The 56,917-nt window shown below is 52.6% G+C and overlaps 1 protein-coding gene across 1 annotated transcript; it reads right to left on the reverse strand.

Moving 5' to 3' along the window:
- Positions 1–32,795: 32,795 nt before the first annotated feature.
- FRMD8 (FERM domain containing 8) lies at positions 32,796–53,279 on the reverse strand. The gene is made up of 11 exons (XM_054570890.1): positions 53,115–53,279; positions 52,699–52,783; positions 51,130–51,297; positions 47,506–47,607; positions 47,107–47,165; positions 46,828–46,994; positions 45,572–45,796; positions 43,463–43,586; positions 42,481–42,624; positions 37,090–37,294; positions 32,796–34,723 (listed from the first exon to the last, which is right to left on the reverse strand). Exons 2-11 carry the CDS (start codon positions 52,781–52,783, stop codon positions 34,605–34,607), a joined length of 1,398 nt encoding a protein of 465 aa, XP_054426865.1. The 5' UTR covers positions 53,115–53,279; the 3' UTR covers positions 32,796–34,604.
- Positions 53,280–56,917: the final 3,638 nt, after the last annotated feature.

Consider the following 56,917-nt stretch of genomic DNA (forward strand, 5'->3'; position numbering starts at 1 on the left):
AAGAACATAGGGGTCTCCTTAAATCAGGGTCTGTTAGACAGCATGACACTACATGGTCAGAACAACCTTCTGCTTTGAACCTAAACATCTAGTGTACGTTAACTCGATTTACTGATGGCCATTATCCTTAGCAGAAGAGGCTTCAAAGGAAATAATGCAATATTTTTCTTCAGGCCCGATTTCCTCAGGGGCCGCCTGTGCCCGCATCGGTTCGTGCCTGCCGGCCAGCATGCCTGGTTTTCCAGTTGAGACTTACAGGTCAGCCCTCGCTCACACGAGGCTGCAGTCCCCGTACCAGGCGGGGCGGTTCTCTGCACCAGATGCCTGGAGGGTGCAGGCTCAAACCCTCAGGGCCCGCCCTGGGCCTCCTTGCCCCCAGCCATTCGCTCTTCCTGCACCATGGCCTCTTGTGGGCCCCTCTCTGTTCCACACCCAGCGCCACTCTGCACGCGGCCGGCCTCCAGCCAGGCCTCCTCCCCTTGGAGCCCACACACCCAGCCCTCCCTGGCAGAGCCGTCCTGGTCCGGGGAAGACACAGAGGACGGTGGTGGGAGGTTGATTCCCAGAGCCCTGGATGGAAGAGGACACCTTGGTGAGTGTAGCTACTCTAGGCGGCCCCTCAGCCTTGGTGTTCAAAGCTCCCAAGCTGTCCCCACCCCTTCCCACAGGATTGGAAAGGTGAGGATGCTTCCTGTGCTGTGTGTGGCCCTGCGGGGAGAGGGAGCTGCAGCAACACAGCCCTGTAAGGGCTGCGAGTCTCTGCCACTCACCTCGCTTGGTTCCCCAGGGCCGTGAGGGAGAAGAGAGCAACAGGACGGGAAGGCTCCAGGAGAGAGGCCCTGGGCACTCCACCCCGACACCTCTGTCCTTGGGGTCCCTGATGGGGTGGGAAGAACCTGGAGTGGGAGCTGGAAGGAAGCAGGGACACTGCAGGGGCTCGAACCCTGACCCAGCAGTGCTGGGTGTGCCACCACCAGCGCCTTTTGCTTTTTCCTGCTCATTTTCTCACAGATTCAAAGGTGAAAAGCAAAACCTGAACGCGGCCATGAGCCGCGTTCAGTAAAAGAAACACCTGCGGCGGCTCCGCGCCTCCCTCCCTCCCCGGCTCACTCCTTCCTACCCTGACGCCACTTTTAAAGGTGCAGCCGGGGGACACACGTCCCCTCAGCTTCATGCCACACGCTTCCTGTTGTGCTGGATGTATATCACAACTGCAGGAGATCATGAGGTCAGATGCGCAAACCGAACCACAAGTTATGGTCCTGCCTGTTCTAGGACAGTGACAAATTTTGTACATGTATAGAAATGTCCACGAAGATTCAAAGAAACTTGAGAGGTCTCCTCGGTGTAGTTAAGACTAGAATAGGTGAGGGAAGGGGATTTTACTTTCATTTTGCATCTTTTCCATGGCTTGAATTTTCAACTCCATAGAGATTATGTCTATATTTAAAGGTAAAAATCTTTGAAGTTTTTCACCAGAACAGGAAATCTAAGAACTAGGGGAAAGTTCGAGCACTATGGCCTAGCCTAAATGCCCGTGGTCCCCCAGGTCTACTGTGCCCCAAGCCGCACGGGCTTTCACGAACGCTCCCACCTGCCTGGCCTGTGGTCCTCCGAGCTCTCGACCGTCCGTCAGCGGTGGAATCCTCCCTGGGAACTGCCTTTACTTGGAAATGAAGACCGAAGCACAGCGCCCCACCGGCCTCTCTCCTCTCCCTGGACTCTCACCGAGTCTGAGTTCCGGGGAGGACGGGTCTAAGTGATCGGGGCCTGAGGTCCATGAAGCCCCCCAGACCCTTTGCCAGAACCGCAGGCTACCCTCCAGCCCTGGCTCTGCCGCCCTGGGCCCCCGGCGGGTCTGGCAGGAACATCCCACACGAACTCTGCAGTCCTCGTCCAGGAGTCCTTGTCTCCCCATTGTCTCATGAGGGAGGGCCCCTCTGTCCCTCATGTCAGTCCTGAGGAGTCCAGAAGTCCCTCCCCAGCAAGGTCCAGGTGAGAAGCTGAGGCTCAGAGAGCGATGAATTCCGCTCGGGGTCACGTAGAGCTGAGAACCGAGTCCTTTCTACTCATTCCCAGGAGTGGATGCGAGCAGAGCCGGCCGCTTCTCACGCACACACTCACACTCACACACTCGGGCACTCACGCCCACCCGGCCTACGGCCGATGGACCACCCATGGGCTCAGAGCCAGGCCCGCAGGCCCAGCCTCCACGGCCCTCACCCCAGCTCCCCCACCCCGCCCCTCCGCCTGGCCCACTTCCCCTCGCAGCCTCCCTTCAGCGTCACCCCCCCGCCACGCACCGCGAAGGGCAGGCACTTACTGATTGCAGCAGGAGAGAGGAGCCATGAACGGCAGTCTAAGTCCCAACCTGACGGTGAAGTAACAAAGCTCTGGCCTTAAAAGGCCTCAGAACTGTGGTAGTCAAAACACACTCTGTAAGATGAGCAAAGAATTAATGCAACATGTTAGTGACCAGACCCCGCAAGGTTTGCGCTGCGGGAACCCCGGAGAGTGCTCTACACAGGGACACAGGCCGCTGGCCAGAAGCGTGGAAGTTACTGAATAAAATGGCTTCATGGAACCACTCTGCACTCAGTCCACGAGCAAAAAAAATAAAAACAAATTGTATTTGCAGGGCAGTGGGCAAAACAACAGTGCACACATCTGGCCCCTCAGAACCATCTGGAGGGTACAAGGCAGTGAGCAAGGACACCAGAGCACCTGCCCTTCCTTTCAGCCAGTTGGAAATGCAAATCCAAAGTAGCTTTGAGGTATAAAGGGGAATTTGATCACAGAAGTTCGTGACAGCATGACTTATAATCACAAAAGGTGGCAACTAGCCCGAAGTGGCTCACGGGGGCCCTGAGAGGCTCACACACTGCAGTGCCCGGGAGCCCAACCGGAAGGAAGGGGTATTTCAGCACAGGGAACTGTCCCACAACATGCCCTGTCGTGGAAAAGGCAAGTAACTCCCAGTCGTGGCCCAGTAACCTAAAGCATGTGTGAGCAGAAAGCAGAAAAAGAGATGGAAAAATAGCTTCAAAACTCAACAGTTTAAAATAAGCCCCTGAAAGGTACTTCAGTCAAGTGCCAACAGGACGCAGGCCACGGCGGGGGGGTGAGGGGGGGTGGGGTGCAGACTCAGGACTGGCCTTGTGGACCCCAGACAGAGGGAATTCCAAGCAGAAAGCCCTCCACAGGGGAGACTGGTGTGTGCTGCAGGGAATCTCAAGGTTCCAACAGCACTGCAGTAAAACACATGCAACAAACGGCAGGCCGCCTCCATGGAGTGGAGAGAACCAGCAGAGGTGGTGAGAATGTGGTCCCACATCTCATTACACAGGACATGGTGGGATGGAACCAGACACCACCCAGAGGGAGGGACGGACACAGAAGCGGGAAATGCCCAACAATACCTCTGCAACTGCCATGACATCAATAAAAATATCATTCCCGAAGCAATGAAGAAAGGGAGCCATAGATTCAAAAAAGGAGAAATTGTACAGGTTGCTTGCTCCAGTAAGCAACCATTCACTAAATTAGAAATTGATTACAATGGTTAAAAAACAGCCCCAATTCGCCCTCCTCCGTTCCAGCCTGTCCCCTTCCCGCGCAGAGGTTCCACCTAGGCCCTTCCCGCAGCTGGAAATGTTCTTCCTGGCAGATTCTCCAACCCCAAAGTGAGAGCTCAGAGGCCTCCCCACTCTGGGTGCCGGCTTTCTGTTTTCACTTTCAGGATGCACTTCACTCTTTTGTTGCTGTTACCATCACTGCCCTAATTCATGATCTGTGTCATATCCACCTGAGGCCTGTGCCCCATGAGAATGGGGGCACCCCGAGGGCAGGGCGAGTCACCTTGTTTGCCTGTGTCTGTAGGGACCAGCTCGGTGCCTGGCCATGGAGGACGTTGTTCGAGGAGCCCTTAGAAATTGAAACTGTGGAATGAGGCAACAGCAGTTCGGTGCTTCCCTTTGCAGAACGCCCCCATGGGCCTGCTAGGCACTGGCTGGCAACGGGATGCGTACATCCTCCTGCGCAGCCTCCTGTAGACGGGCTCCACGCCTTGGCAGTGGAGGGCCCTGCCCGTGGTCACGGGTGGGGATGGCCTGGCGTGGCCTCACGCCACAGCCCCCCTCACTACGCTGCATCCTCCCTCTTCACTGTTAAAAGTATGTGAGTTTATACATTAATAAGGTAAGACTAGAAAAAAGATTAACAAAACAAAATCCAAAGAAAGGAGAAGGAAAGAACTAATAAGTGTAGAGATTAATAAATCACAAAATAAAAGCAGTAGAACTGCTTATTTTATCTGAAGCTGTTTCTTTGAAAAGGCCAATAAAATGGATTTCTTGGAAGTCTATTCAAGATAAAGAAAAACTAGAAATAAGAACAATGTGAGAAAACTACTCATACAGAGAATATTAAAATGTAACTTTGAAAAATTAACAATGAAATAGAAATACTGACTGGCACAGTAACTGAGGAAGAAATTGAAAAAGTTTTAAAAGAACCACTGGCCCTTCAGAAAGAAGCGGCGGCAGCCAGGGGCAGCCCTGTCCCTCTGTGCCTCTGGTACAGTATCTCTGTCACAGCAGGGACAGGAGCAGCTGCCCACTCAGTCGCTCACAGTGCCCACCACCACATGACCTCACTTCAGCTTCATACAGACCAAGAGATAGGTTCTAATGCTATTTTTGTTCCCGTTTTATCACTGAGGAAACTGGCTTGAAGAAGTTTGGCCAAAGTCATGTGCTCTAAAGTGACAAAGCAGAGAACAGAGACCAACTTGTCAAAGCTGTGCCTGTAGCCACTGCCCTCTGCCTCTCCTGATACTCTGTTACCAAACCTGCCTGACAACACCCTGAAGTCAGCATGGAACTTCTGCTCATTTCTGTCAACAAAATACAGCTCTAGGCAGGGGAATGGCTTGTTTCAGAAATCATAGGAGAGCATACTAGTCCATTAATATTACTGAAAAATTAATATTTCATTAACAGAATTAATCATTAGAAGATGAAAGGAGAAAAACCTGAGGCTCATCTCAAAAGAGGCAGGAAAGACATTTTAATAAATCCAACATCTATTACCGATGGAAATAACCAACACTTCCGAGCAGCCCAGAGTCCAGCACACCTACAGGCGACGCCGGCTGACAGCGCATGGGAAGGACGCGCCGGAGCGGCAGGCTCGCCCGCTTCCCATTTGAGGGCCACGCTCTCTACTGAGCCTCCAGAAGCTTGGGGTCTCATCCGGGACACCCTCCTAAACTTTAACCATTCACACAACACTGTGAGATTTTTTTTGCCATACCTGAGTACGTGGTCCTTTTTTCTCTCCCTTAAATCAATTCACTTTTAAAATGGAAATTTATTTCATGTCAAGAAAACGGAATCGCAAACTACTGAATGGGAAGACACATCTGCAAATCATACATCTGATGAAGGTCTAGCACCTGGAATATATAATCAGCTCTTACAAATCAACAATGAAAAGACAAACGCCCAATTTAAAAGTGGTCAAAGGATCAGTATAGACACTTTTCCAAAGATATGCACATGCCTAACTAGCACATGGAAAGGTGCTTGACATCATCAGTCATCAGAGAAATGCAAATCAAAATTACATGAGGTACCAACTCTTCATGCCCATGACATATATTTTTTGCTTTTGTTATTTATTTTTTTTGTGCCCATTATGATGGCTGTAATCAAAAGTCAGGTAAGAGCAAGTGCTGGCGAGCACAAAGAAACTGGAACCCTCGTGAATCACTGGTGGGCATGTAAAATGGCGCGGCTACGCTGGAAAGGTGTGGTGTTTCCTTAGCAGCCTCAGCAGAGTCATTATATGGTGAAGCAATTCCTCTCCCAGGCAGATACCAAACACAATTTAACACTTACGTTCACACACACGTTTGCCCACAAATGTTCACAAAAGCATTATTCACAACAGCAAAATTAGTGAGAACCCAAATGTCCAACGGATAAACAGATAAGCCAAATGTGGTATCTATACGATGGAACATAATTCAGTCTAAAAATAAAGGAAGTATTGTTAAATGCTACAATATGGATTCACCTTGAAAATATTATGCTAAGTGAAATACGATGGACACAAAAGGACAAATATATGATTTCACTTACATGAGATCCCGAGAATAGGCAAATTCATAGAAACAAAATATAATAAAGGTCACTAGGGACTAGGGGAGGAAGGGATGGGGAGTTACTGTTTTATGGGTCCAGAGTAATTCATGATTAGAATGATGAAAAAGTCCTGGAAATGACTTCTGGTCATGGTTGCACAACATAATGAAATACTAACACCCACTGAAATGCACACTTCATAAGCATGGATATTTTGGTATGTGAATATTTCAATTTTAAAAAGGAAAAATAAATTTGTTTTAAAAGGTAACTTTATATCACCACCACAAATGGAAACCCAGTGATTTTTCAAATACATCTTCAAAAGACAATCGCCCCCTTCAGCGACTTACTGCAGGCTGCTGGGGGCTCACGTGCGCCTCCCAGGGCTCTGCTTGACCCTCCTCCTCCCCAATTTGTTGACAGGTCCCAGCAGAGGAGCAGGTGGGGAACGAGGCCATGACGCTCGCAGCTCACGTATGAGACAGTGTTCGCTCCATGTCAGGAGAGTGCCAAATAAGCAGCACAGTGCTTGCTTTCACTCTCATCCCACTTCCTAGTAAATAATATGATTATAATTTCTTACAGATGCAGAAACTGAGGCAAAAAAACTGGTCACAATAAGAGACGGGTCCAGCATGGGAGCAGGGTAATCTGACTTGAAAGCCCATACTTTTAGCCAAGATGTTGTATTGCCTCGAACTGGCCCTAGTAATCAAGTCCAGCATAATTTATTACATACCCATACATACCTTACCAGATGCTACCATCATCTGAAATTTTAATTGAAAAACATATCCAACTATAATACAGAATAACAGTTCTAAGAACAAACGTGTATAGCTTGTCTTAGAGAAGTTTAAAATTCCTGAGTCTAAACTTCCTGGTGAAAATCATCCTCTCCTGAACGAACAGAGAGAGCAGTTTATAAATGGGAAGTCTCAGTATTGTAATACATGTATAGATGTAATGCAATTCCAATAAAAACCCAAATACTTTCATTATAAAGCTAAAATAATTAAAACATTGGATTCACACAAGGAAAGACAGATCAGTGGAACAGACTAGAAAGCTCAAAAACAAAATATAATAATTATATTAAAGTATTCAGTCCATAATTAAGTAGTGGCATTTCAAACTGATAAAGAAGAATTATTCATTATGTGGTCTTGGGAAACTCAGCCCTTTTGGAAGAACTAAATTAGATTCTTACCTCATCCTGTACAGCAAAGTAACTTCTAGGTGGATTAAAGGGTTTAAATGTCAAAACTGAAACCGCAAGGGAGCCAGAAGAAAGTACAGCATTAATACCAAAGTATGAAATCATTATAAGAAAATAGATTTGATTACAAAACTTAAAACCATCGGCAAAATCCAACACATAAATTTAAAAGGCAAACTACAAACCTGAAAAACCCTCTGTAATATATAAGGGTAACCTCATAACGAGTTCCCAGGAAGTATAAACTTAGGGGAAGCACAATGTAGATGCACAATCAGGTAACAAACACAAAAAGTGAACATTCAGCTTCACAGAATCAAAAAGTGCAACTCAAACACTGAAACACTGTTTTCCGCCTTCTAATCAGCAGTGATAAAAGCAAAAACGGTGAGCGCCAGGCCGTGGGGACTGCTGCCGCGGGGGGCTGTGCCCGCCCAGGGAGCCCTCGCGAGGCTCAGGCCCTCGCAGCCAGCAACGTCCCTGTCAGGAATTCCCTTAAGGAAACGATTTATGCGCAACAATGTCTTAGGAAACAGGAATAAGCATCCTATCCTATATCCACAGTAAATCAGGAAACCATCATCATCAGAGAACAACGCTGGACTGGAGACCAGGCCCACGCACATTACTTCCGAAGCAGGCGCGGTACCGGAGTAAAGGCCAGGTGCTGCGGCTCCCAGGCCGCTTCAGTTCCACCTCCGCGACAGCACACGCCTCTGCCGAGCCCGGGAGAGCGGGGCGGGCCGGCCCGACGCAGCACCTACCCAGAAGGGCAGTCAGTGAGGGGACAAGCTAGCCCCCCTCGGCAGCCGTGAAAGACCCATCACGTTCCAGAAAGGACACGTTCACGACGGCAGCCTTAAAACCCTGGAGAAACCACAAATTCCGGTCTGCGCGGTCATGAGTCCGGAAAGCTGGCGGCACATTTCTCCAACAGTCCCGCTGGCTGCGGATGGGGGAAAAGGGCGGTTCAGGGGGCTGAGCCGGGGCCAGGTGCTAGCACCAGAGCAGGACTCCGTTTAGACAGGCGGGTACGAGAGCTTCCCAATAACAGGGGTTAGCCACGCAGAGGTAGAGGTTCTGCATGCAAACCGCCCCGAGCCAAACTCTCCTTCTGGAGTGTGGCCTCCCAGGAGAGGCCCAATTCGCTCCCCAAGCTGCATGGCCACATCGGCATTTTCACCAGGACAGTTTACCAGCGTTTCCTCTGAAAGGCCACTGAGCTAGACACTGCCAGTTCAACAGCAAAAGTGACCCTTGGGCGCAGCAAAAACCATCAAAGTTTCCTGTGACAGCAGTGGTTACCGAGCCGGGTGCAGGGGTTACCAGGAGGCGGGTGAGGATACCCGGACACTAGGACTGACCAAGACCACTGACCAAGGCTTCCCATAAAATCCCAAGTCAAATCAAACATACGTGAGTAAGTGGAAAGACATACCTTATTCTTGCATGAAGACATCATAAAGCAGGAAAAGTGAACGCAAGAAGAGTCAGGGCAATACTGGAAAAGTAAAATAGTGAGGCACAGCTATCTGTACATTGTTATACGAAAACACAGAACTGCAATGTTTAAAACTGGAACGGCGCATGAAAGACAGGTCAACGGTAACAGAGGTATTAATCAGGGATCGTAGGGGGTCAGGAGGCTAACTAGCTCTAAGTCACTCATTACACCAAATTAAGTCCAGGTAGACCCAAGGTCAAATAAAAAATAAAGCCAGGACAAAACATGGGGTTTAACAAAAAATAATCTTGACCTGGATTAGCCTTTCTAAACTACTCATAAAATCCTGAAGCCATAAAAGAAAACAGTGATGTGTATTTCTATATTTAAAACTCTGAACAGCAAAATTCTATCATAAAATTTAAAGATCGATGGTAAATAGGAAAATATTTGACAGGGCTAATTTCTTTAATATAGAAAGAGCTCTTAAAAATCAGTAAGTACACCGCCCAATAGACATACAAATTAAAACTACAATGAAATGTATTTTCACTTCTCACATTGACAAATCATCAAGTTCAAGAACACAGTGTTGGTAAAGGTGCAGAGAAAGGTCAACTGAAACAACTCCCCCGAAGTGCATGTAAGTTGGTGGCATTCGTCTATTTAGAAAAGCACACAGACTATTAATTCCCCTGAAAGCTATCACCCCCATACAGCTGCCCATGTACGTAAAAACTCATGCAAATAGATACTCAGAAGAGCCAAACACAGTAAAAATTGCTGGAAACAACCTAATTGTTCTCCAAAAGAGGAACAGATACTTCAAACACAGATTATGACACAAATGTGGAAAAGCCTAAGGTCGGCCATGAATACAGAGACACTGAGCAACCAGGAGTGCTGTGAACGGAATAATCCAAAGTGCGAGACAGGGTGTGCGGCACACCAGGGCCTCTATGGTTAAATGCGGACGCAACTCTAAAAATAAAAAATAAATAAATATGTACGCCGTTCTCTAGAAAGAAACTCCAGCGATGGCCACAACAGTTGCCTCTGTGGGAAGCGAGTCCAGGGTTAGAGAAAGATGCTGCTGTACCTCCTACGGGGTTTGAATTTAACATGTACATGAGTTACTTTGAACATTCCCTACACCTTTAAGTTAAATAAGTTGAAAGAAAATCAGCAGAGCCTTTGCCCTTGGGGTCATCATGGGACAGAGGCAGAACCTTGCTTTGACAAACATACGGTGGGTCACAAGTTGTCACATGGACAAAAGAGTGAGGGAACAGTGCACTGACCACCCAGGGGCTGAGAGGGGAGAGACTCCTGGGGCAGACCCTGGGCCCGGCAGCTCCTGATAGTAAGCTCCCGTAGCCCTCCGCCCCATGAGAGACCTCCGCCCCATGAGAGACGGCGAGCAGGGAGGGAGCGCGCACGAAGGCCAGAGGCAGCCAGGGACATGCTGAGCAGAGGGCAGCACCCAAACACACTCTTTTCCACTCAGAAGTAGAAATGCTTAGACAGATACCAGGTGAGATTTCAATGGACCAAACACAAGACATAACTGAATGCCACATTTTGCAAATGTTGTAACTGCTTTCCTAGAATGGTTTTTTCCAACTTGTTTAGAACACCAAGAAGTAGACTCTGAGGCTTGTTCTGCGCTAAGTCAGACGTATGCCAAGTTCTGGTACGGGTAAGTAGCTTTAGCAACTGAACATCTTAACTGGGCTCCATGGCACATTAGGAGAAGGCCAGCGTTATTCTACTTTGGCAGCAGATACTCTCACCCCACCTCAGGAGACAGAGAGCCCCAGAGCTCGCCAGAGCCAGTGGGAGTGCCTGCAGCTTCTCCCTCCTCCCCTAGCCAGTACAGCCACACGGAGCTTCGTGCCGACGGGGATGCAGGGTGAGAACTGCATCCTTAGGTGATCCCTTGTTGTGCAAACATCACAGAGCGCACGTACACCAGCCTAGATGGTTTAGTACCTACCACATGCCGGGGATGGACGCTCTAGCTTACTGCTCCCAGGTGATGAACCTACACAGCATGTTACTGTACTGAATCCTGTAGGCAACTGTAACACAATGGTCAAGTATTTGTGTATTTAAACATAGAAGTAAAAATCTCCTTCATAGGAGATAAAAAAGCACAGCTGTATAGGGTGTTTACCATGAACGGAGCCTGCAGGACTGGAAGTTGCTCTGGGTGAGTCAGGGAGTGAGGGTGAGTGGATGTGATGGTCTAAGACATCACTATACGCTACTGTAGACTTTACAAACACTACAGGATACGCTAAGTTTATAAAAGAGATTAAAAGCACAGAGAACATAATACAATATAAAGATGAGGTAAACACAAGGTGTCTGAGGTTGCCACTGGTTAACACCACATGCTGGTTTACAGCAAACTTTTTTTTTCATTGCTATGAGAAAGGGAGAGAAACATAGATGTGAGAGACATGCTTTGACGGGTTGCCTCCCATGTGTACCCAGACCAGGGACTGGTGCCTGGGCCAGGGATCATACATGTTCAGGCCGGGGGTTGCTCACACTTACACTAGGACCAGGAATCAAACCTGCAACCTAGGTATGTGCCCTGACCAGGAACCGAACCTGCAACCCTTCAGTTACAGGATGAGGTTCCAACCAACTGCATCATGGCAATGAGCTGGCCATGGCCAACTTTTTATTTTTTAGCAAGTACAGAGAGTACACTCTAAGATACTCATAAAAGTATAGTACTGTATACCAACATGTGAAAAATTAAACATTACGGAACCAGGAAAATTATTAATAAAGTACTTATAGAATAGTTCCTATTCTATGATTCCATTTTAGAGCAGATAATAAGAGGATACATTTAGTTATGTCCGCGGAGGAAAGATGTCTGAAGGAATATAAACTGTCATCAGTAGTTATCTTGGGAGAGAAAGTACAGAGAAACTTATCTGCTACATCGTGTTTTCCTGTAGTGTTTGAATTTTAAATACCAGACCTGTAATTTATGAAAGGATTAAACTAAATCCTGCCACGTACTCTCCATAGCCCCATCCATACAACAGTATATAATATAGTAACATTAGCCATGGCCTTACTGAAATCTGCAACATTTTGGTCCCTTCAGTGGAGTCACTGTAATGCAAGGATAAGCAGAGAACAAAGCCACAGTGTGACAAGGACACAGAATTTAGGCTGGGTGTCCTCAGCAGCCTCATGACATGAGTAATTTAAAACATTATACTTCAAGAAAATTATAATGTGTCTTTGACCCTGTGACCCCTCTCAGCATTCAGCCCACAAATGTTAGGCTCACAGATGTCAACAATCCATCATATCCATTCATCTCAGTAAGTCACTGTGAATACATGACAAATCAAAGGTGGCAACTGGTAGAAATTGAAACGTTTGCTATACTGGGTGTTGAAGAAAGTATAACAAAAAAGACACTCTCATGCTCAGGTATGCAAATCTGTATAGCCCTCTGGAGGGCAACAGGGCAGAACGCAGTAGAATGCCACCCACGTCCTATGACCCTGCAATTCCATTTCTTGGTATCCACCCTGAGAAACACTCATGCCTGTGCACAAGGGGATATGGATGGTGACGGCGGCACAGTACTATTCGAAAGACTGAAAATGTCCATCAATATCAGAACAGCTAAGTAACTCATAGTACATTCATATTAAGAAATACCTATGCAGATCATGTGAATCTATTGTCAAATGAAAAAAACAAGTCAATTATGTATAGTATACAATAGTATTTCCCTCACTTATACAGAAAAAGAAAACAACACAATATCTCTTTTAGATGTGGATATAAACGACGAGAAAAAGGTCTGGCAGGGACCACAGCCAAGGGTAACGACAGTCACTTTTGGGAGAAGGGGTTGGGTAGTGCCAACCTTGTTGGTCAAGTTTTAACTTTGCAAGGAGAAAGCATCCGCCCATCACTTGTATAATTGTACTTAACAGAATCAGAGAAGCAATGGAAAAGTCAGTGAATTAAATGTGGTAGTCACATAATGGATTGTACCCAGCAAGCAAACCGAATGAACTACACACAGAGCAAGGGATGAATCTTCTATTAAATGAGAAAAAGTCCAGAAGATTATGTACAACATAATACCTTTTCTTTTTTCCATAATACCTTTTATATAAAGTTAAAAACAACTGATGTTAGAACATGTACTTTACAAAACACAAAGAATTTTTTCCTAAGCCAGGTGAAAAGAAAGCATGTAAAAGCGGCCCGGTGTTCAGCACAGTGGTTGCCTTGGCCTGGAGGGAGGCAGGGGGAGAGCCGCAGAAATTTAATGTCTAAGTCCTAGTTTTTACATTGAATATTAGGTTCAGAAATGCTTACATTATCACAGCCATCAAGGAACCAAATAAATGAGAGCCATGTTATGTCATGAACCAAAGATTAACCCAGTTCTGTGGACTCAAGTTCCAACAAGGAGAGAATATTCTTGCCTTGAGAAGAGCATCATAGCTTTGAGTTTAGATTTTTAAAACATGATGAACAATGAGAGCAATTAAAATTCACTGTATTTGATTAGAAACAACAATAACTAGAGACTAAAAATTCCACAAATGATTAAGGCAGATAATTATAAAAAGTTAATTATTGACAGACCTGGAGTAAAAGAGCAAAGACAATTATTTACTCAATAAAACTTTGATATTTCAACTTTATGAGCATAATCAATTTAGATCCACTCCTAGGTTACAATCATAACTCCTTAAACAAAGAAGAGTATTTGTTATAACTGTGGTAGTCCATATATATTTAGCTACTGAAGAAAAAAATAATAAAATCCAACAAACTTACTGTTATCATCAGACTTAGACTTATTTTTTAAAACTTCTTGTATAAGAGATACCTTTTGCTTCAACAATAAAAAGAAGAGAATAAGTTTGACAATCTCACTGGCAAATGCTTACCTTCCCAACTATATTAAAAAATTTATGATCATAATAAAAATCAATATGGAAATTTCATATGGTAAGTGGTCAAAGAGGAAAAATGCAGATTGTAAATCAAGTGGTAAAACTGTCAGACTAGCAAGTGATTACAGAAATACAAATTATGGTTACTCAAGTATTTTTGAAAGTAGCAGCAAATACTCCTAACATTGAATTTGGCAACCATTTCTTGGACATGACACCAAAAGCACAGGAAACAAAAGTAAAAATAGATAAATTGGACTACATGAAAATTAAAAATTTGTAGGCATCAAAGGATATAATCAACAGTGAAAAGGGAACCTACAGAATGAGAGAAAACATTTGTAAATCATGTATCTGATAACGGGTTAATATCCAGAACATATATAAAGAACTCCTACAGATCAACAAAACACACAAATAACTCAATGTAAAACATGGTCAAAGGACTTGAAAAGACATTTCTCCAAAGATGCTATACCAACTGCCAACAAGCATATGAAAAGGTGCTCAACATCACTAATCACTAGGGAAATGCAAATAAAAACGACAATGCAATATCACCTCATACCCTTAGCATGGCTGCTATTTAACAAAGCAAGAGAAAATAAGTGCTGACGAGGAGGGAGAGTTGCAGTTGACCCTTGGAAATTTTGGGGAGTGTAAAACGGCACAGCTGCTATGGACAACAGTATGACAGTTCCTCAAAAAATGAAAATAGAAATGCCGTATGATCCAGCCTTCCACTTCTGGGCATATATCCCAAAGAACTGACAGCAGGGTCTCAGCACGGTACCTGTAGGCCCATGCTCACAGCGGCCTCATTCACAATAACCAGGAGGTGGAAGTAACCCCAGTGTTCAAGGACAAATGAATGGATAAAGTGCACATATGCACGATGGAATATTATTCAGCTTTTATAAAGGGAGAAATTTTTAACACACGCTACAACATAGATGAACCTAGGAGTATATGATGCCAGTCACAAAAGGGCAAATACTGCATGATTCTGCTTAGTATGAAGTACTTAGTCAAACTCCTAGAAACAGAAAAGCAGAATGGTGGGTGCCAGAGGCTGAGGTCGGGGGCGGGGGCGAAGGGTATGGGGAGTTTAATGGGTACAGAGTGTCAGCTTTACCAGGTGAAGGAGTTCCGGAGCTTGGTTTTATTCACAACGTAAATATACGATGCTACTGAATTGTACAGTTAAAATGCTTATTATGGTAAATTTTCTGCTATCTTTTGCCATAAACTTTTTAGAAACTAGCAATAAATAAGAAGAACCTGATGTTAGCAACTGTGTTGGGAAACAAATACACTCACAAGAGGAAGCACAAGCTTTCCGCAGTTATAAAATCACACATGCACAGACCAGGCAACGCGCTCTGGGGACTACGCGGGCCGCTAAACAGAGAGATGCTGCGAGCGGCAGTGTAAGGGTCAAAGCGCCCCTCACAGCTTGCGGCTGACTGAAGGCTGGGCACAGGCACAGCGGGACGGAATAACGCAGTCGCCCACTCATGACCTAGACGTCACGGGCCCCTTCGGTGAGTTTATGCTCTCCACAGAAAAATATTCAGACATTCACAGACCTCTAGAAGCCCATCCATGGAATTCTTAAGAATTAACAACCTAGAGAAAAAAGCCACTTCCAATGTGTTGTAGACACTGCTGCTATAGGGAAATATGAATGGAAATAAAATGTAAAACCAGAAGGGACCAGAATATGCACAGAGTGCCAGTGCAGAAGACGCAGGGGAGGTGGCAGGCACTAGAGCGTGGGGAGAGGGAGCCGGAGGCAGCGGCTGGACCTGAGGCTGGGCGACCAGTGAGAGAGGGTGCACGCTCAGTGCCAAGTGGCTGGGCCAGACGTGCATTTGTGACCCCCCACTTCACAGACAGGGAAAACAGGCTCCGTGAGGTCGGGTCATAGGTCAGAAAGCTGCCAACTGGCCACGTTAGGAGTAGAAGCAGTTCTGTCTGCACCTGTTTTTGACGCCTCCCCATCCGTGTTCAAACCAGTTAGGATGGGGCTAGGGAGTCATGTAAGAGAAACACCAGGATCCCATTAGGAGACGACACCACCTGCCCAGAGTTCTTCTTCAGTGAACTGGTCCACTGTGTGACAACCCTCACGGCAGACAGGACCCTCTGCCACACCATCACGGGGCCACAGGGAAGCCGCACCACGAGGGGACAAGCTGCCGGGGCTTGGAGCGGGTGTCGGGCCTGCCCTCCCCCAGCATGTCAACAGACTTGTCAATAAAGTCCGGTTGGATTACATGTTCAGAAATGTAAAAAATAAAACCATGAGTGCCACAGAAAGTATAGATTAATATTTACAGACTCTTGGGATGGAAGAAACCTAAGCATAACACCAAGTGCAGAAACCACAAAGAATGACAAAATAACCTCAGAAAAACTCATTTTTCTGTGTCTGAAACGCAAACAAAATGAAATGGCAATCTATAAACTAGGAAAAATATTTGCATCAATATAACAAAGGATTAATATCCTTAATATGTAATTGCTTCTAATTAAAAAATGAGCGACAAGGACGTGGAAAGTCACACGTGTGCACGTGCACACTCACCCCCCCCCACACCCGCAAACTGACGCACCTACTGACACGCAGGCACTCGGCCTCACCAGCTGCCAAGCGCACAGCTGCCCTGCTGCACCCTGGACCCAAACAGCCAGGGATTCTAATGTAACACCTGTTCCGAGGGCATGGGGAGCCAGGTTTACCTCCCTGGTAAGATGGCCAGGTTAGAAAATCCCTCCCCACGTGGCAAGTTAGCAACAGGAACCTAAGCCTGACGTGGGCACTTCACGGGCAGAAATGCACGTCTGTCACCCAAGGAAGGAAGAGCGAACGTAACAAAGTCTGAGCTACAGGGAAGGTCATATCAGCACAACTTCCTAGGAGAAAAAAACTGCTGGGAAATGCCCTGTAGGTCATCTAAACGGGATTCTTTCAATTGATGCAGCCATACAATGAAACATTATGTCCCCCTCACAAAAGGTGCTTCAAAATGACAAGGAGTCCACTGTTAAATTCAAGGTTTACAAAACAGAATTTAGAGTATAATCCCATTTTTAAAATAAAAATGAATACATCCTATACATAGGAAACTCTAGAAGCTGTTATGTCAATGACGATTTAATGGCAGATTACTGAGGTTTTTCAATTTCCTTATTTGTAAACCTTACAAGGAACCTGTTTGACACACGAGGACCCAGTTAGCAGCCACTTAAGAGGGTGAAGGCGGTGCAGAGCTGAAGGTGTGGACCTCCAGCAGACAGACAGCGGGCAGTGTCTGCCCGGCGGGCGGCAGGGCGGCGGAGCAGGTGCCCCCACCCGGAGGAAGGTCAAGGCCACACTCCCAGGACACACATCCTCACATCTTCCTTATTTTTGGTGAATTTGCTACCTTCCTCTTACCATTTCCAGGATGCATCAGTGTATTTTTGTGTATTAAACATGAACATTTAAAACATACCACAGGTATCTGTTTTGGCATTTAATCTGTCAGCACAGTATGACAAGCACTGCTCAACACCAGAGGTACCACTTTCTTCAGAGATGTAGGTGCGCACAGAAATTAGCTTCCCGCATAAAGCGTCCTAGGAGTCCCTTAATGGCTGCGGTAAGACGGCTCAGGGGTGCCGACAGGTGGAGCGGGGGCAGCTATGACCCAACCTCCTCCCTGTAACATGCCATTCCTGCAGTTCTTAGCGTGTCCAAGCTGGGCACACAGAGGCTCCTCAACCAACACTCACTCTCAGGCTATTTTCCTTTTTAAAAGAACTTGCAAATTCACCTTTTGCTATGCTTAGGCCCCATTACTTTTCATTTGTACCAGGTCACCGTTTTCTACTTCATCGCTGCAAGTCCACTCGCTGTACCTCACTGTACTACCCCCTGCCTCCGGGCCTTCCACGCCAGGCTGAGATCAGACCTGTGCCCACGCCGCCCCCGACCCGAGGACAGCTGAGGAAAAACAGGTAGGAAGCTCCTGAGGCCGAAGGGCGTCAGCACAGCCTTCAGCTGCCTGCTTTCTGCTCCTCACGTTACCAAGCCCAATTCCAGCCGCTCTGGATGCCAAACACTTATTCTTTGTGCAGATCTTGTTGGCCCGCCGGTTGCTAACAACAGTACTATTTATTTATAGCAGTTACCCTTTAAGATTGGAAGCAAGTTTTTTGTAATCACGGTATAAAAAACAACAGCTGAAACACATTCAGAAAAGAGAGCAAAGCAGGTAGTGGGGCGGGCGGGCAGCTAGGTTAAAAGGCAAGGAAAAGGGGGAAGGTAGGGAAAAAAGGTCTGGATTGTTCTGGGGCAACAGGCCAGGGTGGTGCGCCGGGAAAGGATCCTTGAGGCTGCCCACAGTGGGGCCTGCTCTCGACAGAGCCATGAGCCCTGGACAGGTGGCTTAACTCTGGCTTCTGGGTAGTACACACAACGGGTCAGAGCAGAAGAGGCAGGACAGCAGCCAGTCCCAATGGCTCTCCGCGATTCTCCCCCGTTTTGGTTACAGCACGGCAGTAAAAGGAATCACCTCCCAGGATAAAACACTGCTGCCACTTCCCAGTCATGACGCTTACTCTGCATTCCAGATGTGTCTGCTCACACCCTTTGTATAGTCAGCCTGTTTTGTACAGCGCTTACCCAACAAAGCCCAAACTCTTGTTCACCAAAAGAAAGAAAATTAAGCCAAAGCCAAACTCTTCAGATGAGAATATAAGCTTCAACCCAAATCCCAGATACATTCCAGTCTCCCAAAGACCCAAAGATGGAAAACACATAGTACAGATCCATTCTATTCTTAGACCATTTCCCCTAAGCAAATGGAAAGAAAAACAGGACATCTTTTTGACCACGCCATTTGGAAATCTAACCAGGTAAAAGTTCCAGGACATTACAAAGTACTCTCCCCACCCCCACTTTCATACTGCCCTTCACCGAGTGGTTGGCACCTTATTTTTCAAAATCATTCCATTCCAAACTCCCAAGTGAACAGAGCCCCTCCCCGCCCACCAGGCTGCAGACCCATCAGGACACACCAGTTCTATTTGAGGTTACCACACTCTACTGAACAACCTCAATTATTTGGAGCTGTTGAGAAGTGAATTTAGGCCTAAAGCATAATACAAACATACATCCAACTTACTTATGAAGGCAACTTGACTTACAGGAAAGAGTAAAGGTCAAAAAATATAGCAATACAACGATTCTAATGAGTTTAGAACTCAAACCTTTATTTGTGCTGTGATGAGAAAGAAAAATGATTAGTCACATACATGAGGCAACAACAGTACTAGTTCTTACCCAGTCTATTTCCCCCACATGCATAATTAGTACGCTCTGAATTCCAAGGACAGTACTTGTGTCATGCCCAAGTCACTGGTTAAGAACTAGCCTACCAACATATTTTTAAAAACTTTCTAAAACCCCCAAAAGACCAAAAAAAAAAAAAAAAAAAAAAAAAAAATCCCGAGGGCAAAAGTACTGGGAATTTGAAATTTGGGAAGAGGGCCATAACAAAGAGCCATTGGTATTACTTTACCACTTCAAGACACACATCTCAAACAAATGATAGCATAAAGGGTTTTCAGATCCTTCCCTAAATGTTTACAATCAGACCACATCTAGCACAGCCTCCCACCCCCACTTTGCTTACTCCCGAAACGGATTTTAGCGGGTAGTTTCCTCTGTAGTACTGGATCATTTAAAAAGCTCAAACTTTCAAACTAAAGATATGATAGATTATAAACTCTAATCTTGGTACATGGATTGCCTGCTACCAAATATTACAGTACTATTACAGTAATTTTACAGTGACCACAGAAGGTTATTTGGTTCTTGTTACAACGACTGAAAATAGTAAGCAAAAACTTTTGTCATTATCAATACTGACCACAATGGAAAGACAAGTAATGGAATTATAAGGCACAATGTAACATACAAAATTCTTTTAGAAATTGTTTTTCACTTTGCTCAGATTTTTCAATCACAAAATGTTAACAAAAATGAGTTATAAATCCCGAAGAGTAACCCAACCAAGAGTAAACCAAAATCTCAAATACTTTAAAAGCCCACAATTTGAGCACTTAAAGCCTTTCCTAAGACTCACCTTCACAGCTTCAGATAAAGCACTTAAGCTTGTGAAGCAGTGAAGGACGGTAATACCCTGCTGATGCAAGTTTTTGACCCCGTTCTTCAAGTGACTGATACTTAAGTTCTCTGTTACACCTTTTCAGTCTTCCCCACCTTTCAGCAAAGCAAAACAATTTTGCTTTTTCCTCTGCACTGAGAATTCTAAGTGCTTTAGAGTTTCCAAGGAACTTTTGTGCTTCCAAGCAACAATTCAACTAGCATTAACAGCTTACTAATATTAACTAGTTTTTCTTTGCCCTCAAGCTCTATTACATTTTCCAGAGCTCAACCCACTGCTGTTTTCTCCAGAAAATTCCCTACCACCCCACCCTCTGCAATATAACCACCCCTCTCCCTTTTCACCCACCTCTCCCAATACCAAACCTGCCCTCCCTGTTCTCCAGAAAATTCCCTTCAACCCACATTCCCTACCACCCCCACCCTCTGCAATACAACTAATCACCCTTTCCCTTCCCCACCCCTCCCCTTCTCAGTACCGGTGCCAAGCTGTGCCCTCCCCCTCCTACAACCCTCACTTTAAGATCCTCCCATATGCCAAGATTGCTCTGAAATATAATCAAGTAAAATTCAAGTTTAAAAATCAGTAAGATGAATCAAAGATCACTACCAGTAGCCTGATCATTCCCTTCTCTTAGTAACTTGCAAAGCACTAAAGTGCCCAAACTAGGTCTGTCACTTGCGACAGTATTTGGGTATGATCAAACTGTACCCTCCCAGACGGCAGCACAATGCAACTCCATCCCCCAATTTGCTTCATCCAAGCATTTGCTTAAGGCACTTCAAACTCGAACATTTCCCCACAGTTATATCATCACGCTAAGAATTCCTCCGACCAATGCACAGGCACGCAGGCAGGGCAGGCAGGCAGGTGGGTGGGTAGGTGAGAGGGTCCCTGGGCTCCATCTGCAAGCTCCACCTACAAGGCATCACTCTGCGTTGCGGCATCAAAGTTCTACAACTTAAGAATCTTCTCGAAGCAACGTTCGTAGCAGAAAAATAGCACGATACGAGGCTCAATTTAGAAGATGCAGCATCTGAAAACCTCCACCCAAAATAGGAGGGGTGCCTGCTGGCATTCATGTGCCCAAGAGGTTGGTGCTCCGAGATCGAAATGGAAATAAACACATCTGCTGGTGGCCCGGATGCATCTGATTTGCACTTTTTAAGATTGCCCCCTCAGAAGCTCATCTGAAAACCTTAAAAAGGATGGCCTCCTGAATACAGGGCTTCCTGAGCAAGGCCTGGAACCAGGAAACTGGAGAACTTCCTCCTCCTAAGCCTCTGGAAATTCAATCTGCAGGCATCAATTTAGGCGAGCTCTCTCCTTCAGGGTCTCCCCTCCTGCACTGCTACGACTCACACTGGCCAGGGGGCTCCATGTCTCCTGGTGCCATCTGATCGCCATGATGAACACTACAGTAACAAACCACGGTCCATGAGGCACTTCTGTAACTTTCAGCTGGTACCATAGCTGTGGGCCCACCCAAGGGTGCACAGTCAATCCCCACCCTCTCCACCGGCAAGCAACACCAACCCGCCCCACCCAGAGGCTCGGCAGGGGGGCCTTTCCTGCTTTAAGATTACCAACAATACCGGCTCCACCAGGGGCTCCAGCTTTCCCACGCTTACCAGATTACCAGAAGCAATGTTTTAAGTAAATGGATAACCTCGAGAGAATTAAAGGAAGAAGGGGCAGAGTGAGTTCACAGGAGAGGTTAGCACCGAACCTAGAGGAAAAGTCCAAAGGGGGAGTACTGCCACCTGGAAAATAAAGCGGGGGTCAATTTTGTCTGGACATACAAACATCCTGCCTCAGCAGCCCCTGCCTGTGCAACATGTTAGGCGCCACAGCAGTGACCGTTTAGGGTGGCGCCCTACCTCCTAAATCACTCCTAAGATCACCCGCACACCCAGACCTGGGTTCCACCAGACTGGGCCTGGCTGGGGCCCTCTCGCAGGCCGAAGCGAAGTTACATACCACCCTGGGCCAGAGCCGCCAGCCCGGCGAAGCTAAGTGCCATTTCCACAAGACCAGGCCTCATCCCCAGGCGAGTTCACAACCCTTTGTCTGGAAAAAAAGGGGGCTGCTGGTATTGACAAGTTCAAGGTCTGCCCCCCAGCCCACCTGCGAGCCTGCACCCCCAGCCTCCCTTCCTCCCTCCCTCCCTGATCACTTTCAGGGCATCGACTGCCCAGTTCCACCTGGTCTCCAGCTGGTGTGGCGAGACCCTGTCTCCCACCTCCTGTCTCTGCCTTCCTACTTCCCCACAAACCAGAGCACACGGGGCTCGCTCAGCCCAGGTAGGGCTGGCACCGTCCCTGAGGTCAAGCTCCCCTTCTCCAACAGGCAGCAGCGACAGCCTGGACTGGAGTGTTGGCGTCCGCCCCGTTGGTTATTGCGGGCGCTTTCAACACCGCTTTGGCCGGCAGAGTCTCCCTAAGATCTAGTCTCCCCTTTAACCCTCCTTCTCCTTGCACCCCCACCTCCCCTGTCTTACGTAACTCTGCCATTGCCCTCATCTACCCCCTAAGTCCCTAAGCTGGCCACTTCCTCCCACACAGCTATCCCCAAGAGCGCAGCCCTCCCTGTCGCTAACTCCTGCTGGACAGGCCACAACTTTTTGCTTTTATAGCCCTGGCCGCATCACCCAGGGCATTTCTCAACGGGACGATTCTTCCACTGCCACCAGAAAAAAAGTCCGTCCCGGCCCTGCCCAAGAAAATGACTAGGGCGGTGCTCGGTCTCCCAGGGCAGCCACCCCACCCCACCGCCACCCCCGCCCGGCAGTGCTTCATGACAACGACAAATGTCAAGGTCACATCTGGGAGACGGATTCTAGGGTCGGGGGCGGGGGGGGGGAGTAGTGCCCTTTTCGTCTGGTGGTGGCAGCGGCGGCGCCCACCGTCCTCTGAGAGAACTGGGCAGGGAAGACGGGCTGGGGCTGCTCTCCCGAGAGGGTGACAGAAACTGCCCGGGGTCGCTTCAGGTCACCCCACCGGGAAGAAGTCCGAAAGAAGTGCAAGCAAAGCGTCTGGAAAATTCCAGGAGGCGGCGGAGGGATCTCTGCAGAGGGCGCATCACTATCGGGGCGGCAACGCGTGACTCAGCGCGGCGGCGGCGGCGGGGCCGCGTGAGCGCCGGTGACGTCAGCTCCAAGGCGCGCGGGTAGGGGCGGGGCGGAGCCCCCCTGAGAGACGCTGGGGGTTCCTGCTGCCAGGCGCCCCCCCCCCCCAGAGAACCGCGCACGCAGGTTCGTGTACCTGGTAGAGAAATCCTGGTGCGACTTTGTTCCTTTAAAAAATGGTTGGCTAAATTTTATTTTTTTAAAAAATGAAAAAAAAAATGGTTGGAGCAAGTTGCTTAAAAAGTTCAGCCTTTGTTGCCACGGTAGCCTGAGGGGTGTGCGTCATGGCTTTGTTATGCTGTTACCAGGGGGCCTGGAAGTTTGAAGTATTCGGTCAGAAAAGCTACCCCTGCCTCGATAAAACGCCTAGTGATTGTTCGTTACGTATTAAGTGGAAAACCACTCGCAAAGTAATAAAAAGATCTTGTTTGTGCACAAAACAGTATCTGTGATTGCGTGGCAACAAGATAAAACGGTATATTCAACCAATTGTATTTCCGTATTGGGAAGTGGGAGAAAAGGAAATTTTCTTTGAAAAGCTAATTCGTGCAGGGCAGGCTACGCCTGTGATGGGCCTCAGGGAGCCCGTTTGAGGCCCGCTGGCGGTCCACGCGCAGCGGCCCCCAGCCGGGGTCTTCTAAAGCCCAGGCACCTACGAAGGGCCAGCTCTGGTCTCCGCCCCTGAGGCCAGGCTGGTCCTGAGCACTTGGTATTTTGAAAAAAGTAGTTAGCACGTCTTGCACCAGTGGGGGTCAAAATGAGGAGGAGGAGGAGGAACCATAGCCCGGGACCCCCATGTGGCGCAGCTCTGGCCCCTGAAGCATAGGGTGGGAAAGGACAGTGCTCAGAGTAACCAGCACTGAGAACGGCCTCTGGGCCAACTCCTTGCCAGGAAGTCTCCTCCCAGGTAACCACCACACCCCAAACAAAACCGCCTTGTGACAACAGGCCCCCTTGGCAACCGGGAGGAACCTGGGGCAGCTCCCCTCCCTTTCTCTGGACGAGATGGCATCTGCAGGCAGGGCTGGGCCCAGCTGCTGCCCCCTCCCTGTGGTTCTCAGAAAACTGGTGACTCTCATGTGATCCCGGGCACAGGCAAGCCCTGGCTTGTTCTCCCTGGCTGCTTAGCCAAGCCCTTCTGCCGGGGTAAGATTCTAACAGCTCACCCTTCTCCAAGATCTTGTCCTGGCAACATGTTCACGGGTGGGTTGGGGAGACTGGGCTTGAAAGAACTGTGTGGATGAAGGGAATGTCCTGTCAGAATGTTCCAGAAAGCTGAGAGGTATGCGTAATACCAAGCAAGTGCCTTCCTGCTGTGTCACTACCAGGCTGTGGGATCAGTCCTTTATTTATCTACAAGGCGCCTGAGAGGCGGTAGTCACTGCTGTGGCTGCCTCCTGGGCCCAACTTGATGTCTCAGTTTGCTGTTCTCCCACGTACCATCCCCAAGTCCCAGAAACAAACTATCTTAGATTTTATTTTCCAAAAGAGTGGGAGGAGGTGGAGATAGCAACACATAAAACATTAAGATTCTACAAAGCTTAGGACCTTTGTGTGTCTGGTGCCTCCCTGGCTACCCATTTTTGAGGACAAATTGGCACAGTTTCAGAGGGCTCTTGCTGAGAAGCTCTCCTGGCGGCGGAATTCCTCACAGCTAGTTGTCTTTGGGAAAGGAACGTATTTGAGGAGAGATGAAGTGAGGCTAGAAAACTACGCAGGGACGCAAGGACGCCTCTGTCCTGCCTTGGGGGTGGGGTGGGGTGGGGACCAAGGCAGCACTCACAGTGCAGTGCACAAACAGGGGACAAACATCTGCCTCTTATCTACAAATAAGGCTAAGAATCCCTCCTCCATGACTGTGGGAGGAGGAGAGCAGGGCAGCATTGTGTCAGCAGATTTCTCTAGATCAAAACAAGCTGTTCCAGGAAACGGCAGTAAACAGGACTTGGGCGGAGGCCCGCCCCGCCTGGATCTGGGCGGGAGCCTGAAGGCTGCTCCTTCTCGGCAACCCACTTGGGGGCTCGGGGCTGGAGGGGAAAGGAGCAGGAAAGGGCTTCTTGGGCAACATCCGGCTTGCAGGGTCAGGGCCCAGGCTCCAAGTCCTTCCTCACGATCATGGCTGTTTCCCCATTTTGCTCAGAAGTTAGCTGAGCTCTGATGTTTCCCAACACACCAGCCAAGGAAAGGACCCAGATTCTCTACCGGAGCCCCTGGAGAAGAGAAAGAAGGGCGTGGAAAGGGGTGGCACTTCAGGTTCACGCCTAGGGCAGGACAAGGGCAGTATTGCTGCTGCCACTTGAGAATATGCCAGAACTCCACCCCATCCCCCATGGATCCTGTTCCAGAGCTGTGGCCTAGGCCACCTTGGGCTCTCTGCTCACAGGAGACCCGCGGCTGGGGCTATCTCCTCCGAACTGTGAGGCCCCTGTGAGCCGAGCGGGCCCCTCCCTGGGCTCAGCTGAGGTAGGAAACTGCACAGTCACTGCGCGCTGGCAGGGAGCCCTTCCTGCTTGCTGGCCTCACAGCAGCCCATGCGGAACAGCAGCCTGGACCCCACCCCCAGCCCCCACGGGAGGCTGGACCTCAGCCTGGGCCCCATCTCACAGCGGCTTGACCTTGGAGATGCCCTTAACCCCTCAAAGCCCAGCTTTACTTCCTCCTTCCCACTTCCTAATTTCGACTCAGTGGGCCCTGGCCCAGCTCTCCCCCGGCCCTTTCAGGCGGCTGCCCAGGGGTCACCTTCTCAGGGAGACGCCCAACCCCACTGGGACTTGAGCTCCTTCAGGAAGGGGTTTCCATCTGTTTTGCCCTCCGTTAACTCTGTGCCTGGCAGTCTCTGGTGTGTGCCTGGCACAAAGTGGACCTCGGTGAATGTGTTGACCAGTTGATGTTTTGTAAAGGTCACCCTGTCCTCGGTGAGGCTCTCAGTAACCATTTGTGATATTTGCGGACTGACTGAAGCATCAGCCCCACAAACTCGAAGATGGGCCCAGACCCAGGGCCTGTCCAGCCTTGGGCTCCCAGGTCAGCAGACAAGGGGACAGTGCAGGGCCACCCTGTGTGGACAGGGCCCACTAGGTCACAGGGAATGTCTGGAGTGGGGAGGGGAACCAAGGCTGGCAGAGGCATGTGAGGGAGAGGGCGTGGGAGGCGGACACTCCCCGTGCCCTGGTTTATTAACACAGGAGGCAGGGTGCCCACCCGCCTGCATTTCAGGTTTCCATCTTCTCCCATGTGGGCCAGAAAGGGATGGGGGAAGCTGGGAGGGTGTCCTAAGTGAGGAGAGGACCTCTCACACATTTGACCATGTCTCCTTTGGGGTCGCGGGGCCTTCGGGCTCTGGGCCCCTGATGTCTTTTTTTGGCCACTGCGGGGGCAAATCCAGTTGGGGTCCTCTCCCCTCCTAGGGCCAGGCCTCCGGGAAATAAACTTGATGGTGTCAGTTCCCCGCATCCAGATTCCCAGGACTCCCTGCCACCTGCCCCCCTAACTCGTGGGCATCAGGTCCTCAGTGCCCCAGCCCTACTGACCCCCCCAAACTCCCCCAAGCCCTGCCCAAGCTGGCCTCCTGCCTGGAGCCTGCTCTGCCCTTCTGCCGACTCCTCACTGGCTCCCTGTGTCCTGAAGCCCCAGCTCCCTAAGTGACCACCACACCGACTTCTCTCCTCCCCATGCCAAGCACCTGTGTCCTTGCTCCCCAGCTGCCAGCTGAGGGAGGGCCTGTGGATGGAGTGAGGGACCTGGTCCCCTCAAGTTTTGCCTCCCTCAACCACTGACCTCCTAGGCCCAGCTTTCAGACACCCGGCCCTTTGGCCTGTGCTCACCTTGCCAGCTTCTCCCCCAGCCCCACCCACCAGGAAGCTCCTCTGGGCAGGTAGCCGCACCCACCTCCTTCCACCCCTAGGTGTGCGCAGCCCCTAAGGAACCCTCTGCCTTCTCCGGGGCCTGTCTGCAGCCCCCACTGCCAGAGCCTCCCACTCCCGCCTGGTCCCTATCCAGGGTCAGTCTTCAGGCCTGAGCCTTGTTGTTCCCCACAGTGAGCCCCCAGAACACTGGTGGCTCAGACTGTCCTTGAACTGCTGAAGGTGACTTTTCTGCTCTTGATCCCCCTTGGCCCCCCCAAGTGACATTTGTAGTGAGGTGCACATGGTGCCAGGGCTTCTACTGGGAGAGTGGGAGCCCTCTGAATGGTTCCCTTGGCCCCGGAGGCTGCTGACCTTGACCCTCTGAGGGAGGCCTGTGCTCTCACTGGCCCAGAATGCCAACAGTCACCACCGCCCCCTCCACCAAATGCCAAGGTCAAATGGGCAGGAGGCACAGAAGTCCTAGGGAAGAGCTGGGACTATTATTGCTCTCCCCCTTGAAAATTATATTTATGGCAAGTAGTTTAAAATAGCTGGAGGGCTCAGTATGGGTGGGGAAGGGAGGTGCTGAGAGAGTGGACAGGACAGCTGGGAAGGGGGAGGGATGTGGGACAGTCAGCTCCTGTGGGCACAGGGTGAAGCAGGAAGGAGGTAAGTAGTACCCACCCACCTCCTGGATTCCCCCAAATAACCCTAGTTTTAAATATTTTGACTCAGTTGTCATTTCACAGGAAAATTTTAAAAATTCCAAAGCAGAATCTGTTTTCAGGGCAGGGATCGTGATCTTTGGAGAACGTGGGTCCCACCATCAAATGAGGACCCTAGGGGGAACCCCTGCATCTGGCACTCTTGGAGGGCCAGGAACCCTCCATCAGGGACCGGAGGAATGGGGAGGCGGTCAGGAGCCCGGACGCCTGCTCCGCGAGGGTGCGGCCACGCAACCCCAGACCCAAGCCCCGGGTTTTTCCAGCTGCGTACATCCGGGTGGGCGGTGCCAGTTTGCCGCCTCTGCGCAGACCTGGAGGAGGAAAGGGTGGGCTCAGCTGCCCCCTGCCGGCGGAAGCCAGACCAGCAACCAGCAGGCAGGGCCCTTGGCGGACTCCTCCCTTTCTTCACCCCCCATATTCGGCAGCCCAGTCAGAGCACAACAAGCAGCCTACTTGGGGCACCGGGCTTGCTGATTAAAACTGAAGTCGTGGCCTGACCGAGCCCTGCCACCCATTCCGGATGAGGTTGGATAATCTGCCTGCCTTCTCTTAAATGTGGGGCTGATCTGGACAGAGAGAAAGTGCCTGGAGGCTCTCAGAAGCTCTAAGTGGCGGGGAATTGACCCTGAAATGCCCCAGACTCAGTCAGGACAATGGGATGACCTGTGTTGTGAGCTCTGTTACCTGATGAACTGGTGGGTGTCTGGGAGCCATAAAGATCCTGTGCCACTGCACCAATGCCCATGGGCAGCCTCCTCAGGGTCTCCTCTGCTCTGGGGACCTCCGGAGCCAGGATCTGGCCGAGCTGGGCCCAGCCACGAGTGCCAGGCTGGTGGGGATGGTAACCACTGCTGCTTCTCCATGCAACCCAAGCACAGCTGGTATTTTAAAACAACCTTTGATGTATTTAAAAAGCCCCAAAAGGAGGCCAAGACAGCAAACTCTTAGGGTGGTATTATGGGTTGAACTGTTGAATTGTGTCCCCCCCTTAAAAGACATGTTGAAGCCCTAGCCCTCAGCTCCTCAGAATCTGATCTTAGCTAAAACTATTATCGTTGCAGGTATAGTTAGTTAGGATGAAGTGAGGTCGAGTGGGCCCCTAATCCAGTATGACTGGGGTCTTTGTCTTTATGAGAAAATGGCCATGTACGGACAGGCACACGCAGGGAGAAGCCACGTGATGATGAAGGCATGACTGGGCTTATGCAGCTGCAAGCCAAGGGACCCATGGACTGCCAGCAAAACAGGGAGCTGCGAGAGGCAGGACGAATCCCTGATAGCTTCTGAGAGAGCCTAGTGCCGTCCATACCTTGGTGGTGGATTTCTGGCCTGCAGAATTATGAGACAATACACGTCTGTTGTTTTAAGCACTGCCCCCTCCCCATTTGGTAGTTTGTTTAGGCAGCCCCAGGAAATGAATGCAGGTGGGAACAATGGGGGCATGAAAATGACCTCCGGAACGGGGCGGGTCATACGGGATGAATGAACGAATGAACCTGACTTAGCCACACACCGATGCAGCTGTTGCAGGCCACAGATGTTTTACATATGTTGCTCGATGTTACCTACACCATCGTAAAGTGGGGGCGATTGTCCCCACCTCACAGATGAAGAAACTGGGACTCAGAGAGCTTTTGATCCCGCAATGAGGAGCCCTTGCCAGCCACCTCCCCGCCTCAGCAAACAGGTGCCATCATTCACAGAGTTGTGCAAAACCACATGTTCTGCCCTTGGGAATGTGAAGAGATTAGACAGGCATCGCTCTTCCCCAGTATCCTGAAGATGCAGGTATTATGACCTCCTCCAGTTTAGAGAAGACGAAATGGAAGCCCAGGCATGTAACCTGCCTGGTGTTACATGGCAGGGGAGAGATGAGTTAAACAATAACCAGTCTGTTCTGTTCCCAGAGGACAGCCATCCAGCCTGACAGGTGAAGGTGTTAGCAGCAGGAACAAAATGGCACCAGGTAACCTCGGCTCAGCAGCCTCAGTTCTTGAGTTCTGGCTAAGAGAAGAATTCAGAGCCAAGACTCAAATTATACCAGAAAGTTTATTTATTTTTAAATTATTATTTATTGATTTTAGAGAGAGAGAATGGGGATTTGGGAGGCTGTGCCACTGGATCCTACAGGACACCTACTACATTAGGCCACACTACCAAGTCTGGGAGATAATAGTAGCTCTACCTAATATATAGAAACAAACACAGGAAGGCTGCCAAAATGAGGAGACAAAGAAACATGTCCCAAATGAAAGAACAGAACAAAACTCCAGAAAAAAGAATGAAACAAAATGGAGACAAGCAATTCACTAGATGCAGAGTTCAAAATACTGGTTATAAGGATGCTCAGTGAACTTAGTGAGGACCTCAACGGCATAAAAAAGGGACTGAAATGAAGAACGAGGGGGAGGGAGTATAAGGGACTAAATGGTAATGGGAAAAATACAAAACAAATAAATAATTTTTAAAAAAGAATACTTTATGGAGAATCAACAGTACAGTATATAAAGCCAAGAATTAAATAAGCAATTTGGAACATAAGGATGCAAAAAACACCCAATCAGAACAGGAGAAAAAGAAGATAGTGTAAGGAGCGTCTGGGACAACTTCAAGAGTACCAAGATTTGCATCATAGGGGTTGAAGGTGTTGCAAGGAGAAGAGACCAAGAAATTGAAAACATATTTGAAAAAATAATGATGGAAAACTTCCCTAACCTGGTGAAGGAAATAGACAAACCAGCCCAGGAGGAACAGAGAGGCCCAAACAAGTTGGACCCAAAGAGGACCACCCCAAGATACATCATAATTAAAATGCCAAAGGTTAAAGGTAACGAGAGAATCTTAAAAGGAGCAAAAGAAAAGCAGAATTACCTATAAGGGAGCTCCCATAAGACTGTCCACTAATTCTCAACGGAAACTTTGCAGGCCAGAAGGGACTGGCAAAAAATACTCAAAGTGATGAAAAAGTAAGGACCTACAGCTAAGATTACTCTATCCAGCAAAGCTATCATTTATAATCAAAGAACATGTAAAGAGCTTCCCAGACAAGAAAAAATTAAAGGAGTTCACCACCACCAAACCATTATTACATGAAATGTTAAAGGGTCTTCTTTAAGAAGCAAAAAAAAATTTTTTTAAATATGAACAATAAAATAGCAATAAATACATATCTATCAACGATTAAATCTAAAAAATAAATGAACAGGCAGAACAGAAACAGACTCACAGACACAGAGAGCATTTTGGTGGTTGCCAGATAAGAAGAGGGTTGGATAAAAAAAGGCTGTGGACAAAAAGGGGCCTTTTATGAAACCTGACAAGCTTAGAGGCCTGCAAGGCAGCCTTACAAACTCAGAGGCCTGAAGTAACCACAAAGGGCGGTATGAAATGAAGACTTATCCACTGAAATCAGTTTATGGCAGGTGGTCATGCCTTAGGCCCAAATCTTCTCTGACAAAAGTCGATCCTTACCTTAAGCTTGTCTTCTTTTTGCACCTACATATCTTTGGAATGTCCAAGTAATTTCTTCCAGACCCCTCAGAGCACCAGCACACCCACAAACCCCCATTGTTATTGTCATCATATTAATTGCTATTAACTGCCCTGTACTCACCTCTGTGAAGAAGTACATGTCTACCACTTTACTTTTTATCCAGTCCCAAAGAGTTTTCTCCACTCGGTTTTCTCCCGCCCCCTAATCTATCGCCAGTGGATTTCATGTAACCCACTTACGTCTTCTCTTTTGATTGTAATGTATAAAATAAGGTGCAAACTGGGTATTTTCCAGAGTATTTCCTCCATATTTTGAGGTTTTGCTTCCTAGCAGTTGTCATCATTTTGGTTCAAATACACTCACAAAAAATCTCTATAGGTTTGAATGTTTTTTATGTTGACAAGGTGAAGGGATTAAGAAGTACAAATTGGTAGTAACAGAATAGCCAAGGGGATGTGAAGCACAGCGCAGGGAATCTAGTCAGGAGTATTCTAATAACCGTATTGTGTCAGATGGGTGTGAGATTTATCAGATGATCATTTAGTAAGTTTATAATGTCTCATCACTAGTGTGTATACCTGAAACTAATATGATATTGTATGTCAGCTGTAATTGAAAAATCAAAAATGATTAAAAAAAGTCGTTCCTCACTGACTATAGGAAGGTTACATGGATTGCCTGCCTTGGCCCAGCAAACAGTCGCAAGGGCCCTCAAACCTGGACGTGGAAGGCAGAGGCATGTCCGAGAGAGATGTGAGGAGGGAGTCACGCTTCATGTCTTGAGGACCCCCTCACCTTCACTGGCTTTAAAGACCGGGGAAGGGGCCACAAGCCAAGAATAGCAGGTGGCCTGTAGAAGCTGGAAAAGCAAGCAGATTCTCCCCTAGAACATGAACTGCAGCCTTGTCCCCACGCCTGGACCCTAGTGCAGTGAGGCTCCTTTCAGACCCGTCCCCCAGAACTCTGAGGTGATGAGTGTGTGCTCTTTTCAGCCCTAAGGCTGTGCTCATTTGCTACAGCAGCCACAGGAAGCTAACACAGGTGGTGAGGACAAAGAGCACTGGGGACAGGAAGGGCTCCAGGCCTGCCAGGCCCAGGCTACTGGGGCTCCCTTACCCACCAGAGTCGGGGGGCGGTGCCCCCCACAGGCCATGGCCTTGCAGGTGAATTCCCGAATCCTGTTCTTCCTCCCAGCTTTGTGGACACAGGACTTCCTCAACCCCCAAATGGTGCTCACACCTCAGAAATGAAGCCCGTGGTTATCACTGTGCAGCTTCCTGGGGGCTCGCAGTGCTCCAGAGGGAGGGCCCAGCGCTGGCGGGCCCGTGGGAAGCACGCTGCCCCGGCCCGGCCCAGCCCAGGCCACGAGGGGCCCTCAGGGGGGGCTCAGAATCTCCCAGGCCTGTGTTCCCCTGGGTTCTCTGGCCTCTCCTCTGAGGCCCTGTGCCCCAACCCCCGGGTGTGAGGAGGAGCCTGGTGGCATATGGCTTAGGTCCCAGGACGGGGACAAAGGCTCCAGCCAGCCTTCTGTCACTCCTTGTTTCATTGCCACCCACCAGAGTTCCCACCTTGGTCCCCACCATGAACCCCCAAAACCCTCTAGGACCTTCTTACCCTGACCAACCACCAAGACTGGAAAACTTTACTCTGGCCTCACCAAATTCAGTCTGGGAGCGCTGAGGGCTGCATCCCTTGATGCATAGTTAATAAAAGGCCAACACATGGCTGTGATCAACTGTCAGGCTGTAATTAACACACTTGCTCTGACTGGGTAGCTCAGTTGGTTAGAGGGTTGTCCCCATACACGAAGGTTGTGGGTGTGATCTCAGGTCAGGGCACATAAAAAATCAGCCAATGAATGCACAAGTAAGTGGAACAACAACAACAAAAAATCAGTGTTTCTCTCTCTCTCAAATCAACAATAAAAAAATAACACACTCTTGTTGTATCATAAACTACACTAAAGTTGCTGGACACTGGTTTATTATTAAGTCACATGGTACAAAAGAAAGGATATTCAAAGGACATTCAGTAAAATGCGGCTTTGTCCCAGAGGACAGGCAGAAAAGGTTAAGGCACAATGAACACTTAGAAAATAGGAAGGAGAAAGAGTAAAAACAAGTAATTTGTGCGCACACAAACCCACCACACCCCACAGGCCCCCACGGGCCCATCAGATAAGAATTCACTTGGCATCAAAACAGGGAGTGGGAGGAGAGGACAGAGGGCTGGGAGCCAGTGAAGTGAGTCACTCCAGGAGGAGGGACAAGATGTCCTCTGGCTGGGACATTCCAAAAGGCTGGGAAATCTATTAGGACAAGTAACAGAGTCCCTGCTGCCAGAAGGAAAGCCCGCCTCAGAGTATCTGGAGTGTTCAGAAGTCACAAGAGGGAGAAGTGGGCTCTGGCAGCAAAGGGGAGACAATGCAGCCATGGGCGGGCCTGCCCATTTCCAATGAAGGTCCCAGGAGGCGCCCAGAGCCAGGGCCCCACCGCAGAGCGCAGAGGAGCCCCGCCCAGCACCACAGCCACCCTCTGCCCCTCATTCCCAGAAAGAGGAGGCCAGCTGGGCTGGGGGCGGGACTTCCCTGGCCCGGAGGCCCACAGGGCCAGGCCAGATGGAAAGCACAGCACCACCTGACAGGGAGCCAGCAGCTCCGAGGTTGGGGGGTTCTCTTGAGTCGCCCCAGAGCTCACGGGCTTCACGGAACCAAAGCAGATGAGAAAAAAGAGAACTAAAACCTGAAACCCATGGGGGTTTGGGAGTCCTCAGAGTGTGGCGTGTGGGTCTGGTGGGCCTGCTGGTGCCCAGAACAGCCACCTCCCAGCACAGTGATATCACCAAAAGCTAGAAAAAAGGCACTTTTCCTTCTGGTCAGCGCTTCCTGCCTACAAGAGAGGCCTGAGGGGCACAGGTGCCCCCTGGGCTGGGCCCTGCCCAGCTCCCTCCAGTTCCATCCAGCCAGGGAGGGTACGAGTGGGGGACTCTTGTTCTATCCCTGCCATGGGTCACCTCTGAGAGGCCCCTGTCCCACCTCTGTAGTGATGGACCCACCTGGCAGTGTGGGTGGAATGCGGGCTGAAGGAATGCGGGCATGTGGTCGCTGAAGTCTAGGGAATACACCAAAGACACACACTCGACCTGCGGGCCCCAAGCCCTGTTCCTTGCCCACCTGCCGTGGGGGCCGCCAGTGGGGGCGTCAGAGCAGAGGGCACTGTCCGTCATGAGGGGGGCACAAAGGCAAGTACCTGGGTGAACGGGGGAGGCTGGGGCCTGATCAGATGGTCCTGGGACGGCGGCGGGGCCCAGAGCGCAGGAGGAGGGCAGACGGGCTGCCAGAGGGGGTCCCCAAGCCAGCTCTGAGCAGCCGCAGGGCCCTCCCGCACAGAAGGCACTTCACGCTCCGAGGCAGCCTCCGGCCCCCCTGGCCCGCCCCTCCCTGTGCCCTCCTCCTGCCCAGCTGCCTCAGCTCTGCTCCAGGCTCTCCGCCGGCTGCACCACCGTGTAGCTCCCCTGGGCCATGGAGAGCTGCCGGCTGAAGAAGGACGTTGTGCGCTTCGGCTTCACCCGCTTGATCTGCTCGCCTGTCGAGGAGTAAGAGGGGCGCACTGAGGAGAGGGCGTCCTGGCGAGGGGCCCAGGCCCCAGCGAGCCTGGTGTGGGTTGAGCTGCCCTCTTTGCACCTGCTGCCTTTCTGGCCCCATTCCCCCCACCCATCTGCCCGCCAGCAACAGGATGCGTGGGGCGGGCGTGTCACCAGCCTCCCAAATCGGACGCAAATCCGGGTTTGTGTGTGATGGGGGGCCAGCTGTGGTGCCTGAGGGGCTTTTACTAAAACTTGTTCAAGAACAGACTGAAGAAAAAAAAAAGAATACTAAAGAAACAAAGTATGTATAACATACAGGACTAGCTGAAGGTGAGCCTCACTGAGACGAAAAGAATTCTTACAGGTTAAACATTTCAAGCCAGGTGATCAAGGTCAACATCAACGGTCATGGATCATGTTGATAACACACCTTCGATGTGATGTGATAAAAATGCCTCTGTGACCCTCCCCCCAAAAGCCATAAATGCAGTCACCTCCAGGGAAGGGGAACCCTGCAATAAATACCCCTGATCAGCCCCCCTCACAACTGCCAAGGTCACAAAAGGAGAGTCAGAAACTGTTACAGTCAAGAGGAGCCTAAGGAGATGTGACAACTAAATGCAGTGTGGTGTCCTGGATGGGACCGCGGAACGAAGAAAGAACAATACTCAAAACTGAGGATGTTAGTTAACAGTACTATATCAACGTTGGTTCATTACTTATAAAAAATACACCATATTAATGTTATTTTAAATCAAGAAAAACAGGCAACACAAGTGAAGAAATATAAATGACCAAGCATGTAAAAATGGTCCAATTTCACTAGTATTCCAACAGCAACCTGCACCCGTTCTCTCTCTGGATGATAACAACACCCACTATCATCCAGATGAGCAAGATTAGGAGCCCCCGATGCCTGCTGTGATGGGTGGGCACAGAAACAGTGGAACCTCGTCCTGTGAATCGGCGCAGCTGGTAAAAACGTGATGCCCTAAACGCTGTGCTGTGTCTTGGATCGGGCCCTCCAGCAGACAGGACATTTGTGGAGGAAGTGGGAAAAGCCAGACGTCTCTATAGTTAGCAATGTTGTGCTGTGACGTTCACTGGTGGGTGAGGGTGTGGGAGGCAGGTGCCGCCCCTCTTCTGGGAGGGGTACAAGGGGCACACCCCTACACCCAGCGGCCTGATTTCTAGAAATTTATCTTGAGGAAACAGTTGAGAATCCAGGGAAGGATTTGGCTACAGGCATGATGTTTGCAGTAGCTGAAAGCTGGAAATAACTGTAATGCCCCCCAGCAGGGGACGGGGTGACGGTGCTGCCCGTGCTGAGCAAGACTGCAAGTGCTTACAGCTGTGTTAGAGAAAAATTATTTTGCTTTTTCCAATTGTAAAAATGACATGCATGTAGGACATTTAAATGCTATGAAAAAGCACAAAGAAAGAGTAAGTTATAGCAACTGGTCACCACAGCGGTGTCTCTCCCTGCGCACAGATGCCACCTGCATGTTGCTGTCCTACTACCTGACATTTTTCTACTCAGTATTCTACTCAAACATCTTGCCATTTAAATGTAGGTCTGTGTTACTGCATTAAAAAATTCTTTTTATTTTGGAATAATTCTAGATTGATAGAGAACTTGCAAAAACAGTAATACCCTCATCCAGCCTCTCCTGATGTTAGCATCTCCTGGTGCCCTAGTGCGTTTATCAAAGATAAGAAAGGAGCCCTGGCTGGTGTGGCTCAGTGGACTGAGTGCTGGCCTGTGAACCAAAGGGTCGCCAGTTCGATTCCCAGTGTAGGGCACATGCCTGGGATGCAGGCAAGGTCCCCAGTAGGGGGCGTGAGAGAGGCAACCACACATTGATGTTTCTCTCCCTTCCCTTCTCTAAAAATAAAATAAAATCTTAAAAAAAAAAAAAAAAAAAGATAGGAAATGAACATTGGTACAGTATTATTAACTTTAGAGACGTCTGGCTTTCCCCAGTTCCTCCACAAGTGCCCCATCTGCTCCCGGACCTGATCCAAGGTATGACACTGCGCTGAGGGCATCACGTTTTCACCAACTATGTTGATTCGCAGGACGAGGTTCCACTGTTTCTGTACGCGTCACAGCAGCCCTCGGGAGTTTCTGTCCTTTCACATCTGGACGCTCCTACACAAACACATCTGTGGATGCAGCAGCAAGAAGGGGGAGAACAGGACTCTTTCCTCCAGGGCCCTAGAGGTCTCCAGTTCCGGATCACAGAGCTCGGATGTGACACACGCAGCCCTCCCCCTGCTCCAGAGCCCCCCGGGGCACGTACATGTACACGTGTGTGCCTGGGATGCGTGCGTGTGGGTATGTATACCTCAAGGGGTCACTCACCGTCCTCCACGTAGTCAATGGTGGAGAGGTGCTGGATCCGGCTGCAAACCACGCTGCCCTGCCTCCGTAGCTGGGGGCGCTGAGTGGGAGGGGGCAAGGAGCCAGCGGCCGAGGAGGGGCCGGACACGCTCTCCTGGGGGCCATCGGGTTCTGAGGCCTGGTTTAGCTCAATGCAATACTCGATGAGGCCGCTCATGAGTTCAGCCTGGGGAGGGGAGAGAGGCCTTCGTGAGGACTAGGGGGCGAGCCATGGCCCAGGAGGCAAATGAGGAAACAAATACCATTTACACAGCCCGGGCCAAATAGCTCAGCTGGTTAGAGCATCATCCCCAGAAGCTAAGGCTGTGGGTTTGATGCCCAGTCAAGGCACATGTAAGAATCAACCGACTGCATAAATAAATGCAATGATAAAAATTGACATCTGTCTCTCTCCCTCTTTCTCTCTAAAAATCAAATAAATAAAAAAAATACCCTGCCCTTAAAAAAATACCATTCACATAAGAAAGGAAGTGAATGGGCAGGTGATCTGTGGGCCAGGGGGCAGGGCAGGCATTCCATCGGGAGGGACACTAGAGGCCAGTCCTGGAGGATGAGCAGGGGTCCCGGGGTCCCAGGCCAGGATCTGGAAGGTGGCAGGGCTGCAGCACTCAGGCTGGGAGGTGAGAGAAGCGCAGGGCTCCAGGGCGGGTAGGGGGCGGGGCGGGGCGGGGCGGGGCGGGGCGGGGCGGGGCGGGGCGGGGCCCAGGCAGGGCTTTCCAGACTGAAGGAACTGCGGGAGTTGGCTGAGGGGAAAGCCTGAAGGCCCATGAGGAGGTAGGTGGCAGGAGGGCCTAGGGTGGGGTGGGGTGGGGTGGGTGGCTCCCTCTGAGCACATTCTTTAAAAGTGAGGCCTTCTCAATACATTTGAAATGTAACACATGTTGATATAAAAAGCGAAGTGACCAGATGTCAGGGACCACAGTCTGGACACCATAGGACGGGGCATGTCAGGGGACTGCCAGATCCACAGGCAGAAAGCTGTCAGTGGGTGGTGTCCCCTAGTCAGGCAACACACACTTACTGGGGCTGCGGCAGGCAGTGAGAGAGCGGGGACAGGGCGGGCGGAATGTCTGCCTTGTGCTTCCAAGGGGAGAACCCACTAGGAGAGCCGAGCCAGAAGCCACAGGGATGGCCCCACGGTGACAGATGTGGTCCGGCTCCTGCCTACCCACAGTGCAGCCCGAGGCCTCTCTAAAGCAGCACAACTAGCCCTGGGCCCAAACCCTGCGTGGTCCGGAAGGAGGAGCCGGTGTCCTGTTCTCATACCTGCCTCCTTTCCTCCACCAAGGGAGAGTGGACAGTGGGCTTTTGGGAAGGAGGCACCAAGGGCCCTGAGCTGCCAGTACCAAAGGGATGCCGAGTTCCTCTAACACAGCATGACACTGCTGAGACTCCAGGAGACTGCTGCGTCACATTCGACACTATTCAACATCCACTCCAGATAAAACTCAGCAAACCAGCAACAGAAGGGCAGCTCGCCAACCTGATGAACGGTGTCTACGGAAAAGCCACGGCTAACATATCATGTACTGAGAGCAAGACTGAACGCTTCCCCCCAAGGTCAGGAGCAAGTCCCGATGTCTGCTCGTGCAGACTCACACCGCTGGAGCCGAGTGACCGCCAGCAGCCAAGATGAGTGAGGGGCACGCGGACTGGCAAGTCACGTACGCCTGTCCCTATTCACAGACAACACAACTGTCAACAGAGAAAATCCCCAAGCACCTACAAAATCACTCAGAACTAGTGAGTTTAACAAGGTGGTAGGATATAAGAAACGTGGCCAACGAAATCTACTTTTCTATATACCACAATGGAAAACTAGAAATTCAGTTTTGAAATTAAAAACATACTGAAGGGGCCAAACTTTAACACTAGGTCAAGCCTGGGCCGAAACAAGAAACTAGAACAAACAATACCCCAAGATGAAGGGAAGAATTAGAGCCCCCCTCCCTTAGTAACAAGATAGGACAACGGCTGAGCCTTGACTCAGACAAATAGCCCAAAAAAGAGCAAGGTCAGAGCTGAGGATAAGGGAGAAACAAATACCAAGAAAAACATATCAGGGTGCAGCCCCCATGCAGCTGGGCCAGAGTCGACAAGAATGAGGAGGAGGCATAGGGCGAGGGTTGAGCCTTGCCTCAGATAGGCATCCTGACCAGAGAAAGAGTAGGGGGCCCAGTAACAGCCTTGAACCTAATCAGCAAAAAAAAAAAAAAAAAAAAAAAAGAAAGAAAGAAGCTGCCTATTGCTAACTGCCACTTCTCGCCCTTGTATCTTGCTTGCTTGCTCTGCTTATAAAAACCCGTGTACCCTTACAGCGGCGCGCCTTTTTTCCTTTCGAGGGAAAGGTGGCCCCTGCGCAGGTAAAACTTGGCCAAATAATAAAGAGTGTGTGATCAAACTCTAATTTCTGAGCTCATACTTGTGGGGATCGTAACACATACCATCTACCATGCAGTCTCAAAAGGCTGCATAGCACCAAAAAGGAAAAAAATAAATACTAAGGTATAAATCAAAATATAAATGGACAAGATTTATATGCTGAAAACTAAAACATTAGTGAAAGAAACGCCAGACCAACAAAGGGAGGTAATGCAAATAAACGGACTGGGTGACTCAGAAACATGTCTCCAAAAGACACTGTTACAATGAAAACTGCAGAGAGACAGACAGAACACACTTGGCAAAACATGCATCTGATGAGGGACTGCCGTGCAGACTATGTAACAAGCTCACAACTCAAGAGGGAAACAAACAACTCAGTAAAGAAAGGACAAATAATGTGAATAGACACTCCATCAAAAGAGACACACAGATAGCAAATAAATACATGAAAAGATGACCAACCTCACTGTAGTCATTAGGAAAATGCAAACTAAAACCACAATGACCTATCACTGTTACACAGGAACTAGAGTGGCAAACAAACGAAGCTGAGGGAACCTCAGCGAACGAAGCTGAAGTGCTGAGCACGGATGCAGAGCGACCGGACCTCGCAGACGCCGCTGGAGGAAACGCAGGAGAGCCCAGTCTGGGGACGAGCCTGGCAGCGTCCAGTACGGCCAATCGTGTGTTCCTCCTACAACCCGGCCATCCGCTCCCACGTGTTTATACAGGAGAAACGGAGACGCAGGCCGCCACAACAGCCTGTGCACACATGTTCACAGCAGCCTTCCTCACAAAATCCCCAAACTGGAAACAACGAAAATGTCCTTAAGCAGCCGAAGAGCTAACCTGTGGCACCCCAACGCGACAATGCTACACGACAGTAAAAAGGAACGGACGGATGCACAGCGCAGTGGGGATGAATCTCAAAAGCGTGACGCTGAGTGAAAGCAGCCAGTCTCGAAGGGCTGCGGCCAGCGTGGACACACATGGCAGGGCTGCGGCACAACTCCTTTCGTCAGTTCACCAGCTGGGGACATTCGTCTTGTTTCCAGCTCTTTGGTTATGACAAACGAAGCTGCTATGAACATGACAGTACAAGTCTGTGCGGACACTCGTTTCTCTTGGGGACACGTGGAGGCACTGAATGATAAACATATTCGTGTGGCATCTGGATAAAGCAAAACTCCAGGGGCAGCGTAGGGGAGATGTCCAATAGCAGAGGAATGTAGAGAATAATTTCAAAAAGGCAGCTCCGAAAAAAAACTGGCAAAGGGCTTCAGCGAAGAGGCTATCCGGATGGCGGATAAAGCTGTACGAGGTGCTCTGCATCGCCGGCGGCGGGTGATGGGGCGCGCCAATCACAACCACGCAGAGATCTGAGGGTGACGGAAATACTGCCACCAAAAATATGCAAAAGATGAGACAAACATTGCACCTCTAAGGCAGATATAGAAGCAAGTAAGCCACTCCACAGCTTGACCATAGTGGTGGCGGTTTTCAAAACTCATTCTTAAAATGGGTCCATTTTATTGTAAATTTTACTTCAATGAAGTTAACTAAAAAATAAAAGAAAAAATATGGGATACTACTCCTCACCCACTAGGGTGTCTAAAATGAAAAAGGCCGACAATCAGCTGCTGGAGAGCAGACGGACAACTGGCACGCCACCCTGCCGAGGGCCAGCAGGCGCAACTGCTCCGGCTAACTGGCAGCGCCGGTCACCGCCCGCCTGTGACCCAGCCACTGCACCCCTGGGTGTGACCCACATAAGCAGCACTGTTCACGACAGTCCCCAACTAGAAACCAGAGTGTCCATCAGCACCAAAGGGGAAGAGTCAAGGCCCGCAAACTCAGCCACTGGAACACCGAGAGCGTCGGCAAAGATCAAGGCGCTGCTCCGTGCAGCACGGCTGAGCTCACCAGCTCGACGCCAATGCCCAGCGGCAAGAACCAGAGAGCGGGACACACTGTGGGAACAACCCCCCCCAGAAGGTTTGAAAACAGAGAGAACGACTCTGGAGTGATACAAGTCAGGAAGGGGGGGTCCCTTCTGTCAGAGGAAGGACTGGAAGGGTACTTGAGGGGTCTCCTGGGACCCTCGTTCTATTTTCTAATCTGAAAGGTGGCACATGGGTTTGTTTGGGGAAAATCTTGTTGAATTATACACTTAGAATTTGGGTACTTTTCTGTAGGCACATTATAATTCAATACATTTACTTTAAAAAGAGATCTAAACTAGCAGTGTGAAAAGTCACCAGCATAAAGATGGGGAAGCGGAGTACTCAGGGAGGACCGTGAGAGTCACAAGCTCCTGGACCCGAGCAGGGAAGGCCCAGGAGAGGAGGGCCAGCAACGAGGAGGGAAAGAAGCCAGAGGTCCGGAAGGCTCCGCAGGGAACAGGAGAGGTGTTTCCAGGAGCGCAGCCGGGCTGCCACAGAGAAGGAAGATGGAAGGATGATCTCTTTCAGAGACTGGAGTCTGCAGTCTGGGGCATTGTCTGCAGAGGTGCTGAGAGGACAGGCGAGAGAAACGCGGTCCAGACTGGGCCCTGGCGGGGCGGGGGCGGGGGCAGCCTCTCCACAAGGAGGGGAAGGGGGTGGGTGGAGGCTGGGTGGGAAGACCTGGTGCTGAATGAACTGGGCAGTGAAGGCGGCAGCACAGATGCAGGGGGGCCCTGACCCTCCCTTGCCTGCTCCTCACCTCAGAGCAGGTGACTGGAGGACAGAAGGCGCTGCTGTGGGGGGGTCGCACAGCCCCGGGAAGCCCTCAACCAACAGCCACCACCCGGTGTGCGTGAGCGCCCCAGACCAGGCCCGCGACACCCCAGGGCGGCTCCAGGTCAGGTCTGTCCGGCCCTCGGCAGCCCTCTCACCTCCTTGTCAGCCAGGCTGGAGCCTCCAACAGGCTGGGACCCCTGAGCCCAGCCTCGACCCCCCACCCCCAGTGCAGGCGACGCCCCGCTACCTGCTTGGAGTAGATCTTGAGGAGCTTGTTCACTGGTGTGCCTTCATTGTTCCCATCGAACTCCAGCCACAGGACGGACTCCTCCTCCTCGGGGGACGTGTGGTCCCAGGACAGCTCCTGGAAACGCAGGCCCAGCAGGACGTGCTGGCCAGCGGGAGAGGCAGAGCTTGGCTCAGGTGCCACCCGGAGGGGACTCCTGGCTGTTTAACTCCAAGGCTGAGTCTAAACCTGTGCACGCGAGTTTCTCTGAGGAGTCCCCTGGAAGGGGCGGGGCCCCGGGAGGCTGAGACGCCCGGCCCACAGCACTTCTCACCAGTGGGTCAAGGCCCGCCTGCCAGGATACACGCGTGGGGGGAGAGGCAGGTGGGGAGGGGAGGCCTTTCCCATGAGTCAGCTGGGTAGCACCTCAACACAGATGCCCAGACAGGGCTGGGATCCCTCTCTGGGGACCACCAGAAGTTGCCCCAAGCTGTTCTGCCGGCAGGGACTCCTGTGTAGGTGCAGGGAGGCGGCCCCACCAGGCAGCTGCCAACACCACCTCCGTCTCGGGCCGCCAGGAGAGCCAGCACCCAGTGTGGGGTGAGAAGCAGCACCGAGACAGCCCAGGAGGGTTCCTGATGGCGGGCATTTCTCAGAAACCAGCAGCTGATGTGCAGCCACTGGTTGGACAGGGCAGCCGGGCCCTGCCAGCCTCCCTCCAGTCGCAGGTGCTCATCCCAGCGGCAGCCCCCCTGCTCTGGCCACCCCGCTGCCTAGCACACTGGGCAGAAGAGGTGACCCAGAGCAGACCCGGAGAAGCCCTCAGGACGACAGTGAAAGCCCCAGGGACTCCCAAGGGAGGGAGCGGCCGTCCCAGACAGGCCGCCCACTCTGCCCCAAGGTCAACGACAGGCCCAGGGGAACCCAGAAGGCCTGGGTAAGGACCCCACTCCCTTTCTCTCCGCTGAGACCCCCTCACCCACCCTGGAGGAGCTGGAGGTACCTTCTCCCTGTTGTCGATGACATGCACACCCTCCAGACTGATGGCTACAGTCACTGGCTTTCGGCCGCCCCGCTGCAGAAAGCCCTGGGCTGGCTTGTCCACCTCGCCGTGGAAGAAGGCACATCTGGGGAGCAGAGCTGGTGTCAGCCTGTGCCCTCTGGCATGGCGAACAGACAGCCCACGGTCTTGATTCACCCACCAGCGAATGCTCTGGCCAGGCCCGGTGACTGAAGGTTAAATGGAAGCCCACCCCAGGGGAGGAAGGAACCAGGGGTGGAGTGAAAGGGAGGCTCCTCGGAGGTGGCATCTGAGCTGGGTGAGCAGGACAGGAGGGTCTGAACAGGCAGGAGGTCGAACTGGGAGTCAGAAAGGAGGGCTCCACAGGCAGAGGGGAGAGCGTGCATCCAGGTGTGGACATAAAAGTGATGGGCAGGGAGCCCCCAGGCGCCGGAGGACTCGGGGGCTGAGGTTGCTGGGGGGTTGGGAGGGCCCTGCTGGCCCCTTCAGCAGAAGAGAGGGGGTCAAGGCTGCACCAGCTTGGGGTGCACAAGGGGTTGGGGTTGGGGAAGCAGCTTCAGGGCTTGACATTGAGAAGGAAAAAGGGTACAGTGGCTTCGGGGCACCAGCCCACTGAGCTGCCCCCCTCTCCCTCCTGCCAGCCGTGTCCTCTCCCACTCCTGTGGCTGCCCTGGCCCTTCACCCCCTTGCCCTGGGCTAAGCCAGCGCCCTAGTCAGTCCTGTCCTCTGTGGCCACTTGTACAGGCGCAGGGGGATGGACGGAAGCCAGGCACTCACCACCTTCAATTAGGAGAGCAGCTGCGACCCCGCCCCTGGAAGACTTCTGCAGGCTTGGCTGGGGGCTGGGGAAACTGGAGCAGCCAGAAGAAGGGCCGCTCGCCCACCCTCACCTCGGGGTTTCACTCTCTCCTGGACCGTGCCTATCAGCACACACACTTCGTCCGTCACCAAATTAACTTCTGTCCCCAGCGCGCCCACAACTGCTGCCTCGCCTCCTGACTCCATTCCACAGCACAGCTCTTTGAAAGAGTGGGTTGCTCTCCCTGCCTCCGGGCTTTGTCTCACTCTCCTGGACCTGCTGTCTCCTCCACGATGCTGGAGCCAAGGACAACTATCCACCACACATGACATGTCGAACCTGACCTTGAAGCAGCAGCACAGGATGCTCAGTCACTCCCTTCCTGAAACCTCGCTTTGCTTGATTGTGGAGAACCGCCCGCCTCACTGGCCTGGATCTTCCTCCCACCCACAGATGGACCTGTCTCTTTGGGTCCCTGGTTTCAAATGCCATCCACATGCTGCTGACTCACCTGTTACCACCCAACTCCAGACCCACGAGCCCCGCTGCCTACTCAGAACTGCCGCCTGGGTGTCTAGCAAGTGCCTCAAAATCAACACATGCCGAGCCCCCCCAGCCTTCCCCAACCTGTTCCACTGCATGGTCCCATTTCAGGCGATGACAATGGCATCCTCCAGTTGCTTGGGCCAGAAACCTGGAGTCCTCCCCTGCCTCTTCTCCCTCACCTCTGCGACTGCACCTCTATCCAGAAAATTCTGTCACATCCATCCTCCATCCCTCCAGAATCAGACCACGTTTCGCCTCCTGCGTTGTCACCATCTGGCCGGAGCCACGTCCCTCTTTCAGAGAAGTGTCACACAGACCTCACCCATTGCCTGGCTGCGGCCCTGCCCGCCTGTAGCCTGTTCTTTACGTCTACTGTTCACTCTCTCTCCACTAGACTGGCAGCATCACCAGGCAAGGATCAGGGTCTCCTTGGTAACTGAGGGGTCGCCTGGACCCTGAATGCTGCCACCGCAGGCAGACCAGAGCCACCAGCAGGAGGCTGCCTAGGGCAGGAGGGAGGAGAGGGCCTGTCCAGGGCGCCCTGGTCTGTGACAGGAGGAAGGGAAGGACAAGGGCCCAGCTTGGGACCCGTGGGGCTGGAGGTGCTGGCGTCCAGGCACACCTCACATGAGCATGGAGCTCGGCTGGAGCAGAGATGGGCTCACCAGGAGGCCGCACTAGCAAAGGCCAGGACTGTCACGGGACAGAGGGTCCCCAAGACTGTGGCTGCCCATGAGGGTGCTCACCCGTAATAGGGAAGCTCGTGGCACTTGAGGAGGTAGGCGTGGTAGTGGGTTCTCAGGGCGGCCTCGTGCTCGCTGTCGCTGCTGGCCACTTCCTGCACCTTGCGGTAGGCGTTGAGCAGGCCCTGCTCACTGGCCCCGGCCTTGGCCCCACGGCCCCGGAGGGCAGCAAAGAGCCCGTGGCCCCGCTTACACATGTGGGCCGGGAGGAAGGAGTCCAGCTGCTCCCTGCGGAGGGACGAGGTGGATGCTCGGCGTGAGGAGGGGCTCCGTGGCTGGGGGCTGGCGTGGCCGCCCAAGCCCTCAGGGCAGACACGCTCTCGGGGGTGGGGGGGAAGCCCTGGACACGGACTGCCAAGGGATCCTACTGCCACCATCCCAGCAGCTGGCCTGGTCAGCGAGGGACCTGAAGTCGGGAGACGGAGAAGAGCCGAAACCAGGCCCATTCCAGGACGAGGCCAAGGCTGGAGGGTTTCATAGCAATGTCTGGGTCACAAGTAAGGGAGGTTTGCCTTCTGTACTAGTGGAAATTGGACAGCCAAAAAATGGTACCAGTGACCCAGAACTATCAATGTTCTGTTCTGCCACATAGGGATGTAAAAAAATACCAGACTCCCATCTGTTGACACGGGCTCATGACAGAATAGAGGAAGGAAGACTCTGGGCATGACTTCATGTCCTTCTGTCCTGGGCAGCCTGTGACCATGTGGGCCGCACGCTGCCGCTCCACCGACCCGCAGCTGGAGCTCGGTCTCCGCGTGCTGAGCTCCCCGCCTGCTGCGGCTCCTGGGGCGGCGCGGCCGGTCCAGCAGGAGGGCTGAGGGGCTTGTGCGGGCCTGGAGAAGCCTGACTGCAGGGTGGCAGGAGGAGGGGTCTCCAGGGGGCTGCCCACCCTTCTCAGGACCGCTGTGGGCATTTTCATCCTTTGTCTCCCACGCAGTCCCTGGCTATGACTACGAATAAGCAAGCGCAGCTCCCTCCTGATCTCAGAGGGAGGCTGAGCCCCACCCTCGCGCACGCTAGGGTTCCCCACACAGGTGTCACTTCGCCCTCGTCTCCCCTGCCCAGGCCCCTCAGCCCAGGGCGACGAGTAAAAGGAAGCCCGGGGAGGTAGGGCGACTCACCCAAGGGCCCACTGTGACAATGGGGCTGAGGCCTCCGGACCCGGCACCTTGCAAGCACTAAGACCACCTGTAAGCGGGATTCTGGGGCACCCCTCCCCCACCCTGGGCCCCTGCTTCAGGCCGCGCCGGCCTCACCTCAGGGCGCAGGCAGTGGGCCGGCCAGGCCGGAAGGGCCCGAGCTGCACACGGCACACCAGGGCACCCAGGGCCTCGCAGTCCTCTGCGTCGCACGGGTACCGCGCCGCCAGCACGTTGCCCTTGGCCTCCTCGTAGAGCAGCCGCAAGACCTCCTCGTCATGGACCTGTGGGGCAGGAGGGTGGCTCGGCTCAGTTAGGGTGCCCGCGTCCAGGGCTCTAGGGACAAGAGGAGGCTAAGCACAGGGCACCAGGCCTGCCTGGGGTTCGCTGCCTCACCTGGAGCTCCCGCCGCTTTGGGAAAAACACGTTCCTTCGGAACTGCAGGGAAGGCTCATCTGGGGGAGAGGCCGGGGTCACCACTCAGCCCTGCCTCGCCCTCGCTCGACTGGCCCGGTTCCCGGTCCTCATTCACTGGGCCGTGACTGCGAGAGCCTGACAGCTGTCCAGGCAGGGGTTGTGGCTCTTCTCCACATGCTCACAGGCCTCCCCCCTACCCTCTCGGGGGCTCCCCTTGGCGCCCCCCGGCCAGGAGACACTGATGGGACCTGGGGAAGACAGTGGCCCTGCCCCTCAGCCAGGGCAGCCTCAGCTGCCACCAGAGGCCCAGCTGGGCTGGGAGTCAGTGCCCCAGACCCAGGTGGGCCCGGAGACGGGGGCTGGCCAGAGCACACTGACCTGTGGCCACGTCATCGTCCGGGGCATCGGTGAAGCGCAGCAGCAGCTCTGGCCACTGGCGGCCCAGCTTGTAGGGCTGGTGCTTGGGCTTCAGCTGCACCTCTGCAGGGGGAGACGGGGCAGCCATGCAGCCTCTACCAGCGCAGGCAGGCGGGAGAGCAAGGGCATACCCTGGGGCACACGCAAGTGCAACTGCCGCCTGCCCAACAGCGACATGATGGCTGTCGTGGGCAATGTCCCCTGAGCAGGTACTGAGTGTCAGGAACCATTTTAGGGGTATGCTCTGCAACACCCCATCCTCATTTCATTCAGAGAAAACGAAGCTCAGAGAGGTTAAGTGGCTTGTTCACAATCACACAGCACAGCCAGCCTTTGACTGTTCCCTACAGTGCCCAGGGTAGGCTGCAGACAGAAGGTGCTGAGGGTGGCAGTACAGTTGGAGCCAGCAGTGCCAGTAGGAAGCAGAGTCCAAGTCTGGTGACCAAGACCCGAGGGGCTGCCCTCCCCCGCCCCTGGCAGAGCCGGGGCCTCTGGCTCACCACCCCCACCTCCGGCATCTCCCCTGGGAGCTCTAGCTGGCCCTCTGTCCTGCAAGCTCCAGGCCTCCATGGCCACAGACGCCCATCATCCAGCTGCCCCACCTCACCTCTCTTGCTCCCTTTCCCATCCAGCCCTCTTCATTTGCTAGAACATTCCCAGCTTGTTTGTGCCTCCAGGCCTTTGCACTTGCCGTTCCTCCTGCCTCAGTACCCTTCCCCCAGAGCCTCATATGGCCGGCTGGCTTGGGTCTCAGTTCAAGCGTCATCTTCCCCGGACCCTTAACGAAGGTGGCCCCTCCCTGTCGCCTGTCACACTTTGGCTGACGTTATAGGGGTCAGCACTATCTGACCTCCCCTCACTGTCTGCGCCCCACTAGCCTGAGTGCCACGAAGGCAGGGACGCGCCGGTCCAGTTTGCGGATGCACCCCACGCCCACCGCGGGCCCTCGCCACAGATTGGCCCTTCAGCCCAACTGTCAGCCAGTCCCAGGACTCAACGGCTCAGTCCAGAAGTGACAGGGCAGTTTCCTGGGCCCTGTAGCCCACAGCCTCTGAGAAGTCTGAGGCCGTTTCCAAGACCATCTGGTGATGAATGAGAATGGCCGCCGGGGACGGGGGACAGGACAGGGAGGGGGATGGCAATGGCTGCGCCGTCAGCCAGCTCCCTGCCTGCTGACCCTTATCTCCTCCTTCCATCCCTCCCACCAGAGGGCCGGGCACCTTGTCCTGCCAGCCTGATGCCCAGGGTCCCAGATTCTGTTCTCTGGGCTTCTATCTGGACCCTGATTATTACCCACAACAGAAGCCACAGCTTCCATGGTGGCCTCCCTCCCTGCCTACAGCCTCTTCCACCCGACCCCTGCACGCAGCTTCTCCACAGCCCTTCTCCTCCCATCACCTCTCTGATCCAGGTCTCCTGGTGGCTCCAGGGACCTCATCTCCGGCCTAGATCCCTGCTTGCACCCATGCGGAAGCACCCCCGCCCTGCGACCCCCCGGAGGGAAACGCACTGCGTGCAGCAGCACCCCTCCCCTCCAGGAAGGGCCCCCTCAGCAACTCCCGACCCACTCAGTGGGACCCTCCAAGCACACTCTTGATTTAGACTCACCGATCTAGACTCCCCAAAGCCCACGGAGGGGCAGTGCCCATCCAAGGCCACCAGTCAGTGAACAGGGCTCCGCCCACTGATCCTCCCACCCCACACTTTAGACTGCAAGTTCCCCGAGGGCAGGGATACCTTCGGTCTGCTCCCCCCTGGATTCCCAGCATCAAATCGCTACCCAGCACAGGGGGGCTCTGCACATGCCTGTCAGGTAAATGAGGCAAGTGACAAGCAGGGGCCCTTGGACACTGGGGCAAAGAGCCCTTCCTTCTGCTATGGCCCAGCCCTGACCAACCTTAAACCCCGAGCCCTAGCAGCTCAGAGGACTTCCATCATCAAGACGGGACTACGCTAACCGCGTGGTCAGACACACTTCCAGATGGGGCCTTTCTGCCTGGAAGCTGCTACCCAAACAGACTGTTCTCGGAGCCCTGTTCCAAGCAGAGTGACAGCGGGCATGGGGAGGCCAAACCCTCCCAAACATCCAGTTTGAAGGAAAGGCGGCACCAGCAGCCAGCAGCTCCTGCCGCACAGCCCTGGGCCGTCTTGTCAGAGCTTCACCCACGCGGGGGAGGGGTGCAAAGGTCCTGCAGGGCCCTAGTCAAAGCTGAAGTGGCCTTTCAGCCTTCCTGAGCTCAGCGAGGGGACAAAGTGGGCACTGACTTCGCGCTAGGGCCTCTGGCCACCCTCCTCCAGATGAGGCAGCACCCTGGGGTGACCAGGCCAGCAGGGCCACATAGGCAGCCCATTCATGTTGTTGAAGGGGAGCAGGAATGTGATGAGGAGGGAGCGGGGGCAGAGGAAATGGGAGGAGAAAACAAGCCATCCAGCTGCAGGGACAGGGAGCCGGAGGCAGGGCCCGGCCACATGGAGCCGCCACCCCTAGCTTTTCAAAGACACGAGCCAAGGGCCCACAGTCCTAACTCACAGCCGGGAGGGTGAGGGAAGCACAGCTGCAGTGGGTGGGGAGCAGCTGGAGGAGACGGGTCAGCAGGAAGAGGGTGGGCGAGAGCAGCAGCTGGGCGGGAAGCCCCAACTGGCGGGCATGGTGTGTGGGCGGTCGGGTGCGGGGGAGGACAGGCACTCCCTCTCCCGCCAAGCCGGCTGATGCCCCCTCTCAAGGGCAGAGGTACAGACCACGACACCTGGGGGCCCCGGGGACCAGTCACCCTCTTCTTGCCCCTGCTTTTCTACAAGAAAGTTCAAGCTCAGGAAACATGCCTGGCACCAGCAGGCGCCCCTCCCCGGCCCCTTCCCATCCAGGCCGGTTGGTTGGAGGCCCTATTCAGAGGGCCCAGGGAACTCCCAGCCCTCACCCTCCCAGGCCTGAGGGTCTGGAGAGCCATGGCCCTCACTCCCGCCCCATCCCTGCCTTGGGCATCTCATCCTGAAAGGGCAGGACACTGGTGGCACAGGCCAGAAACCAGGCAGGGCTGCAGGCTTCCTGGCAGAGAAGTTGGCTTCCCACTTGTCCTGCCCTCCTGACCCGCAGGAAAAGTCTCATCCTCAGGGATGGCTGCTTCCTGCACTGAGTGCCACCCTCCTCCCTGCCCTCAAGAGAAGGTGCAGTTCAAAGAGGTCAGCTGGGGGCCACCGGGGCTTCCCTTCTGATCTCGGTCGTCCCACTCACTGGTCCCACCACGCCAAGCCTCGATTCCCTCACCTGCAAGACAGGGCCGGGCCACGAGGAGAAGGTGGAATTCTGCTCGCAACATGCCCACGCAGGCCGTGGCACAGGCCATGCGCTCCGTGCACGCAGACCCCTTCCCTCTCTGCCTCCTAGTCCTGCCCCGCTCCTGCCACCCGGAAAGAACAAAGGTATCCTCTGAGGGCTCTCGGCCCTCCGAAGGGCGGACGGCTGCAGGCCACACACAAGCCCACCTCCCCGAGGTACGGTGGCCACAGGTCAAGGAGCCGCCTGCTCCCTGCCGCAGTCAGCACCCTGCCAGCCCTCCGGCCCGGGCTTCTCACGGCAAGCCTTACCCAGCAGAGGGGAGACAAGCCAGAGCGCGAAGATATCCGCAGCGATGTCTGGGAGCTGCAGGACCTCACGGATGGCGCGGTGCAGCTCGTGGGCACTGAGGGACGACAGGTTCTCCACGGCCAGGGGCAGCACTGAGTCGTCTGCCAGATACACCAGCACGTCAGGCGCTGCAATGGAAGCCAGGCAGGGTCAGCTGGGCCCGGAGCCCAGGCACGGGCACGAGCCTCAGGTGCCCTTCGCCCCCACTCTAGAGGCAGAGCCCCAGCACCCCCAGGGGACCTTGGGAAGAGTGCTGCCTGTCAGGAATTACTCCAGACCTTCGCACCACCCAGACACCCAGCACCAGGGGCCGACCCAGCGGCACTCTAACCTCAAATGTTGAAATCAGGGCTGGCCACTGCCCCCCCACTCCCGTCAAAACTCCAAAGACCGTCCTGTGCTTCTTCCCTGAAGGAGAACGTCCCACCGGTGGGGACTGAGGCAGACAGGCTGAGTGCAGCGTGAGGTTAGAGCAGTTAGTGCATCAGGCTGGGAGCGGGGAGAGCTGGGCAAGTCGCCATGTCTCTCTGGCCCAGACTAAGGTGGGAACCGAGGATTCAAGGAACCCCAAAGAGAAGCAAGATCCAGTGCTCAGCTTCCTTAGGGCTCCTCAAGCCTTCGTACTCAATACCATGGCCGTTCAGGATAGTCTTCAACAGGCTGGGGATGTACAGGTTGAGCATTCCCTTGTGACAGCTTCTGGGATTCCTATTTGGAGCCCAGAGCCAAAGAGAGACCTTTGGAAGAGCAGCCAGATTCAAATCCCCATCCCTGGAACCGCAGCTGCCGGGAAGGAGCACTGAGCTCTGAGGCCGATTTACCCGGGTTCCAGCCCTCACCTGGCCCCAGGCTACCTGGGTGACTCTGGCAAGTCAGTGAGAGTAGGCGGCCTCACCCGCAAAGCAGGGCTAACACCCCTCCCTCAAAGAGAGGTTGCGAATCAAATGAGGTGAAGCCTGTGAAAGGCAAGGGCATAGCTTATCATTAATACAAGTGAAAGTCCTTTTTGGATACCCAGTCTGCTTCCCAACAGCTACTTTCTTGAGAGATCATGCAATAATCTTCAGGAAGCTGAGATTCAGACCCACTTTTCAGGCAGGGAACACCGAGGCACTGAAGGCTCCAGTGTCCTGCGACTTAGCCTCTCCAGGGGCCAATTTCCTGCCTATAAAGTGAAGGTAATGATCCCTGCTTTCAAAACGGTGTTTGTGAGAAAGAAATCCAACAAAGAAAGTGAATGGTCACGTTTCATTCATGAGACTTCTTTTGAATTTCACAGCTAGGTGAGACCCGTTCATTTTACAAATGAGGAAAGGGAGATTCAAGAAGAGCACCCAACCTGGCCAGCAGCCGAGTAACAGAACCCAGGTCCTCTGATTGACTTGGGTCGCTCTTCCATACCTCAACATACCCTATTTGTTAATTAACACCTAAGATTCTCTTTAATGGAAGAGATGAAAAGCCAGGGCCACATCCCTGGGGGTGGGGCCCCAGGAGTATAAGGCAGGGAGACGGAGACAGGGACCCACCTCGGGCTCCCACGGAGGACACGCTGCTTCGATGGGACCGCTCAGCGGGGCCGGGCTGCCCGACACTGCCTTCCGTCCCGTCCATCTGCAAAGGGAAAGAAAAAGAGCTGGACTAGGGGTCCGGGGCTGGGGGTGCTGGGGAAGCTCTCCCTGGGGAAGGGAGGGGTCCCGGGCTGACGTGTGAAAGTGAACAAAGGGGCTGCAAGCACTGGTGTGCAGACTAGAGGGGTAGAGGTGAGCGGGTCCTCAGCCAACTCCAGGTCAGGGCTGGTGGGAGGACCAGGCCGTGAAGACTCCGAGCTGGGGACGGGGGTGGGAGGTGGGGAGACGGGGGCTCGGCTCGCCGGCAAGCCCAGGTAGGGCACCAGCAACCCCGTCGCAGCGGGGGCCAGCGCACGGCGTCGCCGCGCCCTCACCTCGCAGGGACGCGGGGCCAGCCGCCTCAGCCCAGGCTGCTGCCTTGATTTCGACCCCCCAGCTCCAGTTCGGGTTCTGCCGCCCACCGGGGCTGTTCCTCCCGTCTCGGGACCCAGCTTCCGCGTCGCAGCCGGGAGCTGGGACGGAGGAAGCGCGGGGCGCACGGCCCCGCCTCCCGGGCCGGCGGGAGCCAATTGTAGCCTGAGGCCGCCACGCACGCGCCCTGGCCCGGGCCCGCGCGCTCACGGGCTCTCCGCCGTCCTGCGCATGCTCGGGACGAGCCGGTCACACACCTTTTCTGTTTGGGCACACCCTGGGGTGGCCGTACTAAGAACCAGCCTCGCCACCCACCCGAGTGACTAAGGGCGCGTGGCCCTCACACCGATGGCCTGTAACAGGGTGCGGAAGGTTCAAGGCTATTGGGGATCTAGGCGTGAGCCCTGGCACTTCCATGCGTGTGGCTTTGGACCTATACCCCTCACCTGTAAAATGGAGATGCTAAGTGGGACAGGGGTTCACACTGTGCTGGGCTCTAGGTAAAGGTGACATAGGCAATGGCCTGTACTGCAGCGCACCCTGGGTGATGGGCTCTTTGCTGTGGCTACGAGACCGGGTCCCTGTCCTGACTCATCGTGGACAAGTCCCTTCCCCTCCGGACCTGATTCCTCATCTGTAAAATGAAGATGCTCTCCAAGGATCCTCAAATGATATGCCAGATACGCAGGCGGGGCACACTTGTTTTCCAGGGAGCAGTCACATGAGCCCTTGCTATCTTAGACACACAGCCTCGCAGACCTTGAGGCCTTTGCAGGCTGGGAGAATGCGCTGCGGCCTGGAAGAGCAGGTGTGAGACCGCCTCTCCTCGGGGGCACGTCGCCAACCGTGTCCTGGCAACGCCAGCATGTGTGTGCCTGAGGTGTGCCTCTCAGGGAGAAAAACAAGTCCATGGGGCACCTTCCTGAGCTAAAGGTACAAGAGGTTGTTCCAAACGACAGCAAGGAACTTGATGATCAGCAGAACCAGGAGGGGTTTGAGGGAGGGCAGGGTTGGGGGAGGGTGGGGGCCAGCTCACCAGGCGCTCATTCCCTGGCGTTGGAATGTAGCTCTAGCTCCTAACCCAGGCCCACTTCCCTCAGTATTTGAAGTAGCTCGTAGCCTGCCCACCTGGACCCACACTGCCCCACAACTGAGCGCAGTTTGTCTTCCTTACCAGCATGAACTGAGGACTCAGGGAAGCTCAGATGTGAGCTGGAGAGAAGGGTCACAGTTGGAGAAGGCGTTTCCCTCCTGGTTCTCAGCTCTGTGACCCTTAGACCAGGACATATTGGCTCGGTGGCCTCCCTAAACCCGCTGGAGCGAAGTGGGAATACAGTTGCCTGTTGTTGAGAGCTTGCTGGGTTTGGGCCCTGGGCCAGGGCAGGGGACAGAGACCTGGTGTTACATGGAAGCTTATATTACGGTTTCATTGGGGAGTGCAGGCAGAGAGGAGAGAGAGAGAGAAGCCCAGGCGAAACATTTTTAAGACTACATAGATGAGCCCTGACCCATGTGGCTCAGTTGGTTGAGCTTCGTTCCGCAAAGCAAAATGGTCACCAGTTCGATCCCCAGTCGGGGCACATGCCTAGGTTGTGGGTTTGGTCACTGGTTGGGGTGCATACCGGAGGAACCCAACTGATGTTTCTCACCTCGATATTTCTCTCCCTCTGTTTCTCCCTCCCTTCCCCTCTCTCTAAAAATAAATATAATAAATTTTATTATTTATTATATTTATTTTTAGAGGGAAGGAGGGAGAAGTAGAGAGGAGGAAAGAGAGAGAAACACAGATGCATGAGAGATACATCAATCAGTTGCCTCTTGCACATTCCCAGCCAGGGCTAAATTTTATTTTTAAAAACCAAAAACCTACGTAGATGAGAGGATTGCCCTAAAAAATATAAGCTGCCACAAGCCGGAAGGAACGGGTCCTCAGTGCCTGAGCACCTGCTGTGTGCTAGGCCCTTTCCTGTGTTTCCTCATGTCACCTTCATCGACCCTGGGAGTGGACACAAGAATAATAGTAGCTGCCATCTGTGGAGCATGTACAATGTGCCAGACCCTTTCTAAGAGCCTTAATTCTTATAACACACTAAGGTGAGTGTTATATCTCCATTTTGTGATGATAAAACAGGATCAAAAAGGCTAAATAACAAAGCTAAGCGCTGGCTGGTGTAGCTCAGTGGACTGAGCGCCAGCCTGTGAACCCAAGGGTCGCTTATCCCATTCCCTGTCAGGGCGCGTACACGGATCAACCAGTGACTACATCAATAAGTGGAACAACAAATGTTTCTCTCTCGCTTCCTCTCTCTTAAAAAAAAATTCAATAAATGAAAATTAAAGACAAAAGAAAAGGTAGAGTCAGGAACAGGTGCCAGGAATGCTGGCAGGCGGGGCAGATGGCAATATTCAATGAAGCGGTCAGGGCGGGCTCACCTGGTGGACGGCCTCGGAGCGCAAGCTGGAGGGGCCAACAGGAGGAGGAACTGCCAGGGCGAAGGCCTGGAGGCAGGAGCCCCTTTGAAGAAGAGGAGGAGGGCAGGTGGCTAGAGCAAAGCAAGCAAGGGGGTGGCCAGAGATGGGGTTAGAGGGGGTGGGACGGCGCCGTGAGACTCCTGGAACCTGGGGAAAGTGCTTTGCTTCCGACTCTGAGCAAGACGGAGCCATTGCAGGGTGTGGAGCAGAAGACAGACCTGGTCTGACTTAGATGTTAACTGCATCATTCTGGCTGCTGAGTGGAGAACATACTAGAAAGAAGGCATGGGCGGAGGCAGGGGGACCAGTCAGGGGCAGGAAACCAAGGGGAGGGGATGGTGGCTTTGGGTTGGAGTCATAGCCATGGAAAAGGTGGTAGATTCACCTCTATACAGAATGCAATGTTTTTAAAAAGATTTCATTTATTTATTTTTAGAGAGGGGGGCAGGGAGGGAGAAAGAAAGGGAGAGAAACATCAATGTGTGAGAGATACATTGGTTGCCTCTAGGATGCCCCTAGCTGGGGCCCTGGCCACAGCCCAGGCATGTGCCCTGACTGGGAATCGAACCGGTGACCTTTTGCTTCGCAGGCTGGCACTCAATCCTCCACTGAGCCACACCAGCCAGGGCTTGAAGGCAATACTAATGCAATTTCCTCCTGGAATGGTGGTGAGGTGTGAAGGAAAGGGAGGGGCCAGGACCACTCTAAGGGCTGGCGCCTGCAATTGGGGCCTTCTGCTGGCAGTGGTTCCTGAGCATGAGATTTCTGTGCCCTCTGTGCCCGATCCTCTTTGTCCTCTCCCCCTCATCTTCCACGCCCCTGCCCTGCCCAGTCCGGGTTGTAGTTGTCCAAAAAGAAAGGGACAGTCATAACCTGGTCACCCCAAAGCAGAGAGGTACACCACCCTTTATACAGCCCAAACCTCCACGCTTCCCCTGGGGAAGAGGCTCCGCGGAGAGGAGGCCGGGGGGCTGTTCATGACTCACACAGGGGCAAAGTAAATAACTAGGCGGAGGTCTGCCCCCTGCCCTGTCAGCTTCGCTGGGTCCCCAGTGCCCAGGAAAACCTCCCGCTGGGCCTGCACCTGGCAGCCATGCCCCGGCCCCCCAGCCTCCCCGCCAGCCCGGGCATTGGCCGGCCGCCTGGTGTGTGGTGCTGCGGGGACTGATGGGAGAGTGGGCCGGGCTGGGCAGCAGGGCCTCGGCCTGGGCAGACTCACTGAGCCCGCGCTGACCGAGGCCGCCTGGAGGGGCCCAGCCGGGGGCCTGGGCCTGGCTGCCAGTCCTGGTCCTGC

The sequence above is a fragment of the Pteronotus mesoamericanus genome, unplaced genomic scaffold (assembly GCF_021234165.1).
Source record: "Pteronotus mesoamericanus isolate MK-2021 breed Mesoamerican mustached bat unplaced genomic scaffold, CSHL_Meso_final contig_214, whole genome shotgun sequence".
Taxonomy (NCBI): domain Eukaryota; kingdom Metazoa; phylum Chordata; class Mammalia; order Chiroptera; family Mormoopidae; genus Pteronotus; species Pteronotus mesoamericanus.

Excerpts from the sequence above, each read along its gene's own strand:
- FRMD8 (XM_054570890.1), bottom strand. The coding sequence starts at position 52,783 with ATGGACGGGACGGAAGGCAGTGTCGGGCAGCCCGGCCCCGCTGAGCGG. Across the intron at positions 51,298-52,698 it reads GTCCTCCGTGGGAGCCCGAG|CGCCTGACGTGCTGGTGTAT; the intron begins GTGGGTCCCTGT and ends CTTCCATTGCAG. Across the intron at positions 47,166-47,505 it reads GGACGATGACGTGGCCACAG|ATGAGCCTTCCCTGCAGTTC; the intron begins GTCAGTGTGCTC and ends CCTCTCCCCCAG.